At 48.9% G+C, this 60,948-nt stretch overlaps 1 protein-coding gene across 2 annotated transcripts; it reads right to left on the minus strand.

Annotated features, from left to right (window-relative positions):
- Positions 1-32,743: 32,743 nt before the first annotated feature.
- DDX1 (DEAD-box helicase 1) lies at positions 32,744-59,976 on the minus strand. Of its 2 annotated transcripts, XM_081100573.1 has the most exons (26): positions 59,896-59,976; positions 57,374-57,425; positions 57,009-57,072; positions 55,865-55,894; positions 55,161-55,257; positions 53,721-53,768; positions 51,317-51,400; positions 51,004-51,087; positions 50,397-50,473; positions 49,731-49,803; positions 48,419-48,495; positions 48,182-48,296; positions 47,325-47,463; positions 44,264-44,324; positions 42,845-42,943; positions 41,916-42,005; positions 41,024-41,212; positions 40,327-40,378; positions 38,016-38,162; positions 36,903-36,994; positions 35,585-35,657; positions 35,394-35,466; positions 35,275-35,317; positions 34,446-34,541; positions 34,061-34,181; positions 32,744-33,075 (listed from the first exon to the last, which is right to left on the minus strand). In XM_081100573.1, exons 1-26 carry the CDS (start codon positions 59,909-59,911, stop codon positions 32,945-32,947), a joined length of 2,223 nt encoding a protein of 740 aa, XP_080956699.1. In that variant the 5' UTR covers positions 59,912-59,976; the 3' UTR covers positions 32,744-32,944. The 2 variants fall into 2 exon arrangements, with proteins under 2 accessions (XP_080956699.1, XP_080956700.1); XM_081100574.1 differs by lacking the exon at positions 57,009-57,072 and having other exon boundaries at positions 59,896-59,975.
- Between the last annotated feature and the right edge of the window lie 972 nt (positions 59,977-60,948).

Genomic DNA, 60,948 nt, shown 5'->3' on the forward strand with positions numbered 1-60,948 from the left:
CCCCGTGTCTCCCCAAACCCCCAGCCTGTGCAACCGCTCATCTTCGTTCTGCCTCTGTCTGTGGATTCGCCCTTTCTGGACGCTTCCTGTAAATGGAAGCATGCAGTGCGTGGCCTTCTGCGTCTGGCTTCTCTCACTGAGCCTCATGTGCTCAGGGTCACCCACAGCAGCACGCACCCGGCCGGCCGCTGCTGCCCCCGGCCTCCCCAGCCCCCTGCTCTGGGTGGGGCCTCGGCCCTGGGCCTCTCGTTGTGGATGCCCCTCCCTCTGGAATGCACGGCTCCATGGAGCAGTCCCACCGCTAGGCAATCTTGGGGGGGGCGGGGGTAGGGGAGGAGGAGGGGGATCGCGTGTGCGGCCCCTTAGGCCCACTGCCTCCTGCCCCAGGAAATACATTTCTCAGTTCTTTCCACAATTTGAAAGGTTTTAAGACAAACTGACCTGCTGTTGACAGCACTAATTCCTTTCTTCCTCTCTGGCGCTCCTGTCTCTTCTCTCTTTTTTTCCCCCTGAAGGAATTTTTTTGATGTTGCGTGTATGGGTTTTTTCCCTGCCTCCAGCTGTCACTTTGGTATGGGGATTGATGGGAAGTAGCACTTACTGGCTCCCACTCTATTCCGATGGCCTTGTATACAGGATCTCCTGGACTCTTCACGGGGCTGGCGAACTCAACCCATTTTCTGAGGGAGGCATGGAGCGTCAGGGAGACCCGGGATTTCCCAGGGTCACTCCCAATACGCGGTGGGACCCTTGACTGCTTGGCTTCTTCTGCCTCCCTAGGGACCAGAGCCTGTGACCAGCTGGGGGTGGTTCTGACAATGTCTCCCAAAGCCTTGGGCGTGACCAAGCAGGGCCTGGAACGGTTGCTACGTGCACACTCGTCGGGGCCCAGAGAGAGTCCACACCAAGCTCGCCCTGTCTCTACAGGAGGAGGCCACATGAAGAGCTGTCCTGGCCCAAGTTCAGAGGGAGATGTTTAAAGGCCTCTGTCCTGGCACTTTTTACGATCATGAGTAAAATTAGCCATTGATAAGCTTATCGTTTCTCTCTCCACCCTCTTCTCCTGGCTCCGAAGCCTTTGGTGGCCCCCCATTGCCGGCCAACTCACGTCCAAACCTCCTCGGTGCGGCACCAAAGCCCCCTCATATTAGAGAAACTACTTTTCCTGACACGGGGTCTCTGGGATGCCCTCCCCAAACCCCATTTGACACTTCTCAAATTCTTTCAAAACAGTAACATCAAGTGGAAATATTTGTCAACTGAGATGAAGCAGGTGGGACTCGCTGGACTATAATTTGGGGTGAGGGAGGGGCTGGGCCCTGGCTGCTCACTTAAGCCAGGCCAGGGAGCCGAGCTTGCACCCTGTGCCCTGCAGGGCCCGGAGGGAGTCCAGGTCGGGTGTGGCCAGGCCTGGGTGCTCGACCTGCATGGCTTTGCAGGGAAAGAGGTGGGAGGTGCAGAGGAGGTTAACAAGCCGGGCCCTGCTGGTGGCTTCCGCTTTACCTGGGAAGCAGCTGGTGAGCGAGCCGCAGGAGAGGATGGGAACCCGAGGAAGCAGGGAGCACAGGTGCAGGCCCCTGAGGGCAGCCGTAGCAAATGCCTCTCAAACACCAGGAGCCTAGGGATCAGGCCGTGGGAGGCTGCCCACTGGGTGTGGGACTTGCCCTGAGTACAGCTCTCAGCAGCCCAAGGAGCCAACAGAGACAAGGAGTGCAGGGGGTGCAGGCAGGGGTGGCCCCAGAACTGGGATTGGCATGTCAAATGGCCAAAGGGCAAGGGGACCCTCAAAGGAGAGAGAGAAAAGGGGGTACCTTTTAGGTCAAAGGGGGTTTATACTGAATATGAGTAGCTATTGCTAGATATGAAATCACCGCCACAGTCCTTTATTCTCTTCCACAGTTTCTGTAGGCTCAGATTTGGAAGCAGTGTGACTGGGCAGCTGTCGCATGATGTTACGGTCAGATGTCAGCTGGAGCTGTGTCATCTGAAGGTGTGACGAGGGTGGGGGACCCGCCCCCAAGGCGGCTCCCTCCCATGCCTGGCCGGCGGAGGCTGGCTTTGCTCACCGGCCTCAGTTAGTCCCCGCGTGGGCTGCTGCTGTGTCCTTCCAGCAGGGGCTGGCCCTCCTTGGAGCAGTGGCCCCAAAGACCCAGGCAGGCCCTGCGATGTTCATAACCTAGGCTCAGAGGTCACACACCATCGCTCCATCCTATTCGTCTGATCCTGAGGCGTCCGTCCTGCTTCAGAGTGAGAGGGGACCACACGGGAACAGAGTGAGCAAGAGGCACGCATCCTTGGGGGTCACCCTGGAGGCTAGCTACTCCCCAAAGCATTTCTGAAGCCTCTCCTATATGCTGGGAAAGGTGCTCACCACGGGTTCAGAACCTCTGCTCTCTGACATCTCGTGAATCCTTCACCATCTGCAGCACCTGCCTGTGTGCCTGTGCAGAGCAGCCACTCAATAGAAAGTGCTGAGTGAGTGGCCATGCCCTCCACTTCCAGCCCCTCTGTTTGTAACGAATGAGACAGCGGAGGCCCAGGGCAGTTAAGCCACTTGCCGAAGCTCACACAGCCAGCAAAGGCATGAGCAGGGACACGACCCATCAGTAAAGAGAGGCAGGGAGAGGCTGGGGACCAGGTCCCGCCCGCCGGAGAGAGCACCCAGGCGGCCAGGGAAAGCAATGCGCCATCTGTGGCCATGGTTTCCACTTCCACCGGCGTTTTCCTCTTTCTGTGCACATCGCAGCAGACTATGCCTGACGCGCAGTCCTCGGGGACTCGGGTTTCAGAGCCACAGCCTCCAGCCCGGCCAGGGAGGAGGGACAGGTGACCTCGGGGGACTCGGGAAACTGCCGAAACCCACACTGCGGTTCAGCTCATCCTTCCCCGTGGGCCCTGGAAACCCCCACTTCCTACCCGCGCCCCGGAGCTCCTCTGCAGGCCTCCAGGCCAGACTTCCTGCGGCAGCTGCCTGTGCCCCCCACCCCAGCCTTATCTCCCCCGGCGCCCCCACGCTTCCCCTCAGCTCAGTCCAGGGGGCCCTTTCCTTGTGGTGCAGGGGAGGGGAGCATGGAGAGTCAGACCCACGGGTTCGAATCCCAGCCCTGCCACTTTCTAGCTACAGCTTAGCCACGTTAACCTCTCTGAGCTTCGATTGTGTTTGATTTTAAAATAATGGACCCTTTAAGAATTTTCTTTTAAAGTGCTGGCATTTGCAATGGGGGTTCCACAGTGGGGAGGGATCTGAGCTCTTGTCCCACCCCCCACCTGCAGCAGGAATCGCATGGTTGGTTTAAAGATTAGAAACAGCCCTAGCCAGTTTGGCTCAGTGAACGGAGCATCAGCCTGTGAACTGAAGGGTCCTGGGTTCAATTCCGGTCAAGGGCACATGCCCGGGTTGTGGGCTTAATCCCCAGTGTGGGGCGTGCAGGAGGCAGCCGATCAATGATTCTCTATCATCAGTGGTGTTTCTCCCTCTCTCTCTCCCTCCCCCTTCCTCTCTGAAATCAATAAAAATATATTTTAAAAAAAGAAAAAAGAAGACTAGAAACAGGGCCCGCTGCTCACGGTAACCAGGGGGCTGTCAATTTCCCGTCTTGTCCTCCCTCCACCATTCACATCTGCCTGTCCTTCAGGACAGGTCCTCACTCCCGGGACCCAGAGCACCAGCCCTCAGCCCTCGACCCCAGAGCATGTCTGAGACGGCAGCTCCCTGAAAGCCAGTAACATGGCTCCGCCACGTGTGTATTTTCTATGGTTTTTCATAGCAGACGGCACCCTTCACGGACCTTGCAGGTGTCAAAGTCAGCATTTGGCCAAGAGGTTTTTGTGTCATTCGATTCTGCCAGCCCCGAGGAGGCCCAGGACACTGCCTGTTGATGGAGGGAACGAATGAGTGAGCGTAGGCACCTTCAGCATCCGCAGGAGCCCCCGATGGGCCGGCCTGGGGCCGGGAGCGGGGAGAGGGCCGGAGTCAGGCCTGTTGGTGGTCTCCGTGTTGACTGAGAAGAACCAGCCTCTGCCCTCTCCTCTGCCCTTCCTCTGTCCCCCCTCATTCCCTGTCCCCGCCTCCCCACTCCACATTCACACGTGAGCCCCCAGCTGTTGCCTGTGGGGCCCCAGATTATCTGACCCCCCAGGACAAGGAAGCCACCAGCTGCCCCTCCTTTCTCCAGGCAGATCTGCCCCCCAGACCCTCTGCCACGCTCAGAAGATGGAGACAACTGCTCTTACATTTTTTAATGACGCCCCTTCCCACAGGCCACTTCCAAGGATGCTGTTTTGACTGGAGGAAGAATTCTTGTCTTTTTTTTTTTTTTGCTAGGCTGGAATTTGCAATGTGTTTTCTCAACCCAGCCCCCTCAGACCAGGGGGAAATGAACTCCAGGCTTGCCGGCCTCTTCCAGCGCGCTGGCCCGACCCAAGGACAGCCATTAACTTGTTATTCTAAGTAATCCTCTGCTGAAAGCTGTGAGCCGCCTGTGCTGGACAATAGCAGGGATGCCAGGCTCCCAGCTTCCCGGGAGGAGGGACGCGGCACGGAGGTGCAGCCTCACTCCCAGACAGAAACAGCCATTCCCAACCCAGCCCAGGCGAGCTGGCCACGTTGTAACATTGACAGGCTCCTGACGTTGCCTGCGGAATATTGCATCGGCCCGCTGCCCGCTAACATCGCGATCACGGTCATCGACAGAGGCTCCTCCACGTATCAAATCAGATTAACGGGAGGAGGCCTCTGACCTCTGCTCTAAAACACACGTCTTATTACAGACCCTGCTTCAAACCCTAAAACTGGCCTGGCCGGCGTGGTTCCGTGGTTGAGCGTCGACCTATGAACCAGGAGGTCACGGTTCAATTCCCGGTCAGGGCACATGCCCTGGTTGCGGGCTCGATCCCCACTGTGGGGCAGGCAGGAGGCAGCTGATCAATGATTCTCTCTCATCACTGATGTTTCTCTCTCTTTTAAAGATTTAAAACCCTAAAACTGGCCCAACACCTAGAGTTGTTAGACCTACTCCCCTAAGGTCTTCCTCACCTGGCTCTTTCCTGCCAGTTCCTTCTCCAGCTGCATACACCCCCCTTCCTATCACCCCCAATCCAATCAGGCTCCTCTAGGCCACAACACATTTGCAACTGGCTGTTCCCTTTGCCTAAGACACCCTTCTCCACGTTTCTGATAACAAATTCACATGGACTCTCGAGATGGCTCACGCAGCCCAGCCAGATGTGCTGTTCTCAAACACCTACCTCTCTCCCGCCCCTTAGCACGTGAAATTCCTGTGTTCCTGTCCGGTTCTCCCCCGACAACTGCTCCCATGAAGCTAGCTCGCTCATCTCTGTTCCCCTACATCCTGCACATAGTAGGTCTTGACCACATGTTGCTTTGGTCAATGGAAGAAAAATGATCGATTACATATCTACTGGAGAGAGGCGCTGGGATAAGATGCTGTAACTGACTCCACTTTTTTCTCGTGACGAGGCCTTAACTAACCATCATCATCATCACCACCAGCATCATCATCAACAACATTGACCTGGTGCTGATTTTGCGCCAGACACTGTCCTAAACACCGCAACAACCATGTAATATTGATTACCCCCCTTTTACAGATTGGGAAACTGATGCACAGACAATAACGTTCTCCAAGTGACTGTACTTAATACGCGGCAGAACTGGGATTGGAACCCAGGTAGTTTGACTCCGTGGTCTTCACACTGAAACCTTCTGAGCCTCAGTCTGCTCATCGCTAAGTGACGATCCACAAATGTGCATGGTTAGGGTGTGACATAAAGTTGCCTCATTCCCTGAGGGTTCTCGGGAGCCAAACAAAGCCCCTTTAATGTTTCCAGAAGCACCCCTTTCTCCGGAAGGGACCCAGAGCCAGTCTGAGCACAAGCAGGCTTTGCACTTGGCATTAGCATCTTTATTCTTGAGCGTGCTCCTAAGAAGCCATCCTGGGCACGTCACTATTTCCTGCTCCTCGCAAAATCTTCCCATCTCCTAACTTTCAACTGTCCTGACACCTGGCCTCTAACCGACAGACACGCGCACAGCGGCTGCCGGGGCGAACGCCAGCCGGAAGCCTGGAGTTTCGCTGTGAGCACCTGTAGAGGGTAGACAGCTCACATAAGCAAGGCAGCCACGCCTTCCTATTCCACCTCTTCCCTGCAAAGCCCCTCTTCGAAGCAACAGCGAGGGAGCAGCATTGGGCCGGCATGTGAATCTTTTGCAAGCAGAGACGTGTTCCCTCTGTGGAATTCAATGCTTCCAATAATAACAAACAAAAAAAACAGGTCACTTTTTTTTTTTTTTTTTTTTTGCTCATTGCCTACTATGCCCCGGGCACTGTTTAAGGTCATTCGCAGACATTTTAATTGACCGATTGCAATCTCGCCATGGATTCAGCCCTGTTCCAAAGCCTGCCCCATTTCACATCTGAGGAGTCTGGCATCTCCCTCCCGTCAGTGACCCTATAAATAAACAACACACTGTGCCTGGCACAGGAAATGCTCTGGCTATCGAGGAAAATCATTCACCAAGACACGCACGGTTAGGAGCACTTGGCGATGGCATATATTATCACCAGCTCAAGCATGACAGCGCTCAGCCACCCCAGGCCAGGAAATGTGAGCACAGGGATGAATGGGTAGCTTTCCCACGCCTCCCTCCCGCTCTGGCTCCCAAAGGCTGAGGCTGCCCCTAGAGGGAGATCGACCTCCTCTGCTTCCTGGGAAGAGGTCACGCAGGCTGTGCCTACTGCGCATGAGGAGAATAGAGAGCAAGCCCGGAGGGTCTAGCTCAGTGGTTCTCAACCTTCCTAATGCCGCGACCCTTTAATACAGTTCCTCCTGTTGTGGTGACCCCAATTCCATTGTTACACATTGAACATAATGAAAGCATAGTGATTAATCACAAAAACAATATGTAATTGTATGTGTGTTTTCCGATGGTCTTAGGCAACCCCTGTGAAAGGGTCATTCAACCCCCAAAGGGGTCGCGACCCACAGGTCGAGAACCGCTGCGGGTACTGCGCGTATATGGTAGGTGTCTGTGTTCGGTTCTCTGTGCTATCCTCAGTGCCTAGGCCCGTGCCTGGCAAACAGCAGGGGCCCAATACATGCGGAGTGAACGAATGAGTAAATGCATTAGCAGAGTTGGAATTTGAACCCAGGGTTTCCTCTTGGGGTTCGTGGGAGCAGCTACCTCCTGGGGACACACAAATACCCATGATGCAGAGAAGCCAGGAGACCCTTTCACAGCAAAGGAGAGAGGAGGAGCCGCTCCGCCTCTGGGCAGCCCACAGTCCCGTGACCAGATCACTAGACGAGATAGCCGGGACCCACGCCTGGCTGTGTGCAGTGGCGAGGCTGGTCCCTCCCCCAGGGCGGTCCTCACTCTATCCATACGTTAAAATAGAATTCCTAACGCCTGCCTGCTCCCACAAAGAGCCAGGAAGGCGTACAACAGGACTTTGTTCACTGCAAGGGCGACTTCGACACCAGCTGGGCCTCGGTCCCCTCATCCGCACGAGGAGTGCACGCCGGGCTCCGGCAGCTCACAGGCCAGGGTTTCCGTGGACCAGCAGAGCTCTAGGCGGCTCCATCACAGAGACATCCCATCTGTGTGAATCCCCGCAGCCCCAGGAATGGGCCAGTGCCCCGCCTGCACACCTGGACCCAGAGTTCTCCATCAGGGTGTATTTCTGATGGGGCCAGGAGCGCAGTGTGTGATGGGCCACAGGGTCGGAGAGCTGCTCCCTGCCCCCGGGAGCTCTTGGAGAAGACAGATTTCCAGAGCATGGGGCTGCTGGAGTCTGCCCAGACCTCGCCTGCCAGGATGCCTGCGAAACCGTCATCACTCCACTCCACCCCCCTGCCCGCCCTCCCCCACCTCCCCCCCCCCGCCCCCGCCCGTCTTCCCACTGCCCCATGACGGGTCCACGGGACCCCTGAACTTAACCGAATGCCCAGCGAGGAAATGCCACCCAGTGTCAAAACATCGAAACAAGTGAGAACGGTTAAAAATCCTTCCCTTGGCCCGTGGCTGGGATCTGAGGAAAAGGCTGTGGAGGCGGCTCTGGTGCCACCACAGGCCACCCTGGAGGTCCCGGCCCCCACACCACACTCTCCGTCCGGGGGCCTCGGCTCAGGCCATCCATCACAGCTCCGTCTCGCTGCTCCCTGCGGTGCACCCCGTCCGACACTGGCCCCTCTGATGGCACCGGCCCACTCCCGGGGCACCTCCCGCCTGGCATCCGAAGGCCCTTGTGGGGAGAAACCAAGGTGCCCAGGGCCGAGGGGAGCGGTGCCGGCTCAGCCTCTGTCCACCCTCAGTGGCACCCGCCCCGTCGGGACCGAGTCCCCGAGTCAGGTGCAGACTTCAGCCCGACCCTGATACCTGCGTCCCCGGGGCCGGCAGGACATCAAGGCTCTGCAGCCCTCGCATGTGGCCTGGGTCCCAGCCCCTCATTAGGCAGTGGCAGCTCTCACCGAGCCCTTTAATGTGGTGCGATGGTATTTCTCAGGCTTCTCTGCAGAAGGAAAAAGTTAATAATGTGAAAGCTTTATGACCCCTCGCTTCCCCCCTCCGAGACATGCCCTTTGGTGGTGGGGCGCGGGGGGCCAGGGAGGGCCGCGGCCGGGACTTCCTCCTCCGGGAGCGGCTGTAATTGCAGGCGGGAGGGGCCGGCAGGACGGGCGCACACGGAGGCCTCCACCTCGCAGGCTGCGGGAGGCGAGGTGTTGGCCACCGAGCCCCGGGCTGCAAAGCAGAAACAGATGGGGAATCCATTACCTGCGCTACAAAGGAGGCGGCCGGCTAATAAACGTATTTACTGGGTTAAATAAATACGCCGAGGGCTGTTAAAAGCCTGGCCTGTGACTTCAAGTCCCCGACATTTTTCACTTGTCAGAAGGGGCTTTTGGAAGCTCTCAGGCAGCCTGCCTTCCTGTCCATGTTTATGCCTCCACGGTGCCCTCGGCAGCTCCCGGCCGTGGGGAGAGAAAGGGCCTTTGTCTGGCTGCGTGGAGCCCCTTTTGGTGGGCGGGCGAGGCCGCACAGGCTGCGATGGGAATCTCGGCCCAGCATGGGACGAGGCCCAGGACCAGGCCCGGTCCAGATTCAAAAGCAGCTCTCACCCTAGCCGGTGTGGCTCAGTGGATAGAGCGTTGGCCTGTGGGCTAAAGGGTCCCTGGTTTGATTCCGGTCAAGGGCATATGCCTGGGTTGTGGGCTCAATCCGCAGCAGGGGGCCTGCAGGAGGCAGCCAATCAATGATTCTCTCTTGTTGATATTTCTATCTCCTGTCCCTCCCCCCTCCTCCCTGAAATCAATAAAAATATATTTTTAAAAAATAAAATAAAAAGCAGCTCTCACCCGACCTTATATAGATCCTTCACTGCCCTGCCCTTTTCAAAAATCCTGTGGCGAAATTCACATCACAGGAAAGGTACTGTGTTAACCAGAGTGTGCCATTCAGGGGCGTGTCACACACTTGTCATGCACCACCATTACTCTTGTCTGGTTCCCGAATGTTTTCATGACTCCAAAGGACACCTCAGACCCATGAAGTCATCACTCCCCCCTTTTCTCTCGAACCCCAGCCCCTGACGATCACTAATCTACTTCTGTCTCCATGGATTTGCTATTCCAATAGAATCATACAACATGCGACCTTCCGTGTCTTCGTCTTTTGCCTGCATACTATTGTCAGGGTTCACCCGTGTTGCGTGGTGTGTATCAGTCCTTCATTCTGCTTTATGGCTGATTAATGTTCCATTCCGTGGCCACCCCCCGCCTCCCAGCCCCGTGCATACTCATTCAGCTGCCGCTGGACGTTCGGGCTGTTTCTGCCTCTCAGTGGTGCGCTGCGGTGGCCTTGCACAGTGTTTGAACACCTGCGGACCCAGGAGCGGTCCCGTCTAACTGATCGAGGAACTGCCAAGCTGTTCGCGCTGCCCTCCCTGCCTGGTGGGAAGACACTTTTCATTCAACATCTCAAGTTCTGATAAGATGCTGACTTTGACATTTTCAGAGAAGAGAGAAGGCTCTTATTTGATGAAGCTGTGCCATGCCTCAGGCACTGAATTCCCTCAGCCTCCTCTCCCCCAGGCGGGGGTGATGTCCTCATCTCATAGACCAGGAAGCGACGGGGATTTATGGTCACCCCTGAGTAGGCGCTTCAGAGGTGTCAGACCTGGTCCTGCAGACCGTGGGATCATGGGTGCTCCCTCCATCACCCCAATGACTTGAGGACGTCGAAGAAAGGGCAGGAGTTTCAGGGGACCCAAGAAGGTCTCCATGACTTGTTAAACGACACCCTAAACAATCCACAGCAGGGGAGCCGAGGACCTGGTCAGCATCTGTCGGCTTTGCACCCCAGGAAGCCCATAGCAGAGGAAACCCCAAAAATTATTGATATCACACATTATGAGGATAGTATGCCTTCATTACAACTTAATCCACTTTCAGTCCAAATTGTAGATGATTCAAAAGTCACTGCTAAACAGCCCATTGAAGGGGTTCTGACAAACGGAATACACGGAAAGTGCCACCAAATTCGGTGACCGACCTCCTGCTCTTAGGGCCACGTGGGTGGGATAGACCTTCCCCAGCCCCCAGCATGTGGACGGGACGCAACTTGCTGGCTGAGAGCCACATCGTTCTGCTGCCCTCCTCGGAGTAAACCGGGTGTGTTTTCTAGGTAACTGCTTTTCTTTGGGAACAGAGTGTGTGTGTGTTTCGGGGGGAGGGTAGAAGAGGGGTTTTGAGATAATGAGCAGAAGTTTGCCATCAACTTGATACATGTCAGATTCTCCAAAGAGGAGCTGTGTGCAGCGAACTCCCTCTTTCAAGTCCTGTTTATGGTTGGTTAAATAAGCAATGGAGTGATCTGTCACCTCCGCTCTCCAGCCGGTGATCGGAGAGAGCAACAAGCCAATCTGATGTGAAATGATGTGGACAGTAAGTAAATAAATTCCACCTTGATAAGCTGGCCTGGGCCGCAGCTCTCCCACGGACCCCAAACATTTTGATTACGGACTGATGAGGGCTTCCCGGGGGCGGGGGAGGGGCGGGTACGCCTCTTCCCTGGAGGTCCCTGCAAACAGAAACTCACCTCCTCTGCTGGCGGCGGTTTGAGGATAAGTGGGGACAGGGGTGAACCTGGCGACCTTTTTTTGTTCTTTCTCACCAAGGCGTCTTGGGGACAATAGTAGACGCCCATCAAAGGCAACCCGGTCAGCTTTGGAGGGTGGGGAGGGTATAGGACTTGCGCCAAATTTCAGTTCCATCAATGCATCGGTGGATAGATAGATGCTTGGAGGGAGGAAGGGAGGTTGAAGGTTGCTTGGCCAAGCGATGGTCATAAACCTAATTGCATGACATACCTTCTGTCTGGAAGGCAGGCTCCTGGCGCAGGACATACAGCGCAAAGCCAGCACTTTGTTGCCTAAAGAGCATCTCTTCCTGCTTGGCTCGCCTGTGTTCTTGCTGGAAACTTTTTTCTTTCCCAATGAGAGGTGGAAATGTTTTATTTATGGGCAGCCTTTCCTAGGCTTATCCCTATTTCCTAATCACTAACCATTCCAAAACATTGCCCCAAACCAAGAAGCCATTTCCTTTAAAATGCTCCAAACGAACAGCTTGCATTTTTTTATTCTTTTTTTTTTTTGTTTTGTTTTTTTTTTTTTTTTTTTTAGTGTTTAGAGCTTTTCCAAGCTCTTCCTATGCTGTACCTCATTCAACGCGGAGCTGTGTCCCTTTGGCCTGGGAAAGGGGTGGCAGAGCAGTTAGGGAACATGCCAGGCTCATCTGACTGCTGAGGGGAGAGCCTGGCCTCCAATCCAGGCAGTCTGATTATCTGCTGAACCGCATGTGAGCTGCTCGTTCACTGCCCCGGACTCACTTTCCCCATCTGCTCAATGGGCTGACAATCACCGCTAACTCGCAGGGGTGTCTTGAAGCTTTAGGGAGTTCATCTATGTGAAGACTTCCGACAGTACAGGTTTGCTGTCATTCTTGTGCTCACAGCAGATTTCAAAAGGTGATTGAGCTGATACAGCCACTCCCACGTGGCAGGTGGAAAGGGGGGGAGATTTCCCAAGGCCCGTGGTGAGGGGGCCCAGACGTCCTCTCCACACAGTCAGGGCTTTTTCGGGCACCAAATTCGCGCTCACTGACTACCCATTCCTACTCAACATTGAACGGGCGAGCTGTAGTTCAAGGCTATTAACCCCTGAAAATTCTAAGAGAGTCTTGCCTGAGAATGAGGTCCACAAAGTAATCAAGCTGTAGGTCCACCAGCGATCTCACACGCCCTGCTCTTCCTTTCCTGTTTGGCTGTAGACTACAATCCATGGGGCTTTTCTTTTTCTTTCTCTCTCTCTCTCTCTCTCTCTCTCTCTCTCTCTCTCTCACTAATAAGCAATGTACTTACTTTTATTTTCAGAAACGTTTATGTTTCTTTACGTTATAACAGTAATGCATCTCATCGTATTGAGAACGTGGGAAATGAGTGAAAAACAAAAGAACAAAACCACTTTTCAGCTATGTATTAGAATTCCACCGCTCAGAGATCATTGGTGTGCTATGTTCCTTTTGTGTCTTTGTTTCTATGCATGTGAGAAGCATAGGTATGATTTTTTCCCTTTCTTTTACATAATTTGGATCCTGGTCTTGGTGTTGGTGGGTGGGTGGCTTGTGTAACATCTGTTTGTTTACCTTTTAATTGCTTTGGGGTTAATTCTTCAAAAGACAGATAAAACAGTGTGCAAGGGTTCGAAGGACAGCTTGGGTTTGAGTCCTGCACTGGCACTGATTAACTGTGGGACCTGAGACAAGTTACTTTACTTGGCTGTGCCTCCGTTCTTCTGGGTAAGACAGGGACAATAATAGTACAGACCTTGGAGGGCTGACATGCTCATAGACTTGAAGGAATTAATGTCTGCACTAAAAAAATGTTAGCTAGGCCCTAGCTGGTTTGGCTCAGTGGATAGAGCGTCAGCCTGCAGACTGAAGGGTCCCAAGTTGGATTCAGGTCAAGGGCACATGCCCGGGTTGCAGGCTCCATCCCCAGTAGGGGGCGTGCAGGAGGCAGCTGATCAGAGATTCTCTCTTATCATTGATATTCCTATCTCTCTCTCCTTCTCCCTTCCTTCCTGAAATCCATAAAAATATATTTAAATATATATATATTTAAATTGTTAACTAGAAGAAATTATTTCCAATTTTCTTAGACATGGATGCTTTTATTCTGTTAGTCTGAACTAAAGCTGCATTTCATATAGGATTTTGGGTGGCAAACAACAGACACACAGGCCAATTTAAAGAAAAAAATATATAACTTTAAAGGATGCTGAGTAAGAACCTAATCTTCTAGCGGGAAAGACACTTAGACGATGACCACAACCGTTTCTTGAGTACCTACTATGCTCCGCACACAGTGGCCACTTCAGGCTCCCAACCGCCTTCGTTTCATTTGTCCTCATAAATTCCTGTGAAGTTCACATGATGTTCTTCTCCTTCTACATATTAGGAAACCAAGTCTCAGAAGGATAAAATGATTTGCCCAAATCCACACAACTAAAGAAGCAGTGGAATCGAGATTCAAGCCCAGGTGTGACCTATTCAACAATGTGGCTCATTCGTTCACTCATCCCTTTCATATTACGGAGTGCTCCCTCTCGGCCAGACCAGGGTTCTCTGGCGATCACACAGGCACAACCCCTGTCAGCGTGGAGCTTACACTCCAGTGCGGGGAGAAAGATGCTTGTTCAGGTAGCACACAGATAAGCGTGACATTGCAGCTGTAATGCAGGCACTGGAGAAGAGGTTCATGGTGCTCTGAGACCTGTGCTAGAAATTTGACCTTCACAGGGAGGGACGTCATGGGAGATACCCTTGGCAAAGCAATGCTTGAGCTGAGGTGGGAAGAGTGAGTGGAGTTAATGGCCAAGGCCTGAGGGGTGGGGAGGAGTGAGTTACAAAAAGGAAACTGCCAAGAGTCTATGGTGAGAAGAATGGGGTGAGAGAGACTGACAGATGCCGGAGGGCACATCCGAAATAGGAAAGGGAGGAGATGGGGTGCAAGGACAGACTAGAGAGAGGAAGAGGCAGCCATGTAAGAGTTTCAAGTCAATGAAGGAGCTTTGACTTCCTCCTACAGTCAATGGAAGTCATTAAAGAATTGAAAACAGGGAGATGACCTGGTTAAATTTTATTTCAAAGAAATCCCTCTGGTTTTCCAAGGGGAGAATACACGGCGGTGGGATGGGAGCAGAGGTAGGTCCTGGTTCGCCTGTCAGAGCCCATAGCAATGGTGTGGGGGTGGCGGCAGCTGGGGCCAAGGACATGGAGAGAAGTGAACAGACTGGGGAGAACGTTAGAGTGAGGGGCACAGAGCTTGGTGACGGGTTTTGGCTGTGGAAAGACACGGGGAGCGAAGGTGATGCCAGGACTTCTGTCTTGTGTAACCCAGACGCTGACGGTGCTGCCCGCGGGCCCGGTGGATCCTGGGGAGGGTCAGACTTGAGAAGGGTGATCTGCAGTTTCGTTTTTGAACATATTAAGTTATAGCCTTCAAGCTACCCCTCAAAAAGATGGAGAGGTCTTGAAGTTGTCGTTTGTCCTTCTTTTGGGCTGTCCCCATCTGAACCTCCTTCTCATGTTGGGAAAACCCTTCCTCTATGAGGCAAAGCCCACCTCCCACGAAAGAAGCTAAAAAGACCAGCTTTAGGGAAGACCTGTAACAGTTTAGATCTAGGGCCCTACCTCCCAGGATGTCTCCTTGGCCTTGACCTTGAATTAGCACCTCTGCCACACCGGGCCAAGACTTTCCCCATTTTATAGCCAATTAAACCAAGGCTCAGGGTCCAAAGGAGAGGTTGCATGTTGTTTGCTGAGGAGAATGAACTCGAGAGAGGAGTCAGGGACTGGCTCTGCCACAAGCTGGCCCTGTGGCCATGGCGTCACCCTCCCACACCTGCGTTTGCCAGCCCTACACGAGGCCGTGGGCCTCAGGGATGTCCAAGGCCTTTCCCGCCCCTAGCAGTCTCTGGTGTGCCCTTGCCCTTCACAGCTCAAGGACAACCAGCCAGAGCAATTGCCTGCCTCATTCAGACAGAAGAGTTCTCTTACCGGACGAGAAAGCCGATTTTATTTTCTGGCTCTGAATAATCAAGATTGTTCATCCCCAAGGCTGTAGCTACGCCGCCCAAATGAGCAGAGTTGGGGCCGGGGCGGGGGAGAGGGCGGGGGAAGAGCAAGCTCATCAGCAGATTTAAAACAAAGTTCCTTTTTTTCTCTCTCATTAAACAATAGGATTTTTTTTTTAAATCTATATTTTTCCTCCATATGAACGTCGTTTTATTTTGCTTACCTACACCAATGCAATAAAACAGTCCCGGGGGAGGTACCATTACTGATAATTGAGACAAAACAGAAGCAATCTGGGCCCTGAGAGGTTTTGCCTGCATAATAGGTCAGCCCTGTCCGATGGAGCATTCGGCAATGATGGAAATATTCTGTCCTGAGCTGTAATTTACTAGCTACTGGCCACATGCGGCAGCTGAGCATTCCAAATGTGGGCAGTGCAACTAAAGAGCAGGACTTAACATTTTAATTTACATACGTGTACATTTCCGTAGCCACATGTGGCCAGTGGCTACTGTACTGGTCCGGGCAGAAGACACTGGCAGCCAAACTAGGAGCTAAAGGCGAATCTGCGTTCCCCGAGGCTCACCCTTGGGAGCTTGCTGAGGGCCACCGCGACGGGGGCAGAAGCCACTCTCTCCCAGAGCTGTGTGTGGGTTTATTAATTGTCTACATGATTGCTTTTGTGAAGGGCCTACCTCCCGAACCCAGAATTAGGAGCTCTGAATTTGAAGGCATTTATTAGGCTTAAATTTATGTGGTGTGAAATCTGTTAGATCATTTGCTCATCAGTAGGTTGTCGAGAAAAAAGGCCCATCTACAAAGGGTTTTCAGGGTGAAGGTCACCGGTGTAATCAGAAACATACCACGCCTGGCCTCCAGCAAAAGATGGTGTGCTTTCAAGTAAATTTGGAGTTTGCGAAGTGGCCTTTTGAAGACCTTCCCATTGGTAACATTTCCTCTCTTATTAAAAAAAAAGAAAAGGGAAAAAAAAGTGCAATTATTTTTCACTATTGTAAAACGTCACCGCAAGGTAGAAGCCCCCTAGTGGTTCCTGTGGGAAGACATGAAGCGGGCCCCAGCCGGTGTGGCTCAATGGATAGAGCGTCCGCCTACAGACAGAGGGTCCCATGTTCGATTCCTGGTCAGGACACATGCCTGGGTTGCATGTTCGATCCCCAGTGTGGGATGTGCAGGAGGCAGCCGATCAATGATCCTCTCTCATCATTGATGTTTCTCTCTTTCTCCCTCTGCCTTCCTCTTTGAAATCAATAAAAATATATTTTTTAAAAAAAGAAAGAAAGAAAGAAAACGTGGTGGGATGGCCATGCTGGAATGAAACCTTCTAAGTGAATAGGGATGCGATGAGAAGATTTGCTTAAAATGTGGTCACCTTGGGCAAGAAGACCAGCCAGCCAACCCCAGCGGTCAAAGGCACGGCTGGCGTCCACGGCAGGTTACCTGGTTTGGAGATCAACTCATTCATTCAACGCACACCACCCATGGCCACGTGCAGGCTGGGAGCAAGGTTCCCGGGAAATACAGCAGAAGCAGGGGCAGCTCTGGCTCCAGGCGCTCACAGCCCAAGGACAGGGCCCCGTGTACCCAGCATCCGTCGGTGAGCATTGCCTCCCAAACACCTGACCCTGAGAATCACCTGAGGTGCGTTTTGAAATGCAGCTTTCCAGTCTCTTCTCCCCAAACATTCTGATTCCAGGGTCCGTGGTAGGGCCTGAGGATGCATATTTTCATTCAGTTCGGGGGACTTAGCATAGTGGGTGCACCATCTGTCTGCCCATAGCTCTTCCTCATGACCCCGTCACTCCCCCGGGGACAAGGAGCCGCCAGCGGCCCTCTCCCTCCCTTTAACCACACCCCTGAGTCTGGCTGGGTCTACCTCCTACATCGTCCTTTGCCACCTGGCACCTGGCGGCACCCGTCCCAGCCTCTCTCCCAGTCCCTCTTCTCCCCTCTGCGTCCACGCTCCGCAGCGCGCTCAGCAGCTTTCTGAGATGTGAAGCTGAAATGTGTCTCCCTGTCTGAGAACCATGGCTGCCTTGGCCTCCAGGGAGCCGGACCCGCCTCCTCTCCCCTCCTTCCCAGGCCCTGTTTTGGGGGTGACTGTTATGTTGCACCTTCTGGGCGCACCCCCATGTCTCCATGGGGCCTGTCCAGCCCCTGCCAGATGGTAACACTCGTCCGCAGCCTCTGGCCGGAGAGAGGGAAGTGGGACTTGGGGCTGGAAGCAGCCAGAGGCCCCGGGCGGCTGGGGCGTGGGGCACCCGGGCATCGTGCGGGCACCGGGGGACACGAGTGGGACGAAGGGCATGAGGGAGGCTGCGGGGGGTTCTTCTGTAGGAACGGGGTGACGCGAATAGAGGCACTTCACGTTGAGGGGCGCACAGGCAGCCCAGGGGTGGGGAGGGCTGTTGCTATATTTATTTGTTTTTTTACTTCTTATTTTGGAAAATGTCGGAAACGTTTCAGAGCAGAGAAAGTAGCGTGACGACTCCTCATACATGCTTAGGAATTCATGGCTTCGGAAACATGCCATTCATGTACGGGGGCGCCGGGGAGCAGGCTGGGTGCCCATGATCGCAACCGATGTCCAGCCCCTCCGCCCTCCCTCCGGCTGCCCGCGCTCCTCACTCGGCCTTCCCGGGCCTCTGCCTGACGCAGGACAGAGGGAGCCACACCCCTCACGTGGGTGGGGACCGCCGTCTGCCCTCGAGGCTCCCAGTCAAGATGGCACGGCCGGCCGGGCACACGCTCCCGCCGCCTCATCATGTAACGTGAGTGCAGAAGAGACGGGAGCTGGGAGCCCCCATCACGGCAGCTCAGGGGGGTTGAAGGGTGACTTGTGCTGGAGCCAGGGGAGGGGCAGGCTTACCAGTCAGACCCTGGGCGACCGATCAAGGCACCTGGAGGCCACGGGCAGCCACACTGGGGGACAGTGACACGCTCGGGTTGCACTGGGGAGAGCACGGTGGCAGAGTGGAGGCCACAGTCCTGGCGCCAGGAGCCCAGGAAGGGAGCTTTCAGGGCAGAGCCAGGAGAGGCAATGTCACCGAAGCCAGTACAGGGGCAGGGGCAGGCGGGGGGGCTACTCAGAAGAGAGGTGAGGAGAGGCATCCGTGGGCCTTCCTTGGCGCCCAGGGGGCCGTGGGAGCCAGCACCGCGCCTCCCAGCACCGCGCCGCCCGCACACCTCGGAGGCAGGCCCCGCCCCGGGCCATTAATGCTAACCACCTGGCACCTGCCATTTGGTGGCCTGACACTGGCCAGGCCTCCTCGGGCACCTTTCATGTGACATTCCTCCCTCCTTGGCTTTCACGGGACGAGGGGTTACTGCCTGTGGCGCTGGGAGATGAGAAGCAGGCCCCGGGGGTGGGAAGGGGTCTGCTGGGGACCCCCGCTTCCCTAGGGCAGGGGCCACTGCTCCGGTTCCCACAGAGCTCAGAGCTGCCGAGTCGGGGCGGGAGGTGTGAAGGCCGGGGAGGGGTCATCTGTGCATCACCACGAGGCGGCAGCCAGGAGTGGGCTGCAACTCCAGACTGCACCCACGCTTTCCCGGGGGACCCAGGGCAGGCACCCACCCTTTCCCGGGGGACCCAGGGCAGGCACCCACCCTTTCCTGGGGGGCCCAGGACAGGCACCCACCCTTTCCCGGGGGGCCCAGGACAAGCTCCCACACTGTTTATTAACCATTTAGGCATCAACCTCTTAGAGCCAAGATAACCTGTGAAGCAGGAGAGAAGAGGGAATCTGGGGTCAGGGAGAGCCAGGTTCAAGTCCGGGCTGACGCATCCAGCCACGTGGTCCCGGCTTCATCCTGGCACCTCTGCAATGCCTCCAGGGCAGAGAGCAGAAGCCCATCCGGAGGGAGGGAGGTTTAAATGAGATGGTGGGTGCAAACCTCCTGGGGAGGCCTGCGTGAGCAAGGGCCTAGCATCTTCGATGTGCCGACCACCATCTGGGTTTGGGGCAGACGATCCCAGCTCCACCTCCCATCCCTCATCCACGTGGAAGAGCTGCTCGAGGTGGTTATTGGACCTGCTCACATGGCACAGCCAGGAAGGAGCAGCAGGTTGGAATCAGGGTTCATTGCTCCCCACCCTTTCACAGCAGTGGCGTGCCAATGACCCTGGGGAACCCCGACCCAAGGCTCAGGCCTACACCAGGAGCTCAGGCCCGTGAGGGCGGTGCCTGGGTGCCCAGGGCGAGCGAGGCACCCCCACAGGCCAGCAGGGCGGGCAGCACGGGGTGTTGGGTGTCTGGGAATCTGCGTTCGCCGGTCATTTGGAACAGGTTCTCTTTCAGGGTGATTTGCGCTCCCTCGGTTCTCACCGCGGGGCTGTTTGATCTCCAGCCCAGGGCCGAGGGCCTGCGTGGGCCACCCGCCCCCACCGCGGGGCTCCCATGACAGGGCTCCCGTGCCCACAGCCGGTGTCGCCAGGCGGGGCCGTGGGCAGCGGAGGGGCAGGGGGAGGGGAGGCGCCCTGCTGTGTGTTCCAGGTGGCAGAGCTGGTGGGGAAAGGGCCACCCCCCCACCCCCCCTCACCCCCGCCGGGTCGGGGACGCCACGTCCTGCCCCCAGGCTCCCGCTCCCGGGGTGAGACGGGCGTTGCTGTAATTTCCTGAGCCTGTTTCCTTATTGAGAAAGTGGAGGTGGTGTGGCTACTTTGAAGAGATTTGGGGGCAGAAAAAGGATAATAATGAGTTCAGAGTCCCTGGCCGGGGTGGCTCAGTTGGTTGAGCATCGATCGTCCCATGCACCAAGAGGTTGTGAGTTCAGTTCCCAGTCGGCCCCCCAGCTGTCTTCAGAGGAGGTGAGGACCCTGCTTCGTTCCCCACCAGCCACACGCTACATAGAGTATTGCGTGCGTCCGTCCGTCCGTCCGTCCGTCCATCCGGGGTTTCACCTCCTACCGTTTTGAACCTTTTCAGAGCACAGGGACCGGAGTGAGGAGGGCCTTGGCGGCGTGTTAAAGGGACAGAGTGGGAAGGGCGTGGCCCTGTGGTCGGGAGAAGGCAGCCCAGAGGGTGTATTTCTGAAGGACTCGGCGGAGAGGGAGAGACCCATCTGGTCTGGTTGGGGCAGTGAAGAGACGTGGAGGGCATGGCAGGAATCCGTATTCACCCCAGCGTTGGACTCGGTCTCGCAGGGAAACCGTGGCCTCGCACAGGGCGAGCGTCCCATCCCCGGAAGCATGCAACTGGGCCGAGCAAGGGAGTGCGTGCCTGGGGTGCGGGGTCCTCCTCTCTCCGCCCTAGGAGCTGGGATTCGTGGTCCTGTCCCTTCTTCCAGGGCCGAAGCCGTAGGTACCAGGCAAGATGTGCTTGTCCGGATGCAGACAAACCCCGGCCGCCGAGGCTCCCTGGCGACGATATGGACTGTGCGGCTCACCAAGTCCCAGGCGCCGAGGCTCGGTCCCGGCAGGGGTGATGTCACCGTGGAAACGCGAGCATCCCGGCCCGCCTTTCCCGGTCACGGAGCTGTCCCTGCAGCAGGAAGAGGCTCTTCCTGGCCCTGGTCTTCTCAGGGGTCCCCGGCCGGGCATCCTGTTTCTGGTCCGGCCGGGCATCCTGTGGGGCCTGGGGCGCTGGAGCCGGGCAGGAGGTGGGCCGGGCAGAGCCCTCGGTGCCGCTCGCATCAGCTGGGGGATCGGGCGGGAGCCCAGGCCGCCGAGGACAGCCTGAGGGAGAGCCGCCCAGCGCCCAGAGAGGGCCTCTGCCGGCCCGTCTGTCACCGACCCCAGTCCTCTAATAACCCCTTTCCAGAGGCTCCCCGCTGCCCTGAAGCGGACAGTTCCGTGGTGTCTAGCACATTCCGATATGGGCAACCGTCCCCACTGCTCACTTAGAACATTTCCGTCACAGCCGTCCACTCTTTCTTGTTCTTTAAAACTTCCATGCTATGCTGAGAACTTTTTCTTTAACTATTTTAACCATTTTAAAATTTATTTTAAATAATTTTTATTGATTTCAGAGAGGAAGGGAGAGGGAGAGATAGCAACATCAAGAGAGAGAATTGATCGACTGCCTCCTGCATGCCCCCTACTGGGAATTGAGCCTGAAACCCAGGCATGTGCCCCTGACCAGGAATTGAACCATGGCCTTCTGGTTCCTAGGTTAAGGCTCAACCACTGAGCCACACTGGCCAGGCTATTTTCACCATTTGTAAGCGTACAAGTCAGTGGTATTCAAGTCCATTCACCACGGTGTGCAGCCATCACCACCGTGCAGCTCGACGTTGTCATCATCCCACTCACTGATCACCGTGTTTCTGTTATTCTCGTTATACAACAGAATTTTAAAATCTCTGTCCACATCGTGAACAGTGCAGGTGTGTCCTCTATTCTAGTGACATAACAGCAAGCGACACAGATCCAGGGATGAGGACAAAATGCAAGTACCAGTTCATCTCTTTCTCGGGGGAAAAAAAAGATATTGTTTTGCCGATTTGATGGTGTGAAAATTAGAGGCTGCCAATTTTGAAGTCAGAATCAAAGTGTGTATATTTCCTTATGTGTAATGTGCCCCCCCCCCCCCCAGCAGCAGTGGGGGAGTCTGGGGGATCCAGCCTCATTCCTCCACATCCTCCTGCCTGGGGCCCGAGGGGTCAAAAGGCCAGAGAATGGGGAGACTTTTCTCCTCGAAACAGCTCCTGGGCCCCTGGACATGAATGCGCAGTGCCCATCGCACACAGACCTTCCCAGCTCGCATTCCCCGGGGCCGGCGAGGCAGAAAATGCCCGAGAACAAAGCTCCGGCCCTAAAAAGACCTCCCTTTCAGTGCAGGGTCAATTCCACATGGGGGCTTCCGGAAGAGGCACCTTTAACTTAAGAAAAGAGAAAAGGGAGGGGGAGCCCAGGAGCCAGGGAAAGGACCCCCAGGAGTGTGCACGGCCCGCCCCCTATCCCCCCCCCATCTCCCCCCTCACCCCCACCCCCGCAGCCTCCATGGGAAGCGGCTCAGAGTTCCCCACGCGCCTCCTAGGAAGCGGGGTGGGTGCGAGACCCCCCTGGGCCCGGGAGTCCGAGAAATAGATGCACTTCTCCACCTTCTGTGAGTCCTTGCGCAAATCTAGGGGCCTCGTCTAGTACTCGGGATGAATGGGCACACGGCCGGCGCCCACCCTGCCTTCCTGCGACTGGGGTGTCTGACCAGGATGCTGGCCCATTAGGGAGGACACTGCCTCCTCCCCTGTCCCTGAGCAGGTGGCCTGGTCACTGCAGCCTGAGCGTGCGGTAGTGTTCTGGCATACAACCCACCCGGTGCCACCTTCTCCCCACAGCCTTTCGGGACATACCAACACGCACTTGGGCCCGGCCGGTGTGGCTCAGTGGTTGAGTGTCGTCCTAGGAACCAGGTCACGGTTCGATTCTTGGTCAGGGCACAGGCCTGGGTTGCGACCGCAATCCCCAGTGGGGGGCGTGCAGGAGGCAGCCGATCAATGATTCTCTCTCATCATTGATGTTTCTATCTCTTCCTCTCCCTTCCTCTCTGAAATCAAGAAAAAGATATTTAAAAAAACAAAACAAACTCCATGCACTTTGGTTCATTAAAGTCAACAGCCTTTACGTGTCACCCCTTATGAAATGTCAGAAAGCGAAGACTCCCCATGGAGCCCGGCCTGGCTCGGCTGGGGTGCCATCCCTGAACCCTGGCTCCTAGCCTGTCTGTCTGGGGACACGGTCCAGCATTGTGGGGTCTCTGGGACCAGCTGCTCCCTCGGAGCTGGGCCAGCCCCACAGAGAGTGTAACCAGGGGCGGCCCAGTGCACACTCCCCACCCAGGGGCCAGGTCAAGGTGACAGGGCTTCTCACTCCAGCCAGAACCCCTCGCTGCGGGCTCCAGGGTAATACACTCAGCCTTGGAGCTGGAGCTGCACACGGTTCATTTCTGGGCCAGATCCCTGAAGCTGAAGGGTTTATTTTTAAGGACAAGCCGTTTGCTGTTTTCAGCGTTTCTCATCAGAAATAGTGCAATTCAGCCCGATCTGCATTGGAAGCGTAATTTATCATCTCGCACAGATGGCTGGCTGAGGGCGGGGAGAAGGCTTGCTTTTCATTGCGGTTCAGCAAACATCTCCCGGGCCGCTGCGTGTGCCGGGCACAGAGCACCGGGGACGCACGGGCGCGTAGGGCAAGCGCCTGGTCCTGAGACACTCGCCGTCTAGGTGGGAGGCAGGCCCCCACCCCGGCTTTGGCTCAGACAGATCTAGTTCGGAATCCTGGCCCCGCCATGTACTATGGGAGCCACGCTGGGAAAATGATGTCACGTCTTTCTAGCTGAGGTTTGTCAACTTTGCTCATCTCTTCAAAAAGCCAACTTTGAGTTCTGTTCGTTTTCTCTACTGTTTTCCTGTTTCACGGATGCCCACTCCGGTCTTCATTATGTCCTTTCTTCTGCTTCTTTTGGGTTCAGTTGACTCTCCCTCTCCCCCCTCCCCCCGCCCACCAGTGCCTTACAGTGAAAGGTTAAGTTATTGATTTGAGATCTTCCTTTTTATTAGTCACTCACTGCTATAACCTGCCCCCCTCCCCCTCGCCGCACTGCTTTACCTCGTCCCTAAGATTCCCTGCGTGGTGTACCGTTTTCATGCAACTCAAAGTATTTCCTAGCCTCCCCTTTGATGTCTTATTTGACTCATTGGTTGTTGGGCAGTGTGTTAATTTCCACTTATTTGTGAATTTCCCAGTATTTTTGTTATTGATCTTTAATTCCACTCCACTGTGACAGGAGAATATACTGCATATGATTTTAATCTCTTCCAGTGTATCGAGGCTTGTCCCAGGGCCTGGCGTATGGTGCATCTTGGAGAGCGTTCCTGGCGCACCTGAGAAGAAGGTGTGCTCTGCTCGTGTGGGTCCGTCCCAGCGGGGTCCGTTCACGGGCTGTCCGGGTCTCTGTCTCCTCGCTCACCTTGTCTAGTTGTTCTACCCACTGTCACAAGTGGAGTATCGAGCTTTCCCACTATTATTGTTGAATCGATACTTCACCTCCTTGAACCTGTTTCCTTAGAGCAGTGGTTCTCAACCTTCTGGCCCTTTAAATACAGTTCCTCACGTTGTGACCCAACCATAACATTATTTTCGTTGCTACTTCATAACTGTGATGTTGCTACTGTGATGAATCATCATGTAAATATCTGATATGCAGGATGGTCTTAGGCGACCCCTGTGAAAGGGTCGTTCGACCGCCAAAGGGTCGCGACCCACAGGTTGAGAACCGCTGCCTTAGATGAAACTGTTATTCCCGCCCTGCAAGGCGTGGAAATAAAGGAGGCAAAGCCTGGCGGGATGGCCTGGCACCCCTGAGGCCGCTGCCGTGTCTCAGGACGACCGGCTAGAGGATGGAACAGCCGTGGGGAGGGCCTCCTCCTCAGGTAACCAGGGGGCTCTTGGTTAAACCCACACAGCTCCCGTGTGAGAAACAAACCCTTCTTAAAGCGAAGGCTGAGCCTCAGAGCCCATCTACGTCTATGGCCTTATATTGAGCATATGCAGCTCTCTGGTGCAAAAAAAACACACACACACACAAAAACACTAATTCAGGAATCCTACTTTCTCCATCCTTATTTTGCTAGCTGATGTCTAAAATTCCTTCGTAGACACTTCTTGTGATAATCCATCCGTCCATCCATCCATCCATCCATCCATCCGTCTACTCTTCCTTCTTTCCTTCCTTCCTTGCTTCCTGCCAACTCAACCAATGTTTGCCAAAGCACCTTCTCCAGCCAGACCCTGCCTGGTAGTGAGGATCTCAAAACCAGACCTGCGGTAAAGGACTCACCTTAGCTAGGAAGACACGGACCTGTAAGCAGGTAACTCCAGCGCAAGGATATACACGCTGGGAGAGAGAAAGGAGCAAAGGGCGTGGAGGGCCAGAGGGGAAGAGGGACCTGCCTGGGGGGAAGAGAAGAGGAGACCCTGAAGGCTTTCCCAGCAAATGCTAACAGAGCTGCAAGCAGGGGGCAACAGAGGCTGGAGTTTCACACCCCTCCCGGCCCCCGCCAAGCTTCTCAGGCAGGAGGGGGCCCCTGGGAGGAAAAGGAGGAAAACAAGAGGATGTTACACGAAGTGAGTCATCCAGCCTCAAATAACCAGGACCTGCACCGCAGAAAGTGCTTGGCTTGGAGCTGGGCCAACCCCAGGGCTGCAGAAATAGCCATGATGAATTCATAGATTTCTGTGCAAGTCTCGTCCCCCATCGCACTGCAATCCCAGCCCTAGGAAACTGGAGCTTGAAGCCCCATATGTTCAAAAGCGTGTACAGATTTTGGTCAAGATTGTCTCGATGAAACTCTTTTCCCGTTAACAGAGGCTGGTCTTCCGTCCTGTCCTGGTAAGACCACAGCAGGCCCAGCCCTGCTCAGGGGAAAAGCCCCGAAGGGCCTCTGCTTTGGGGCTCCATCTCCACAGAAATCTTGTTGCCGCCAGGGAAGTAGGCGCTTCCCCTGTAGCAGGGAAATAAGCCGATCAGTAGTATCTGCTGTACACCCACCGGGGACACTGCAGGGAGAGAGCGACAGCCCAGAAACCTCCCCTGGAAGGACTCTGATCCACCTGGAAACGGGAAAACAGTCAGAGACAGTTTGGAAAACTCAAGCTCTGGGACCCGACAGAGTCAACCTGATGGACTGGACTGAACCTCACTGGGCCTTGGGATTCCTTATCCGAAGGGGGGGGGGGGGGAGAGCGAGAGAGAGAGAGAGAGAGAGAGAGAGAGAGAGAGAGAGAGAGAACGAACACTGGCTCTTATGTGACACTGAATATAAAGTACCTGGGTCATGGTTGGTATTTAAAGTGCGGTGTCCTCTTGCCCATGGAAGAGGTGGAACTCAGGTCCCTAAGGAGGCGTGGAGTCCTGACCGGCGAGGGCCAGGTGGGAAGGCCGTCCGGCAGCAAGAACTCACAGGCCGCGGAGGAAAAGCGTCTGCATCAAATTCTGGCTTCACCGCTTCTCACCGGGTAACTGTCAGCCATGCACAAACCACCTGGTGCCTGTTTTCTCCTCTGTGAAATGGAAACAGGAGTGGGACCTGGGGGGGGGGGGAGGGGACCTGGGGGGGGGGAGGGGACCTGGGGGGGGAGGGGACCTGGGGGCGGGGGGAGGGGACCTGGGGGGGGAGGGGACCTGGGGGGGGGAGGGGACCTGGGGGGGGAGGGGACCTGGGGGCGGGGGGAGGGGACCTGGGGGGGGAGGGGACCTGGGGGCAGGGGGAGGGGACCTGGGGGCGGGGGGAGGGGACCTGGGGGGGGGAGGGGACCTGGGGGGGGGCGGCTCTGAGGATTGGGTTACGATGAGTGAACACTCAGAATACCTGGTACAGAGTGAGGCGTCCCTCAGTGGTGGCTACTGCTGCTGTGACGGAAGGAGGGAGCTCGCGTTCAATATGAAGCAACAATGAAGGAAGAGTGGGCAGGCTGGGGCCCAGTGTTAGAGCGCCTCCAGCGCCCCCTCAGCCTGGACCTCACTAAGGCACTGAAGGCCCAGGGCGGGCTCTTGAATGGGGGCCGACAGGATGAATTATACATTGGAAATGGCGGGAGCGGGTGAGTTTCTGTGGCACCATGAATGGCACCAGAAGAAGCTGTTCCTGAGCCATCAGGCAGCCTCCTCCTGCTTCCACCCCAAGGTGGCATCCTCTGGAGAACAGGAGAAGGCTCAGGACAGAGCATGTACCTGGTCACGTGTCCAGGTGGTTATCGCTCACTTTACAGGCGCACGGAGTGGCTTGGTCAGCAGGGTGACTGGTGGGAGGTGTTCAGACATCATTTCACGAGCAGCCATGAGCGACTTTGGGAAGTGGCCAGGCTCACGGTCCAGGGGGGCTGTGTGAGCCCACAGGTGCTGCCTCATGCCCCTCCATACCCCCCACAGGGAGCAAAGGCAGTCGGGATCCTCCCCGAAACCCCACTGAGCTCGCAAAGGCCCTGCACAGGTCCTGGGGCCACGGGGAAGTGCTGGGAAGGTGAGAGGGTGATACCCGCCTCCCTTCGTGCCCACCTGGGCTTCTAGAGACAGGCAGAGTCAAGGGCATGACGGAGAAGAAAACATTCCGCATTCTGGAGATGCTAACGAGAGTGGCAATGAGCATTCACGCCACTTAGACACGCGGGCAAGTTCCTCGTACAGAGAATTCCCCAGTGCTGGGCCCACGAGAGCACGGGTGCCACGGCCCTAGAAGTGCCTTGTGACAGGAGAAGCCATGGGAGCACAAGCTGTGTGGGGCCAACTTTGGGGGGAAAAACCCTACTGCACATTTCTTGGCCTGCAGGATCCAGAGAAAGAGACCCCTGGACTCTGACAGATGGAATGGGAAAAATTCCTTTGAGTCTGTGATTTGCTTAGCAGAAAAAAGGAAGTCGGGTAATCCTTAAGTGACCCCAAGTGGTAAAAATACACCAGCATGAAGGGTGTCGCTGTGGGTGTTCACAGTGTGACGTTAGCGCCACCTGCTGCCCTCGCTGGGAGATGATAAACCACGGACCACAGGTAGGCCCTGCTGCATGTCATTTCAGAGGTAACCATTCTCTTGGCGCTGGGCTGTGAGCGATCAGTGGGAAAACGAATAACCATTTATGGACAGAAGATAGGATAGCGTCTGTCGTTGTAACCAACAGAACTAGCACCAGTATTTTAAGGGAACAATTATTTCATGCTATGGGTATAATCCAGTATCTCCAAATCGCTAGCCGTTAAGAGCCAAACAAAATACCCCAAACTTCCAGCCTCTGTGGTGCAGGTTAGCCTGTTCTCTCCCCAAATGTCTAAGAATCCTTAGAAGTGTCCACTAATCCTGTCGCCTTCTAAGCTTTGGTTAGGCGACCACTCCAGAGAGTTTTCTTGTCCCCTCCTGCCACAAGGGAACAATTTCCCACAGGACAGGGTGCTAACCAACTCCCGCACCTAACATCCCTGTGTTCAAACACACTCAGGGCCCTCCCTTCAACGCCCGAGTTGTACGTACCTAGTTGGTAACACTACGTAGCAAACATTTGAGGATTTCCAGGGGATCCGTGTAGAAAAGGAAAGCTCATTGTCAGACAGTGTTGCTCCCACTCTGAGCTCACCCCATCCCTGCTGGCCCTCTCTCTGCCTCCACCCTCCATCCTGGCAAGTCCTAATCGGATCCGGATTTCCCCCCAGGCTAGATTCTCTTCCAAGACCCTGACCTCAAACTGGAAAGCCCTTGACCTGCAATCGTTGCCCAGCAGGGACACCATCTCTGGTCCTACCTTGGCAGCAGCAAATATTGGTCCTTTTGGGGATTTGATTGAAGGAAACAAATAGCTAAGAGCCAATGAGAGTCCTTTCTGGTGAACAGGGTGTTACTAAGCTGGAGAATAAGATTTAAGGTGAAACAGTGGATGGAGCCAATAATTTCCTCTAAAGGGAATGGAAATGTTTTTAAATACAAAGTGACAATCTATACTAATAAAAGGGTAATATGCTAATTAGACCGGGAGACCTTCTGGACATCCTTCTGGACAAGCCATGGTGGCGGGGCCAAGGCAGAGGCAGTTAGGGGCAATCAGGCCAAGAGGGGAGAGCAGTTGGGGGCAAGCAGGTAGGCAGGGGGGGAGTTGGGGGCGATCAGGCTGGTAAGGGGAGAGCAGTTGGGGGCAAGCAGGTAGGCAGGGGGGGAGTTGGGGGCGATCAGGCTGGTAAGGGGGGGCAGTTGGGGGCGAGCAGGTAGGCAGGGAGTTGGGGGTGATCAGGCTGGTAAGGGGGGGGCAGTTGGGGGCGAGCAGGTAGGCAGGGGGTGAGTTGGGGGCGATCAGGCTGGTAAGGGGGGGGGGGCAGTTGGGGGTGAGAAGGCCAGCATGCAGTGGTTAGGGTTGATCAGGCAGGCAGGCATGTGAGCAGTTAGGAGCCAGCGGTCCCAGATTTCGAGAGGGATGTCCAACTGCCGGTTTAGGCCCAATCCCACAGGAATTGGGCCTAAACTGGCGGTCAGACATCCCCCGAGGGGTTTCAGTTTGGGGAGGGTGCAGGCAGGGCTGAGGGACACCCCCCCCCCTGCACAAATTTCGTGCACTGGGCCACTAGTGTCTAAAATAAAAGGCCAACTGGGTTTTGAAAACTGGAAGCATCCTTAAAAGATTGGTCTGAATCCCCAAAGTGACTATTGGGAGGAAACTACATTCATCTGGCTACATTTATTTTTAAAATAGTCTTCCTTGTTTCTCAAAAATGATATATGGTACCATTTGTTTCATCCGTTTTTCTCTGCAATAACCTCTACTGCACAGTATGAGAGCCAGGGCTCCAGCTTGAACCCAAGCTGTATTTAGCTTTAGGACACGAATTCACTTGGGCATTTGCAGGGGAACCACAATGCTTTGCAATAGGAACAAGAAGCATCTCGAGTCAGGCTCAATTTAGAGCAGCAGCTCTCAACCTGTCAATCTATTAGCATCTCGGGGCAGCCAGGCCCAGCCCCAGATGCTGAAGTCTGAATCCCTGGAGGTAAGGTACAGGGACTGGCATTTTCTTTTAAAGCTTCCTAGGTGAGCCCTAACTGGTTTGGCTCAGTGGATAGAGCATCAGCCTGCAGACCGAAGGATCCCAAGTTCGATTCTGGTCAAAGGCATCTACCCTCGGTTGCAGGCTCAATCACCGGCCCTGGTTGGGGAAAGTGCAGGAGGCAACCAATTGATATGTCTCTCTCACATCGATGTTTCCCTCTCTGTCTCTCCCCCTCCCTTCCACTCTCTCTAGAAATCAATGGAAAAATACCCTCGGGTGAGGATTACAAAAACAAAAGCTAATCCCATAGCGAGTGCACTAACTAAGGGAAGGAGCGGAGATGCTCCCTGTTGGTAGAGAGGCAGTGGGCCATTCCCGGAAGGCAGATGATTCTAGCAGCATCTGTCTCTTATTCTTTTGCATCATCTTGCCTGGCTCTTAGGGGGAAAGATTGCAGCGAGAGTTCAAGTTCTAAGAGCCATTTATCTGTAACAGTGGGTCTTGGGTTCAAGGCCCATCTGCACCTCCGACTGAGGAATCTGTCAAAATGCAGGTTCCAGGGTCCCGCCTTAGAACTAACAATCTCTGTGTGATTGGACGAGCCAGAAGTCACTAACTATTGCCAGGATGGGATCCAAGCCCATCTGACCCCAGGTCCTTTCCAATTCTCCTCAACTTCTGACCAGTAAGACTGAAACCTCTGTCAGAAAAACTACAGTTCTGGATGGCTTTAAATGAGAGGTAATTATTTAAAGCAGCAGAACGGAAAACAGCCAAAATTCCCCGTGCTCTCCTCCCTCCAAAGGAATCCTCGATCAATTACTTTGGAGCAGCAAAATACCCTCCCTTTCCTTCCTGTTCCACTACATTCTTTCCCTCCTAACAAATATTCCTTTTCCCCCAAATAAGGTCATTTGGAAAAAAGTCCCTGCTAGTACTTTGGAAACCGTCAGAACCTATAGGGAAATGATAAATTACTATACAGGGGGACCTACCCCAGACCTCATTTTATGGTTATCTACACATTTTTCATATCTCATTCAAACTGCAATAAAATGTTTTAAGTCAGAAGAATAAGGTAAAATGTGTCTTAATGGTGTTTGCTCATTTAGAATTGAGAATTAACTTAAAAAAAAAAAATCTGGCTGTTTTTAGTCATTGCCAAATGCACTTCTACCTTAAAAGAAAATACAGCAGGCTGCACATTATTTACAAGTCTGGGTCTGGGTGTCGTATGATGGTGGTGGGCAGGGGTGAGGACCAGGAAAAGAGCCGTGAGAAAAAGCTGCATTAAGACATCAGACCATCTCAGTTTGCCAGCACCATTCGCACACCCTGTGGGGAGACAGCACGAAAACGAGCTTTAAGTGCACACGAGTAGGGTTTCAGTTTGGAAAATTGTACAGAATTGTTCCGACTTTGTGTGAATGTCAACTAGCGCAACAACGCAACCTGGTAACGACCCTGAAAAACGTTCGTTAGGTTCATTCACTTTAACTCAATCCAGGAATTAAAGTCATAGAAGGAAACAATCTGAAACGCAGATCAAAGATTCCCAGAGAAACATGATGCGTATGTAGCACAGGAGAGATGTCAACATGGAAGCACTGTAAAAGGTGGCGTGGCGTGCCCACTGGCTAGACCAGTGGTCGGCAAACTCATTAGTCAACAGAGCCAAATATCAATAGTACTTCTTCAAAGTGGGGCGATCAGCATCACGCGTGGCTCAGCGAGCACTTCTTGACCAGGACTGAGCGATTACTCACATCCTGAGCATGGACCAGAGGCTGGAGGAATAGCATCTGGACGCGGGGACTGAGATGAAGAGAAGGATAATGATAAGAGATGGTCGGTCGGAAGTCCAGGCAGCCCCCTCTGGCCTGTTACATGGAGCTTCTTCTGTTAAGAACTCTGTTCCCTGGATAATTCCCGTTGGATGGCATTTGGAAGGGAAAAACACGAATAAACCCTCCCACGGCCTCCCAGCTCTGCCCCGCACTCCTCTCTGGCCGACCTCTGCGCCCGGGGAATCCTCGTCCACAGGGAAACCAGAGAGGAAAAGCTGCCCCAGGACCAGGGTCTGGTCCCAGTTTGACCAGACAGGCCTTGTGGATGTTAACCCGCCCAACTCGCTCCTGCACCACAAACCAGGGTGTGAGCAGCCCGGGCCGACCGCTCCATTGCTGAGCGGTCAGAGGGTCAGTCTGCCCTTGGCCGCCACGTCAATGAAACACTCACTTCTGAAGCGGTGACTGGTGTGCGTGGTCACGGCCAGCTGTTGTCCCAGCTGTGAGGTCGGACATGGTATGCGAGGACCCCTCCAAGGACAGTGTCCAGACGTGGGTGAAAGAATGAAATTCTCACCCCGCCACATGCACCAGGACTCAGCACAGGGAAGTGAGTCAATGGTAATGCGTTTCCCACTGTTTATACATTTAGTTTCACTCAAGATTGTGTTTGAAGAAATATTTCAGTGCGCAAAGGTTTAAAACCGTACAAGACATTGTAACTTGTGCTCTTAAGAAATCTCTAAGGTAAAAAAAAAAAAACTCCCCAAGAAACTACTTTATAAACTAGAGTCAAATGGCACAAAAGAGCAGTTCAATTATATTTCAATTTTTCCTTCTGGTGCTAGGCAAGAGGGTCTGAGGACATATATTCCAAAGGACTGTGTTTAAGTGTAAGGCCCAGGGGGACAGTGGGAGCGTTTTCTCTCTGTGGCCATAACCTGGGGAGAAAGGGTCTTAAAGCAAAGGCAAACCTCCAGGGATACATCTTCACTGTCGCCACCACCCACTCTGTCGTCAGTCCTCACAGAACCTTCCAGCTCCTAAAACACCCGCTTCAGACTGGCCGAGCTGTCCTGCCACGAGACCATCAGTCCTCTCTCACTCAGACCTCTCCGGCTACGGACACACACAGGCACCGTCACCATCGCAAGCCCATCTCCACTGAGGGCCGCTGCCTGGGGAGAAGCTCGCTCCGATACTCACAGTGGCTCCACAGAGGGACTGCCAAGTTCACATGCCTGTGACCTGCACTGCATAAAACCACAGCGTTCTTGAAGAATACTATCAAGTCCCGTTAACATAAGACACAGACCTTCCTGAAAATAGAGTCATCACATTTATTACTTTCATTAGGTTGCCATTACATGAAGAATTCCTATGACTAATGTTCCATGTTTCTTGACATGCAAGAGTTAGCATTAATAGCTTAAGTGACTATAAACGCTGCTGCCTGGAAGCAGTACAGCCGTTTTAGAGTTTTAGGACGACAGCCGCATCACTCAAGTCTTACTCGGGGTGTTAGAATCAGAAGGTTCTGAACAGCTGGTTAGGAAGGTAGCCAAGGTGCAGAAAAGACGTCTGCGCCTCCTTTTCAAGGGCAGCCAACTCGTGAACCGTAGGTGCCAAAACATCCACATGGCCTTTATAGTTTCCACCTGCATCGCACACAGAGCACAAAGCAATGTAAATGACCTGCCTGAAACAACTTGTCGGCAATACTTGGGCTCAATTGCATCAGTTTAAACGTTGCTTCTAGCAATAAAAATGTACTACCGGGCAAGTTATTTCCAAAACTCAGAGTTCTAAAATGGTAAATCATTACAAATCCATGATTTGGCCTCACTAACAGCTGACCCACTACCCCCATCCATTCCCTCCCCTGTCCTCGTCCTTGATTGGGGAAGGCACGAGGTTAGCCTGAATCTTAACAAAATTTCAGGAATGAGCAAAGGGCATTCCAGGCAAAGGGAAGGGGAGACTGGGTTACCACTGAACGAAGTCAAAGGTTTCTGATTCTTCATTCAAAATCACCACTATACTCGTTCCCTAATAATTCTATAAATGTTCAACTACTCATATGACATTAACACCTCGAGAGAAGCAGCTATGCTGCTTCTGCATTCACATACATCATACAATAAAAATGCAATGGGCAGGTATGGACAAGTGCTATGAGAGTAATAATATAGAGGGAGTAACATTCTAAAAATATACACTTAACATCCTATATAATAAAAGGCTAATATGCAGAACTGGTTGCTATGAAATGCACTGACCACCAGGGGGCAGATGCTCAATGCAGGAGCTGCCCCCTGGTGGTCAGTGCACTCCCACAGGGGGAGCACCGGTCAGCCAGAAGCCCTGAGCCAGGCTCACGGCTGGCAAGCACAGTGGCGGTGGCGGGAGCCTCTCCTACCTCCATGGCAGCAGCCCTAAGGATGTCTGTCAGTCGGACATCTCCCGAGAGCTCCAGGACTGCGAGATGGCGCAGGCTGGACTGAGAGGAACCCCACCGCCCCAGTGTAAGAATTTCATGCACCGGGCCTCTAGTTATGAAATAAAAGTACTCGCTTCTTACACTGATGCTCAGAGAGGAAACATTCTAATTTAAAATAGAATTAAAAGTAATTCAAAGCTTACCACCAGTTGCCCTTTTTTGTCCATAGGTAACTTTCCCATCAAATTCATCCACAGGTACCTTTATATCTGGCTCAACCTGAGAAATGGTACAGTTCAGGTGTTCTTCTACCTCAGAGAGCAACTAAGAAAGGGAGAGAAAATTTCATTTTGACAAGAGTTGCATTTCAGTAGTGTTAAATAAAACAAGGAAGCTGTACAATACTTAGTATAAATGGAAGTTAGATTTCTGAAGAGATGAATTCAGTTATAATTTATTAACTAAAGCTAACATCATAATCAATTACTCAATACTTTGCCTCCTAAGTGACAACAGATAAATGCTGATATGACTTTTGCAAACAAATGAAGTCTATTTTCCGACTGTAATAAGCTTTTGGCATCTTACCTGCATCTCATTGTACCATATGGTGCAGCCGCCATCCTCCTTGAGCCTGGTGTTGTAACACCCCTTTCCACGGCTGCTACACACATGGTACCAGACCTAGACAGGGAGAAGGAATGAACATGCGCGGAGACGGAAACATGCTCGAATGCTCTATTTTCACCTTGTCTTTAACATCGTCTGTCCTCAAGGCAGACTGCAGGTGCGGCTCTACCACCACCGCTCAGTAGCTCTTTTTTAACCAGGTTTCCCGTAAGAACTCTTCTTGAAAATAATCCAATAGTTTTTCTAAAATGGATGTCAGTTATAGAAAGGGATTCTCCCATAGAAACAAGGATGAAAAAGTACATATTGGAGAATGCTATATCAAGATGAGTATGAAAAATAAGTTCAAATCTCTTCTCTAAGGAAATAAAGCAAGAAGCAAAATGAACTGGTTTGGGCAATGAGTATATGGGAATTCCTTATTCTTGCAACTTTTCTGTAAATTTATAAGTATATCAAAATAGTAAGTTACTTCTCCGCCCCCCCCCCCCCCCCCCAATAAAAAGTCTTCTATGGCATCATGCCAGAGTTTAAATAGATTTTGGTGAAGACAATTATTTCAAAGCTATTAGGACAAATAACATTTTGCATTTTTCCCTTCCAAACGTCATCGTATTTATCCATTTAGTGAACAAAGACACAAAAATAAAAAAATTAAAAAAAATTAAAAAGCCACAGAGAGGTCACTTATATTCTATGTGCAACCAAATTCAATGGAAATGGGAAAATCCCACTGCTTTTCTTTCCAACATCAACAGTGAATGCGACACAGCACGGAGCGGAGTACCTTCTCTTTTTCTGTCGCCACCAGGGAAATGGCCAGGCCCATCCTGAAAGAGGTGAACAGTCTCATTAGGCCCCGCACCCCAGCACAGAGGCTCGGAGAGGAGGGAAGGGCCACGGTACCTCTCAGCTCTGCCGACGCGGCCGATCCGGTGGACATAGTTCTGCTTCTCGTCAGGCAGGGTGACATTAATGACTGTAAATGAAATCGGTCATTACCAACTGCCATGAGTTTCTAAATATTTTGAAAATATTAGTTTACTACTTTAAATTCCATAAAATTCCATCTGCAGGTATAAAAAGTGTCTTTTTACCATAAGGAACACCATGGATATCAATTCCTCTGGCAGCCACATCTGTGCAAATCAAGAATCTTACGTCTCCTTTCTACAGGGAACAGAGGACAGCAAGGCATTTATCAGCACATATACAAAAAAATAAACACAACAGTCTTTCCACTCACTGAGAACTCTACTAACTACTGTGTTACTTTCAGATTAGAGATCCAGATAGTCTTAATTCTCTGGGCCAACTCTTGAATTCTTAAGTTATGATTCACTAAATACAACATTTAAGGTGAATAAATCAATGACTAGATTTATTTTGCTTTGCTTTTCTCTTATATCAAAGATATTAAACCTTTGCTAAAATTTGGCTTTATCTTCAGAAATCTTGATAGGTAATTCAAGAGAAAGATAAAATAGAACAAACTATAAAAACGGAAGCATTATTTTTACCCTTGCATTAAAATAAATTCAGAGTACTGGGTATTTTACCTCGACATTTGTGAGGAAAAGGCTCCAGAGAAGGGGCAGAGAGTGCCCCCTGGTGCTCACTAAGGAAATACACATCAGCCTGGGACGGGTCTGGCCCGAGGCACAGCAAAGTGAGAGCTCTGGGGCAGAGGGAAGGGCACACGGGTTTTGTCCAGAATGCCCGGATACCGAGTGGCGGCACCCTGAGTACCAGGCCATTCCGTATGTTTTGCCATCCACATCAATCCAGAGCATGGGAACATCATCCAAAGTTCCCTCGCCAGCACTCTCACCTTTTTCATGATGCGCCTGAGAGAATGCAGTACGCACTGAAATGAACACACTGTGATAAACAATAAGGATACTGTTGGTGGAGGCTATTGACCTTGAGTCTTAAAAGGCTCAAGCCCCACCCACCTTATAACCTATTCATGTGCTGTAGCTGGGATGGTCTGCCCCAAACAATTAAAACTCTACTTAATTCTACAAAACCCTATTTTGATACCTGTCTGAAAATAACCTACACAGTAAGTTTTCTATGGGCATTACTGTAAGACTTTTGTTAAAGGCTCACAGACATGGTTTACCTACCTAACGATGCTTCTAAAAATATCTACCTGAAAGAATTTAACTAAAACATTCTCAAATTAAAAATTTGTGTTACAGTAGTGTTGTGCTGATAGAGAATGTGTAATTTACCATCTGACCTTAAAGATGACTAACCCCAGCCATGAATGGGATACACCAGCGAGGACAGAAATATTTTGAAATTTCTAGGACAAGAACTGCTTTATGAATATTAACTGGAACTGATTAAAACCAGATACAACTCTCCTCTTTTGTATGAAGGAAATGTAAACTATTTCAATGCCAATACCTTAAATCTTTCCAAGTTCTGCTTTCTCTCATGAGGCTTTCTGTCACCATGCAGACAAACACAGGAGAACTGGTGTCCCTTCTTATCAGGCCCTAGTGGAAGGCAGATTAAGAGTTAACCTTGGAAAACACTAGCCTCAGATTATGTAAAAAAACAAACAAACAATGGAAGTCAGGCTATAATGGTACCATAGAATTCTATGGAATCTATGTCACAAACCAGGGTTAACACAATTAGGCAAAGTGCCACTAAAACAATTCCCTGGCGTTAAATTTGATTTTGCTTTGAAGGCCATTTTAAGCCACCTTCCCTATCTGCAGGAGTAAATAAAGCAGCATGCCAATGAAAGGCATTAATAAGAGGAAAATACATGTGGACACCAGGAACTTCCCCTGTCCATACAAAGCGAAAACCAAAAAGTAGGTAAAGGAGGTTATTCTTGGAAGAATCAGAACAGGCACTCCGAAGTCCATGCCCTTACTAACAGGCCACGCCCACAACCTGCCCTCCAGAAGGGGTTCTACACCAGCGGTTGCCAACCTTTCGGACCACACGGACCACCGGTTGGCGACCGCTGTTCTACACAACTCAGTTACCCGAGCCACAGTGGCTGGGCCAACCTCTGCCTTTGAACAGACCTTAGTCCACTGGTATATATTACAGTGTTCACGCATATATTCAGATTTTCCCACCAGCCATCTCTTATTCTGTAATTTCTAATTGTTCTGCTTTTTCTCATTTCCCCCTTCTTTTCTTATTTAGCCTTATTTAGATTAAGTTTTTTTCCTCATATACCAATTTAAAAGACATACATTCTATTACTAAGGAAATACACTTGAAATTTTAACATCACTAGGTAACTTCACCCTCCTTCCAAATGACATAGGTCCTTAAAACACTGTGACTCATGCTCACTGTAATGAAACGACCTCTGTGGACATGGTCTCATTGCTTTTCCCAGGCTCATCTTACAGAAAATAACTGAATCAGCACACACACAGCGCACCATCACTGCTTTCCATTCTGTGCGCATTCTAGACTGCATCAACCGGAGATTAATAACCGACTGAATGAGGGAATAAGCACAATTTACTTCAAGTAAGGAAACCTTACCTCCTCCTTGTTGCATAAAATACTGCTCCAAGTTGTCACAGTCGATTTTGGTTCTACAGAAAATAATTGCCTGGTCCATCTTGTGCTCCCTGATGGCCCGCACAGCATACTCCCCCTTCAGGATTTTAATGGCTTCAGACCACATCTCTGAAATAGCACCAGAGAAAAACAGAACACAGAATCTCAATCTGAATCTGTCGTGAACACAAATAATTCGTCACAGACTTGCTGCTTAACTCACTTAAACTCTGCTTTAACGTGATGCCAGTTTGTGGGGTACCAAAAAGTAGGTAAAAGAGGTTATTCTTCAAAGAATAACCTACCTCTACCCATCCTCCTATGAGGGAAACACACACACACACACACAACCACACGCTTTATGGAGAATTAATTCTATTGTGCCTCATATTAACTTCCCTAAATGTGCCGTAAATGTTTAACCCCATTTAAAAACAAGTGATATACTTCCTAAGTTAACCTAAGCACCAAAAAGTTCATACTTCCCTCTATGGAGTAAAAACCATACATCAAACCTAGTTAGTAATTTCTTAGGCACCAACCTCCAAATCTTTCTTTTTCAATGGGGAGCTGGGCTATAGTCTCATAACTACCTATGCACATTCTACTGTATAACCCAGAATATCTCTAAGGTCTCTGTGGTCATCTCTAATTATATAAAACGCAGCAGAAGTTGTACAAGGAAAAGGAAATGAAGCAGCAAACACTGACTTTACAGGCTGTAGCCCACACAGGAGGGCACGTTACTGTGAACGAGCAGAGCCTTTCCTCCTCTCCAACAGAGGCCAGCTGAGCACACAGCAGCGGAGCTGCAGGTCAAATGGTTCAAAGGAACCCTCTTCCATCAAGACTGCAGACATCCCCCTGAGCCAGGCAGCCAAGGGAATGCGACGCCTGGTATCGGCCAAGCAGCCTAATGGATCGAAGATGCATCCCAGGTTCTCGAAGCGCTGCCCTTGTATCACGATGTATCTTCATAAACTTTTAAAGCATTGTGTACATGAGACAGTCTGAGCTCTGCATACAAATATCTTGATGGAATTGGAATTTCATGTAAGGCTTTTTAAAAACTGAGAAATACTTAATGATATGCAGTTTCAGTTTGGGAAGATGAGAAAGTTCTGAGGTGGGTGGTGGTGGTTACACAGGACTGTAGTTAATGCCACTGAGCTATCCACTTAAAAATGGTTAAAGCCAACTTGACCTGAAGTGGGTGCGACAGGACAGAGGCATACGCAGGTGAAAGGAAGGCGCTGGTGAGAAAATGAATAGTAAGAACAGACCTTGTCCAAAAAGGTCTGGGAGGTGACCCCTGAGCCCCTGAAACGTCCCGCCTGTCCTTGTGTACCTGGGGGCCTGGCCTATGCTACAGCCTATGCTAAAATGCGATTCATGGTGGGGCCTCGGGTCACGCAGCATGCGCTCAACCTCTGCAGGGAATGGAGACCAGCCCTCTCTGTATCTCTATAAATGCCGCCTTCCTCGCTCATCTTGCAGCTCACCACAGCACCGATCTGGCTTCTTAAGACTGCTATGTCACCTGGCCTCTGTGCGTAGGAGAGTGAGGCCATCGTAGCATCCCCAATGCAACCTGGGAGCCCAGTTCTGAAACAGCATCTCCCACTAGTAATCTGTCCTTAGAGGAGAGCCGCTGCTGAGCCGAGTCTGGTACCCCTTTCACCAGCATGGCTCTGCCTTGGTCAATGGTGTGTCCTCGGGGCCCTGCCAGGGAATATGAATGCCGGATAGGTTTCCAGGTTTACATCATACAGCTCCTCTAGCACGCTAACTTCTGTGGACTTTCTAATCCCTAGTTCCACTGCTCTCCATGAAAAATATCCCAAAAGGTTAAAATGGTCAATGTTATGTTACAGATATTGACTCAAGAAGAATCAATAAACCATTTCTAGGTCATATCTCTATCTCTCACAGAGTTGTAGCTAAAGACCTTTTCTTTGTCATCTGGATTCCTGAAATGAAGAACCTCTGGAATTCAGGGCCAATATAATCTCTGTCACCAGAGAAATGTTTCCTCTGATCAGTGAGCATTCTATAATTTAAAGTGTATGTGATTTAGATGCCAGGAGGCTAATATCTTAAATTCAGTCACTAATATTCCTCTAAGTTGCCTAGTATCAGCTTTCCTCCCATTTCTTTCTTATTTTTGTTGCTTTTATTTTCAGATTTCCTATTCTACTTTTATAGATCCCATGAGACAGGGCATAAACACTATAAAATACACCAGTTTGTTTTCACAATCTTTCCGCTCATTTCACTGACATTTTTCACTTACCTGGACTGTTAGCACCAGGTCTTGTGTTATCTTTTGCATGTACTTCATCCGTCTACCAAACGGCAAGGATACAAAAGGGGTAGGGAGTAGTTTAAGCAAAAATTCAGAACAGGCATCATTTTTAAAAGAAGAGAACTGTATTTATCTTTAGACTGCACTTCAGACATATATTTCTATAATCTGTATGCAAGTGTTCTTCAGATTCAGAAAAACCCTTTATGAACTACAGGTCTAAGGCTAATCAATTTTAAATGTAATAATAAAAATACAAAGATGGTTTTTAGAACTTTGTGTATTCATAATAAACATACCCTTATATAATGGTAAATCCAGAACAGTGGTGGAAAATGACATGATTGACACATGAAATTAATTTTTTTTTTTAAATAAGGCACATCAAGAAAACACTAACTACTAAAAATGGAAATTATTGCATCTGAAATCAGGTCTATATATACAGGTAATCCTATTTATTGATAAAAATTTGATCAAAAGCAACTATAGAGAGACAGAAAAATGAAAGATGAGTCCATCACTTATTCCATGCCCCAGAGGCCTAACGTTTTCCTAAGCTTTTGCTTGACTTCTCTTTACTGAGGTCAACTCTCTGGTTGTGTTAAGCATCACTAAGAGCCCGAGGTAAAGCTAGTTTCCGACTGCTTTACTCTGTGCAAGTGTTAACGTTATAAAGACTTACTCTGATGTGGTTTTTCCCCAGCCTTTCCCACAGTCTGTCAGCTTTGGGATTCACGGGGACAACCACGTGGTGCACGGTTTCCGGGACGGAATCTTCGCCTTTTAAATCAACCCACGTGGGAAAATGCATTATCTTCTCAGATAGTTTCTTTACATCAAAAGAATGCAAAGTAGCAGAGCAAACAATCACCTACGAATAGAAAAATCAAAGTTTAGATAAACTTTTATGTTATAGTAATTCCACCTATGATATTGATGTGGGCCACAACGTACACTACGCCTGGAATCTGAAGACAAGTTCAGTACCCGACTCTGTAGTAATTAGTGGTGTGGCTTTGGGCAAGTTCATCTCTCTGCGCTCAGACCCTCTACTGCCTCAGAAATCACGACCTCTATTCCTCAGGGCACAACAAAAACTAAGTAAAATGAAAAGGTTTTGAAGATCTAAAACTGTAAGGTTTAGACTTACCCAAAAACTTACCAACTTCTCTAAACTAGACCTTTTCCTTTGTGTGTATTATATAACCAAGTACTAAAGAAAACATGCATAGAGCAGTTAATCAGAAAACACTAAAACAGCGGTTCTCAACCTGTGGGTCGCAACCCTTTGGGGGGCGGGAAATCGAACGACCCTTTCACAGGGGTCGCCTGAGACCATCGGAAAACACATTTATAAGTACATATTGTTTTTGTGATGAATCACTATGCTTTAATGATGTTCAATTTGTAACAATGAAATTGGGGGTCACCACAACATGAGGAACTGCATTAAAGGGTCGCGGCATTAGGAAGGTTGAGAACCACTGCACTAAAAGATGTGAACTTCAGATAAAAAATGAAGCACTGATACGTAATGAATATGTTCACGTCTCTGAGATGCGTTAGTCCTTTACCTGCAGCCTTTTTCCATCAGAGGTGATCTGAGGGATCTGACTGTGCATCCTATTTATAAAGTCCGAGTAGCCCTGAGAGAGAAGCCCATCCTGTGTGAGAAGCAAAGAAAAGCGTCAGTTTTAAATCAGGATCTAAACCTTTCTTTTCTGAAACACACGTAAAATGTAAGATACAGAAACTAATTCATACGGCTATATATCCACATATTTAAGTGATTATTTTCTCTTGGATACTTAAAGACAAGTTATAAATTCAACGTTAAACCCCATGTCACTAAAATATGAAAAAGCTGGTGATACACAATGCAAACACCACACTCTAGTATTCATGAATGAACAGGAGAGTTAACAGCTCCTACCGCATGTCCTAAGCATGTGATTTACTATGAAAAAAAGCAAAACCAAACCAAAACCAAAAACCTGCCCTGAAAACTACTGCACCCTCCTGAAATTAATCTGGAAGTATGTTGCAAGAGCTCGAACACATTAATGTCTTTTCATACAGTTCCCATTGCAACTGTGACAAAGAGAAATAATTTGTAACGTGTAAAAAAATTATGTACACACAAAAATAACTCTTTAGAAAGAAAAACAAACCTACACATCTAGTAACAGGAGCAGTAAAATAAACAATGAAGTATCCGTATAACAGACCATTAGACAGCCTTTAAAAATCTTGTATGACTAACATGAAAACTTAACGATACTACATTAAAAAAAAGCTTTCCTAGATTCCTCAAAGCTTGATTTCAACTACATAAAATAACAAATACATAAATACAGAAGTGGAAGAAAATATACCAACCTGGTAACAATGATTATCTCTAGGTATTTGAATCATGACTGAATTATATTTTTAATTTATTTTACATATTTTAGCTTCAAAAATAAAAGCAAACACTTTAAAAAAGCGTAATATTTCAACATACGGCTTCGTCCAGGACCAGGAACCTAACTTGGGACAAGTTCAGCTTCCCAGTGGACACCAGGTCATCCAGTCTCCCCGGAGTGCCGACGACTATATCCACCTGGAAAACATCAAAGAAGCATCATTGAAAATGAGAAAATAACTCGGTTAAGTTAGAAAAGCCTGAGAAATATATTAACCTGACTTGTGTAATGATACCAACTACTCCACCAGGTCTCGATCGCACACGTGCATAATGCTGCAACTTTAAAAGATTTTTAAAAATTGAATAGCTCTACTCTGTCACTCCAAAGCTGATTTCTGCTGCAGACACACACAAGGCTAAGGCAGAGCCAGAGGATGGTGGAGAACAACAGAAGAGAAGGTGAGAGGAAAGAACAGAAGAGAACACCGTAGATCCGGAGCAGAAGGAAACACTCCTACAAGAGAGCTCGGAGCAGCACTGCCCTGACTCTGCCATCGCCCCAGCCAGCAGCACAGCTTAGGCGGACTGACAAAGGCAGACCTAACTCCCTAAGCTCCGTAGCTGCAAAACAGGAGGTAAGAAATTTAATAACTTATGAAAAAATAGATTTGGGATTAGGGAACCAAGATGGGAAGGAACATATTAAATATCTCTTCAACCACTAAAATGTAGCACACTAAATAAGAACATACTAAAGCAATATTACCATCTTAGACTATTACTATCTTAACAAGTCCAGTACATAATATGATTCCTTGCTCTTAACATGCCACACCAGGTCAAATCTAAACCATTCAGTATGAGATTTCCTTTGTAATGGGGGGGAGGGCATGTTTGCACCTCATGACTCAGTGCCAGGTGGCTTAGACCGAATGAGAAAATATTAAGGAAGGAAGTGGAAGAGAAATGTGTATGGAAGAGGTTATTTCATACATATAAAATGTTTTATAAGGTCCTACCATATTTAGCTTCACCGAATTGATGAGCACAGCTAACAATTTCTCTAATGAAGAGCCCAGCTTAGCTTTGTCTATAAACGCATGGCTAAGCACAGCCCTTCCACGTATCTGACCTCATCTCCCTCCTATTGGGGCCAGGTCTTAGCATCCTCACCCATCGTGAGGGTCTCTCCGCCCAAACTGCTTCCTTCTCTGCAATCCACTCTCTCTCCATTTCTAGTCTTAATTCCAGCCTCTTCCTTTTCAATTACTGCACCCCCTCCCCCAAAGGATACTTGATTCATGAAAGTGAGGGGGGGAATTCTCAGGTGCTCAAAAGGTAAACAAACAGATTGATGTATGTTTGTTTCTGGAAAAATGGCTTACCTGCTGCAACATGTCTTTGAACAAATTTATACTTTTTGACCTTGTTTTCATCTCTTGAAACACAACACAACTATATTGCCAAAATGGCCACCCATGATGTGACTTTTTAAAAATCAGAAGTACAACTTACCCCGTTATCTAAAACAGAGAGCTGATCCCGGGCTGCAACACCTCCAATGATCAGAAGCTCCCTGAAATAAATAGCAGAATAATAATGTAGAAAAAGGTTAAAGCAGGCTTTACTGTATGATCTGCACCCATCTCTTTTCGGTGGAAATGAAAGTTGAGTAAGTAACTAAGGGAGAATCCACAGGAAAGTCGGAAGTAGGAGGGACACGAAGCGCTCCATACCCAGGGCCTATGAAATGCACAAGTGTGGGAAAGCGAGCAGAGCGTGCAAGCACGGAGCACACAACCATGAGCCCTCATCACACACCCTCCAGGGGCTCCGGGCCTCGTTTCAATCACCTTTCACGTGTAATGGTTGTATGTGCACAGAACAGCTCTGAAATAATATGTAAACATCAAGTTTTAAAAGTTGCCGCCAGGCAGAATAACTAAAAACTGGGGGATGAGGTGGAAGGAGATTTACTTTTCACAGAATATCCTTTAGTTGTTTAAAATTTTCTCATTCAAAATACTTCAAAAACAATGTTTAGGTTTAAAATATTGTCTTATGTCAAGACAATTCAATGGAGGGAAAGAAGTCTTTTCAAACGCCGCTAGACAAATGGATATTTGCAAAAGAGTGAAGTTAAACCTCTTTATGTCACACACAAACATTAACTCAAAATGAACCACAGGCCTAAGGTAAGACCTGACACTATAAACTCTTACAAGAAAACACAGGCGTAAACTTTCATGACCCTGGGTTAGGCAAAGTCTCCTTATATCCCACACCAAAAACAAAAGCAACAAATGAAAAAAATACATATATTGGACATGACAAAAATTTAAAACTTTTGTATTTCAAAGGACACTAACAATAGCATGAAAAGACAGCCTACAGAATGGGAGAAAATATTTGCAAATCAGACAGAGCTTAACTAATACAGTGTGCGTGTGTGTGTGTGTGTGTGCTTGTGTGTGTGTACAAACTCTTCAAACCCAACAATAAAAACACAAATAACCAAACTGAAAAATAGGCAGGGAATCTGAACAGACATTACAAATGGCCAATAAGCACATGAGAGATGCTGAACATCATTAGCTACACAGGAATGCAAATCAAAACCACAATAAGATACCATCTTCCACCCATTAGGGAAACTATAGTCAAAAGACAGATATGAGTTTGGTGAAGATACAGAGAAATGAACCTTCAGACATTACTAACAGCGATGTCAAATGGTGTTGTCACCTTGGCAAACAGTGTGGCAGTCCCTGAAAATGTTAAACATGTAGCTACTGAATGGTCCAGCAATTAGACCCCCAGGCTTATATCCAAGAGAAATGGAAATGTCCACCAAAACTGGTCCACTCATGTCCACAGCACGACAGCAAAAAGTGGAAACAACCCAAGTGCCCATCAACTAATGTATGAATAAACAAAAAGGTGGTACATGCATCAAACGGAACACTTTTCAGCAACTTAAAGGAAGTAAGTATAGATCCATGCTACCGCGCTGATAAACCTCAAAAGCATTAGGCCAAGTCAGAGAAGCCAGTCACAAAAGAGCACATGCTGTCCAAGTCCATTTACATAAAACGTCCCAAACAGGCAAATCGACAGACAGAAAATAAGTCAGTGGTTCCACCGTAGGTTGAGGAATACAAAAGAACAGCCCGTCTGAGGGAGTATACGTCTGAAGTGGACGAGTGACGCTACATATTTGAAACAAGGAACACCAGCACGGACAGCGCGGAGGATGAAGGCGAGGCGGACACAGGAAGTGTACCCGGGGGAGACAGGATGGGCTGGTACAGCTCTGTTAGCTTCACAGAAAGACCAGGACTTGAGCTGGGTTTTCAAAGGAGAGGCTCATTTGTACTCAACACAAAATCAATAACCCACAATTTTACCATCTTAACAAGTACATTAATTTTACTATTCATGTTCCCCTCCAGCCTTTGACCACAGGCATATCAACCTTTACACATGATTATAGCATAAGAACCAACTCATATTAGCATTTCCCACTCTTCCAAAACACTAGTATGAAGAGTTCCGAGTCTCTCATTACAGAGGTCTGCTTATTACAAGCTCCTCCGGGGCTTTGCCTATCCCACCTCAAGGCACTCATCACACTTGTCCTGCTGTCTCTCTCCCCTCCCCACTATCCCCACTCCCACACCTAATTCTATAAAAGCAATGACTAATTCTCATGGTTATATCCCTCACCCCAGCCTAAGACTCCACACACAGTAGATATTCAAATAGTAACTGGATAAGTAAAAAGCATGAATCCTGAAAACAAAATTAGGAATTATTTTACCAAAAAGTTTTATTAAGTTTCCTTTATCCCTGAATGCGTTTTACTTGTAAGTAAGAGCAATATTAAAGAGATGGGCCAATAATTCACCAAAGTCTCTGAAATCAGATAGTGGTGGCTGCACAGTGCTATGGCTTTACTAAAAACCATTGCAACTGTACACTTTAGAGGATGTATTTTATAGTGAATTGTGTTCCAATAAAAAAATAATTCAGAGTAAAATGAACAAAAATCAAGTGGCAAATCAACTCCTTATATGGCATGACCTTCCTTCTCCAGATTAAAAGGGATCTACTACTGAGCAAGAAGTGCCACAAGGTCACTCCCCTTGGCAGAAAGAGCCCTCTAACTGGCCAGTGACCAGTGTGAGCACCCAAGGGAAGGAGGTCGCCACTGTGAGACAGCGACAATGACCTCACTGCGCCGTCACCACCACGCTAGAAAGACAGCAGTGTATTTCCTATGCAAATGAAATGCTCCCTTTAAAGGACTAATTTTTGCTCGATACTATTTGGCAAACCATGACTCTTCATGTAAGAGACACAGAAAAAAATCTCAATCTACTTTTCTTTTAAATCAAACTTATCACTTAAGCAGTTTTATACAGAAACTGCTATTTTACATCAAAGTTAAATATACTCACATTTAGGTGTGTATGTATACACACTGAATTTCTACCTCATTTTTTCTACCTTACTTTTCTTCCCAAACACCTCAAACCTAAAGACAGTAGGTTTTGAACACAAACGGAAGCTTTACCTTAATTTAGGATTATCAACATATTTCTTAAACTGCTTGACGTTGTTCAGAGTTTGTTCAGCTAACTCTCGGGAGGGTTCGACGATGAGGGCTTTGGGCGCGTTGGGGAGGAACTTGGTCTGTGCCACCTGTGCGTTACCTGGAGAGAATAAAAGGATCAGAACACACCCAAACCGCACTGAAGTGCCTTTATTTGTAAAACATATGTGCAAACAGTCCAGTATCAAAATGTTAAATAACAACTGTCCAAAGTATAGGAGGTAGTCAAACAAAACACAATACAGCTAAGATGGCCTAAATTAACTAAGGTTTCTTTAAATCTACTTGCAGAACTGCCACTGCTGATATGCTTTATGATAAACTAAGTTATGAAATGTACTTACTCTGAATAACTGAAGCAGCTTAGGCAGTACCATGGGTAAGAGTCTGAGCTTTGGAGGCAACTGCTCACGTCTGAATTCAGTTCTACCTCTTACTTATTCTAAGACCTGAGACAGGTCACTTCACGTCCCTACTCTTCAAGTTCTTTGTCTGAAATGGGAGGGCCCTACCTCACGGGCTGCAGGGAGACCGAGTAATCAGTGTGAAGACCAGCTCGGTGCTGTGGCACTTACTGTGCACACGTTACAAATACTAGCGTCATCATCATCGGGACCCCCACAATGCCTAAACTGAAACCAAATACTTAAGTTTATGAATTTGGTTTTGAAATTTAATTTGACTCATGTGTTAAAGATGTGTGCCTACACCAGCGGGGGGCATACGTAACTCACTTGCTAAGAGAAGCCTTACCTACTGGAGTTTTCACCGGCCGCCCATCCTGAAATCCTCCCCCTCCCCTCCACCAGGTGCAATACCTGTGTGCTGTGATTTGACAACGCAGCTGTCCGGCGCCTTGGACAGACCTGCAAAACCGTCTTTTGGTGGAAACTTAAATTCTTCTTCACCAAAGTTGAATTTTAGTTCAGCGTTCTAGCAGGGAATAGAGGAGAAAATGACAATTCTTAATCTAACAGCAAATTCGCTAATACACAATAATGCCGATCAAAGTAGCTGTGGTCCCAGCAAAATTTTCTAAGTGGATTCTCACTTACCTTCAAAACACAGGCAGGAAAGAGGGCTTGGTTCTTCATATGTGGTGGTATTTCAAATGCCAAACCAAGGTCTTTTCCTTAAAAAAAAAAAAAAAAAGAAAGAAATTAAAACTTCCAGAGAACTTATACGCTTATATGCATAACCCATGGGCACAGACAACAGTGTGGTAGGCCTGGGGGTGGAGGGTCATGGAGGGGGACTTATGTAATGCTCTGAACAATACAGATAAACTTAAATAAATATAATTGATAATTTAAAAACCAAAAAGGAAAGAAATCGAATTGCCTTCTCTGACTGCCCTGTGTAAAATAGCACCCCCTCCCCCACGTGCTCACACCATCCATCCACCATCCCACCTGCATCCCTGCTTCCCCTCAGGCTACGTGGATGAGCTGTGCTGCCTAATGCCACCCTCTTCACTCTTACTTAATCCTGAAATTGCACATGCAACTACTTACTTAATTTCACCATTCAGATGATAAGTATCTCAAACTTACAATGTCCCAAATCGCACTGCTCTCATCCAACTGGCTCCCGCCTACTGCCAAAACCCACCCACTTACCAGGCCAGTCTGTATCCAACACAGCAATACAGTGACACTGTTAACCAAATCAAAGGATGCCAATTCTCTACTCAAACCCTAGCGCTTCCATCTCACTCAAAATAAACAGTCTGTATGATGACCAATAAGGCCCTGGCTGCCGGCCTCACTACCTCACTGGTTTAATGTCTATCACCTACCCCCAGGCTCAGTGGGCTCCAGACCCACTGGCCCCTCAGATACCCAAGCACACAATCATCTCAGGGCCTTTGCATTTACTTTTCCCGCTGCCTGAAATACTTTTCCGAGGAATCCATCTGGTCATTCAGATTCCTACCCAAATGTCGGCTTATTAGAGACGCCTTCTCTGACCACCCTGTGTAAAACAGCACCCCTCCCCCGCCTGCTATCACTCTGCACTCCCTTAGACGGAGTTGGCCTCTCCTCCTGCGCCCTCGCCTCTGGGGAGGAGGGAGGAAGAGGAAAGAGGCAGTGCCTCCCAGACATACTGGGTATCTGTCGGTCTCGCCCCCCCACAGGCAAGCCCACAAACACAAACATGTTTGCCTGCTCCTCCTCCATTTTCTGCTGAATCTCTAGCACCTACCAGGGTGCCTGGCACATACCAAATGCTCAACAAGTATTTGTTAAAAGAAAGAAGGAAAGAAAAAGGCAGGGAGGGAGGGAGAGAGGATTGAAGAAGAGGGTGAGGGAACTTAAAATACCACAAATATACCTTCTCTAACACAACAATCCATAGAGAGCTTACCATTTTTGGAGAATTTGATGTGTCCTTTATCTATATCTAGGTAACACCCAATGGTATCATGCATAGTGAATTCCTAGGAAACCAGAAAGTGCTTTTAATAAAGCAAATCGATAAAGTTCAAACATACCTGCATCAAAAGTATGTTTCTAAATAACTCCTTGAAGCCTGAATGTAGTTGTTAAAAGGCCTATTATAGCATTTCATACAGAATAGAAGCATCTGACAGGCTTTTTAGAACCAACATGACTAAACTGTTCAGAGCAAGTGTATTAGATGACCATGATGGCAACTAAGAAATGAGAATAACGTGTAAGTCAAAGCCCAAATCAAAATGGGGTAAAAACAGAAGATAAAGTAATACGCCTTGGAGGGGCTAAGTGAATTTTGTAACGTTCCTTCCCTGAAGTCCAAATCTGAACCACCTCTGGGAAATACAGGGTAGGCAAAAGGCTTACAGTTGTGAGTACGTGAGTTTATTCTTGTATTATTTATTATTATATTGCTTATGATATTATTAGCCTACCTTGTCCACCCCATTACTCATATAATCCAGCTGAATTTGAGAATCATTTCTATACCCTCAGTCATATCATGAGTGACCAACTACTGCTAAGTACACACAAGAAAACTTACTAAAGCTCTGATCAAGCCAATAAAACAACTTACCTCTCCATAGTTATCGAACTGTTTATTATGGGATTTCTTTCCTGTTCCACCAAAGCCAAATCCAAACTTGTCAGTACCTAGGTTTAAAAAAACACTTTACTTATGAGGTGAGATATAAAATTAAAAGCCCTGCAAACGAGATTTACAAATTTACAATAACTGTGGTATGTATTTATATACACTAAACTTTATTCTGACTTCACTCATATTCTTAACCTATTCTTCATTTTACCCTGTTAAATGAAGAGTGTAAAATGAAGAATTTTACTATACTAGAGGCCCGGTGCACGAATTTGTGCATGGGTGGGGTCCAGCCAGCCCACCCCAATCGGGGCAATCAGGGCAATCAGGGGCGGGGCTGGTTGGGGGGAGGGGCCGAGGGCAGTTGGCCAGCTGGCCCCACCCCCTGGTTGAACTCTCAGTCAAGGGGACAATTTGCATATTAGCCTTTTATTATATGGGATAATTTTTAGTACTTCAAATCTTTTTTGAAATGGTTTGAGGAACAGATAAATATTATTTCCCTGTCTCTAAAACATATACTTTGTATGGTCATGTGTTAACAACTCAAATATGAATAAACACAGTTTCCTCTGGAAGCACTTACCTAGGTCTAAGGACGCCTGCATGGAGGACCACCCGACTCTGCACAGCCCCTGGTCATGACAGGACACTTCGTAGTAGTGCTTCCCTACAAGGGAAAACGCTTTAGGGTTTTATCAGTTACACACGTGGCCATTTTCCATGTGGCCACTTTCCCACCGTTTCTCAATTGTAATTTGTATGACCCAAATGAAGAACTGTAGGTCTCTCTGTCACATTAAAAGTCTTCTGTATCCTTGCCATAAAGCTATGGTAAGAAAGTTCATTTATTAATAATTACCTCTAAAGTTTACAGGTGTGCAAATGCAGTTTAATACCTTTCGTGAGTCCTTTAGTAGCTCTACATCCATGCCACTCCTTCACTTCTCGGCTTTGACAGCAAAGACCATCGGAGCCAATTGCTGGATTGAGAAAAGCGCAGGACACCATGTCAGTACAGACGATGTGAATCATGTACTCTGAGACAGTCTCATTCATCTCACTAATGAGGCAATGCCTTCGCTTGGTGCAACGGTCCAGAGAATGAGGCGTGCCGATTCCTGAGTGACAGCAACCTCTTCCCCTCGAGTACCTGGCCCTGTTCATCCCCTGGAGGGCCTTGGCCATGTTGGGACTGGTTCCTCTACAGTCATTTTCCCCAGGACAGGATTTTACTGCAACAGTCAGAAAGGAATCAAAGCAGCACCTAATCTGACTTGCACTAAGAGCAGCTGTATCGCCAACACAAATGTGTTTAGACAACTGTTCTCTCCAATTCCTTAAAGAAATGGGCTCCTAAGGATGACACAGCACCCACTCATAAATACCTGTTGCTTTGATGTTATGCTTAAATTAGAGCCTGAGGGAATACCGTGCTAAAAGGACATCAGGAACTGCATCTGGCTCGCTCCCCAATCCATTAACCCACAAAACATAATAAGAGAAGGCAGGGAAAAGCTCCAATAAACAAACCTGTAGTTGGTATTTCTTAATATTAGAACTCTAAAAGATGAAGTTCTGTATCATACATCACCGTCAGTCACAGTGCTTATTGGTGCTTAACAGCTTTAAGTAAATTGGCTTTTATGTGTACCACAAAGAAACAATAACTCATGTTTCTTTGAGACTCACACTCAGCACCTGAATGTATATAGAACAAACTTTTAAAAAGTACATTTTACTTCACATATCAGAAATTGAATTACCCAAAATATACATTCTTATTCAATGGGTACTACATTATGTAAAACTGAACTTTAACTCTTTGTGGTCCAATGTTATTTTTGGAATTCAAACAGTCTGGTCCAAATTAATTGACGGGATTGAATGTTGAACTTTTTAATGTTCTTATTGCTCGACGTTGGACCTGCTCCTAGCGCCTGGTCTGTCGAGTCAGCCTCAAGGTTGGACTGAAAAGGGTTAAAGTTCTTTAGCAATAGCAAATCCTTAATATTTTTATATGTAAAATTCTGTATGCATATATACAAACTTTAATATAAATTAGATATCATGGTGGAGAGTAGCAGTTAGGGTGTTTTGGTTGGTTGCTTTGGCATGTTTTCTCATGCCCACTCTACATTTCTCTGCATCCTGCCTTTCTTAGCAGCACCTGGTGAAAATTCAACTAAGTCACCCTATTCTTGACACTGATCACTTATGAGAACCCCAAGCGCTGACTCATTCTTCATAATGGCTTCACAACAGTCCTTCCATACACCCGAGGCTTTGTTAACCATCCCTTAGCAATAGCATTCACTTTGTTGGCAGTTTTAACCCTTATAATGCTCCACCAAACAGTGTTGTATGTATATCCTACATACTGCCACTCTCATTCCAAAGAGTTAGACCTTCCAGGAATAAATATATATATGTATATGTGTGTGTGTGTGTGTGTGTGTGTGTGTGTATATATATATATATATATATATATATATACACATATATGGTTTTGTGTTTTAAATAGGCAAGGCTAAACTGCTTTCCCAAAGGCAATAATCCATATCGGTTATCACTCTTTTGGATTACTGCCAATCAGACAGGTAACTTTAATTTCCATTTCCCTATATCCTGTAAATTTGATCCTGGCATGTTTATTGCCATTTGGACTGGCTCCACTATGAACTGCCTATTCCTATTCTGTGCCCACTGTCCTTATTGGTTGTTTATCTCTTTCTTACCAAAAATTGTAAGGACTGTTTATCTTTCCTCAATATTGCAAGTATTCTTTCCATATTTAATTTTGTCTCTTGACTTTTTCCTGTAATATCTTTTCCACATGTATTTTTTAGAATTTTAAGCAAACAGACCTATATCTTTTCTTTTATGATTTCTGAGTTCCTTATTTGGGTTAGGAGAATTTCCCCACCCCTAAATTGTACATGTAGTGTCTGTACACATATATATTAAGTCTTTCCCTAAATAGGAGATAAGTCAATTTCACATTACTCTACATGGATCATTTGTGCTGAAACCCTTACTGAATAAATCACCCTTTTCCACTGAAATTAAATATTTTTTCTACATATTAACATTTTATATATAGTAGGATGCATTTCCATTATATTCCATTGATTTATCTGTCTATTCCTATGTCAGTACTAAATTGTGAAACTGTAGTAACTATATTCTAAAGCTTGGTGAATTAAATCTTTATTTACTAGATGTCATAATTTTGATATTCTCAGGTATTATTACAAGCAAGTTTCTGATTTATAAATGAGTTGCTATAATCTATCCACTTACCAAAAGCAGATCCTCTGTCATATGGGTTCATTTGCCATTTGTTGAGCACTAAATGAATTAATATAACAACAGTTACCACAAATGTATGAAATTAAAAATAAAACTTTGTCAAAAATAAAGCATATATTTTATATAATTTAATCCCTCTAGATTCAACTTTACATATCATTTTAAATGTACAAGTAAAAATTACTATTGTTTTTACTAGCAGCAACACTGAAACACAATAATAATCACTGGCCTATCTGGGGATAAAACTTTCCTCCTCACTGCTTCAGTGCACTTTGCATTTGATGGCATCGATCTTTGTCGTAACTGAGGGCACTGATAAAATAAAGTTTTGGTAACTGAACAAGCTGACTTCAATCAAAATAAAAATAATTGACTAACATATCAAGATCTAATTATCATTTCATCATTAATTTTTAAAAAGCAAGTTCTTCATCTTAAATAATTCAGTGCCATATTCAAAAGTCACAAAGTTTTTCCTTACTTAAATGGGATCAGCATTTTCCTTTTCTAAAACACCTTCATAGTATATGGATAGTCAAAGGACCATAACAGCTATAGATAACACTGTGTTTTCAGCCCAACTTTTCTTAATTTCTGATCAAACTATATCCATCATTTGCTTAAACCCCTTGAATAATGGAGAAATAACTTTCTTTTGAGGTTCTCAAGAGAACTGCAATTGCTGGCTCAATCTAGTTCCTCAGAAGTTAAACAGAAGCTTCATCCAGATTATTTCTCTTAGTCCTGGTCCTACTTTATAGAGGAATTGTTTTCTCTCCAGATCCTTTCAATGGTTTAACAATTACCTTTTTTACTTGTGTCTCCGTGCTTAAATATGCAGTTTCTTTTCCTCATAGGACATGATTAGAACTATTACCATTCTGGTTACCCTCTGGAAGCATTCTCATTTATAACCATCTCTTATAAACACCGGTTTAAAGTTGTTACAAGTCTCAAAATTATTTTTAAATAGGCCAATGGTCTAAATCAGGGGTGGGCAAACTTTTTGACTTGAGGGCCACAATGGGTTCTTAAACTGGACTCAGAAGAAGGAGCTGCGGCCATGTTTCCCGACGTTGCCATGTTAACACGGCTGCTGGTGAAGGAGCGGAGGGGAGAGCAAGAGAACCCTCCGCTCTTTCGGCTCCGCGGGCCGGATAGAACAGCCGAACGGCCGGATCCGGCCCGCAGGCCGTAGTTTGCCCACGGCTGGTCTAAATAGTTCATATCCTATCTGCCTCACAATTCACTTACAAATGAGTTATGCTCTAAATGACACTTGGCGTCCCTGCTTCCAGTGCACCGAAGGCCAATACCACCACGCAGACACTGACAATAAAAATGCACACCCAAACCTCACATCTGCACATGCCAGGGAGGAGAATAACTAATTTATACAAAAGGGCAATACTGCTACGCAAACATTACCTGAAGCACCAGTTTTAATAGTTGTTTTGCCCTTTTTGCCTTCCTGTTGGTCTTTCAGAGTTTCATAAACTATCTGGATAACTGGAATGCTGAAAGCCTATCAAAGAAACAACAGTTCCATATATCAGCATTCAGATATCAATGCCAATTTACTAATCAGCATAAATTACAGAAGTTACACATGTACATTAAATAATTACACATATTTTAGACTGCCATCCAATTTGCCCAAACCTCAAATTCCAGGAAGACTCACAGACAGCTGACTGAACGAAGGTAACAGGAGCCAGCTGCCAGCTCCAAAAACAAAGAACAGGAACCTGCAGAACGAACTAAACTAAAGAGGAGAAATACCACCCACGCTGACGACCTGCTTCTCCAGTCTGGGCCAATGTGAAATCGGCCTCTATTTGCAATCTCTCTATTACTAGAGCCACTGCAGTAAAATTCAGAAGTGACTGTAAATACTAAAGGTAATGTCACTATGGCTCCAAGACCAGTTTAAAACTATATTCTTAAAGCCACACCTTACAGAGTTATTCCAGAATTAGCTGGCAATAAGACTATCACTCTCAGTGGCAAGCAACCGTTTCGTCACATTCTGCAGGAGGTTGCCTTATTAAATATTTCAAAGTCAGAATTACTGGACAAAGTTGCTTTAAAAATCAACTCTTACAAAGTCAATTTAAGTTTTTATTACTTACACCAGTTTTTCCACTTCCTGTTTCTGCAGCCTAAATGGAAAAAACGTTGTCAATTACAGAAGTCAACTTTACGGATGAGACGTCGCCACCTGACCAGCTGCCTTGCCTTTCAGGTGCCTCCAGATCGCTCAGGGTTCCTCAGTCCACTGCGACTGCTGCCAGCCTTGCCATTCCCTCAAGAATCACTCCCCCTTTCCCTTCCCATTGCTACCACTCAAACCTAAGGCCTCATCATTCTAACCTAGGTTACAAAAGTGTCCTAACAGTATCTAATCTCTCACAACTCTATTACCAAATTAGTCCTCATAAAACACAAGCCTAACCTTGTCACACACTCCCCCTTAAAATGTCCAATGATCCCCACTGCCAACAAATACCGAATTCTGTTAAGTGACACCTGAGAAAGAGCCCCGGTCATCGGAGCCACTGTGTACTTCCCGTCTTATCTCAAGTTCCGCCCCACCAGACACACTTATCTTATGCTTCCCTCTAACTCAGTGGTTCTCAACCTTCTGGCCCTTTAAATACAGTTCCTCATGTTGTGACCCCAACCATAGAATTATTTTCGTTGCTACTTCATAACTGTAATGTTGCTACTGTTATGAATCGTCATGTAAATATCTGATATGCAGGATGGTCTTAGGCGACCCCTGTGAAAGGTGAAAGGGTCGTTCGACCGCCAAAGGGGTCGCGACCCACAGGTTGAGAACCACTGCTCTAACTGAACTGCTCCGGGATCACACCTGCATTCTCTTCTCTATGTAGAGTTCATGCCTCTTTCATCCTCCCTTGTCCTAAATCTACTGCCCCCAGAAGAGTCCCCATGGTCCCCTCATCCAGGAGGACAGCTGGCCCCACTCAAATCCTTTAGAACTTTGCAAGCTTATCCAGGTGCCATGGTTCTCTTTTATGACAATCACCTGTGTGCATGTGTTACTGTGCTACTGGGGTTAAGCTTCTCAAGGGCAAAAGCTGCATCTTACTCACCTTCATTTTCCCCACAACTCTACCTAATACTTTGAATGCAGTGTATGTGTCCTAAATGCATGTAAATATATAAAATTAATTGGGTGAAAATATCATCTTGAAGCCTATGGAGTTCTTACAGTGGTTCACAACCAGCCCCTCACCCTATGGAACATACCATAAGCACATCGCCGCCTCCCAGGATCAGTGGGATGGATTCTGCCTGGATATCAGTTGGGAGACTAAAAGAATCATATTTTGAAAAATTTTAGTTATAAAAATAAATCACCTAAGCTAATTGAGGCATGTAGGCATGCTAAATTATAAGCCTAAGAAAATGTCATTTGGTAAATACTACCAATCCTTTTCAGCTAGAAATATATGAAAGTTTAAAAAGGAAATGCCCTATAAGAGAATCACAATAAAACTTAATTTCACTCACCCAACTACACCCAAAAAGATCTGATAAAATCATGACCAACTGTTTACTAGTAAATGACAAAGCAATGCTGTTGCAGGTACATTTCAGCTTCGTGTACTTACAGCCAATCCATCTCTTCCACAGCTTGTGCGATTTCAGGCATAACACCCATCTCTGAAAATAAAAATTAATTTTAAAAACCACATCAACTTAAATCATGTGGCTCTTAAAAGTTACTGTCTGAGGAGAAAAGGCTTTGAAGCACAGCTCAGTTCCACGGCCCCTCCTGAGTGTGGCACTGATGAGAGAGGGGAAGCTTTGGAGAAAGACCCGAGTTCAAATCCAAGCTCTCACTAGCAGTGCAACCTCGGGCAAGCTATGGCCTGCTTTCCCCACACACAATGGGGTGGTGTTACCTACCCTGTAGGGATACAGGAAGATTACAGGTAATATGTATAGTATCTGGCGCACAATTGCCACGGAATACACAGTAACCCCCAGCGTTCCCATGGCTAATGTCCCATCTGCTGGAGTTAGAGGGTCGACCAGCATCTTGGTCGCTTCATCTGGAGACCATGTGGAATCGTGCACCCTGGCTACCTGAGGACCACGTGAACACCCTCAGAGAGCCCACACGCACTGGCAGCCAGAATGAAAGAAAGCGCGGCCTAACAGGAAAGGCAGGACGGGGAGAAAACGTGGGTAATGGGAAACGTCAGGTGCAGAACCACATTGTTAACTGTTCACATATTTAATAATTCTACTTTGAAGCCAGCCCGAAGCGAATAGATTGGATTACTTCGGATTAGATTTTTCTCATTTTATCATTTCTCAGTGAAATGCAGAGGGTAGTGAGCTGGATTACTTACGGCTCCTCCCCAAATAGGAAGTGCTTTTTATGTTAAGACTGCATTTATAAAAATGAAGCTTTCATTATTATAAATTATAAAAAATACACATTGCTATAAAAAAAATTAACAATATTCAAATATTCCCAAGCCCTCCAAATAACCAATCTGGAAAATCTGTAGTTCTTGCAATTATTTGTGAAAAGACATAAAACAAATCTACAAATTGACTATATCTATTGCAGGGGTAGCTTTTTCTTTGCATCAGCTGAGAAGAGCCATACCAGCAAATAACACAATAGATAGAACCCTGAAATTTTATATTGTAAAGTTGTTGATATAAACATAGCTGACCTAGGCAAGTATAAAAATCTTGTTCAAAAGGGCTCTCCTAATTCTCAATCTCCCCAGGAAAATGCACAGATGGAAAAACTAATCAAGAGTTCAAGTTGTGTATCCAAGCAGACCTTTCTGAGACTTGTCCCCATTAGCGTCGACCTGATCCTCCTAAAAAGCAACCGGGTTGGATAAAGGAGAGTGATGGTCTTCCCTACGCGGCATCCTGCCAGCTGGAGCCGCGTGTGAAACTGCTATACCGTGAGCAGCAACAGGCTCTCAGCAAATCCCAGACTCCTTGTTCCGCGTGGTCACGTTCCCTGCATGTCTGCTATCAGCCATCTTCTCTTTACATATCACATTTTTAACACTTACGGAAAACATGGGAATTTTCATGTTCTTTAACTCTACAGGTCCTTATTTCATATCACAGACTCTCCTAGTCCTTTACCCGGACATCCGGGAAAGGTGGGCACGACTCCCCAAGAAGCGAACCCGTAGAATGACAACCTGGAACGGCTCTACACGCCTGGCTCCAATCCCTCGTGTTAGGAGAGGGCTGGGGGCAAAAATACCGGCCGCCGAGTAGACTTCCCCTTGCCTCCGGCTGTAAGATGTAACTACAGCCACCTGGAGTCCTGACTCAGGACTAAAACCTGCAGTACCTAATGTGTTTATAGGAGAAAACTAAAGAAACAACAACAACAGCAGTATTTGAAGTCACCTTTATAAATTAAGAACATTAAAATACAGGCCTAACTTGCACCTTCTGCATGTAAATTTCCCACGTTTAACTGTATAGCAGGCTCAGTGCAGCTTCGTGCATAAAGGAATGATGATCAAGGAAGAGGTAAAGATAGCAAGTGTTAGGCTAGATAAACGGCCTTAAAGTCCCATTTGGAATACAGGAGGGCGTCACACAGCGAATGAATGAATATTTCCCAATACTGTACGCCTGACTCTGTATGAGATGAACGCGTTCCCTTCCAGCTTCGATTACTACCTAACGTTAGTGTTGACGTGCTAGCGTTCAAACAAACACTAACAAATCACAGGTTCCCGCTGGGGCGTTCACTTTTCGGAAGAACCCGAAAAAAACTGGACAGAGGCCGGAGAGTCCTTTTCCAGCGGAGCCTCCCCGCCCCGGCCCCATCCCGGGCTCGCGAGCGCCGCTGCCACGTCCGCGGGCGGGAGGCCTGCGATCGGGACCCGCTGGCGCCACGCCGCCGCCGTCCCCGGGCGGGGCAGCCGGTGCGGCTGCGAGGAGGCGGCGGAGGGGGCCCGGGGAGCCCGGGGAGCCGGCGCCCGCACAGGCGCTCCCGCAGCCCCGAGCGCGCAGAGCCGAAGCGCCGCCTCGCTGCACCGTGGCCCGCAGGCGCCGCGCGGACCGCTCCCCCCGGCGCTCCCGGCACCGGCGCCCCCACCCGCCGGCCCCCGCGCACAGCCCGCCGCACACGCACCCGAGAAGGCCGCCATCTTCGCGCGTCCTCCGCGGCCCAGCCCGCGCTCCCTCCCTCCGCACCGCCACGCTGCGCCGCGCGCTTCCGGCCCGGCCTGCGGCTTTGCAGTTCCGGGCGGGGACCCAGCCCCCGGACGAGGGTTCCGGCGGAGGAAAGGAGCCCCGACTCCTCCCCCTGCATCCCCCTCCCCCCATACGCCCGAGCGCGGACCGGTTCCGTGGTCCTTGGCCGGAGCGGTCATCAGGAGACAGAGCTGGTAATGACCGTGTGCTCAGAGCGTGCTCGTGTCCCCAGGGCCGCATTTCCACGCACAAGGGGGCAGAAGAGGGTCGCTTTGCGGGAGTGAATGGCCTCCCCAGAAGGTACTGACTCAGTACCCAGAAATCCAGTCCCACTGAGTGCGGGCATTCCCTGCATGTGTTCCACGCAAACAAGGGACGCCTGGGGTCTCCCAGCCTCCTTGCCAGGGTGTTTGATAAAGTTGATTGAAATCTTGAAGTTCAGGAAGTTTTGACTCCTTTCCCTTTGCAGAAAGAGAGGAGAAATACATGCACGTTTGACCAGCCCCAACATCTATGCCAGGTAGTATCTTGATGAGGATACTGCGATTCAGGAAAGTTGCCTGACTTAGCGAAGGCCGCACAGCTGCTGAGGGAGCCACATCTGCCTGGCTGCAGGTCCCTGCGTGTGACCGACAGGTCCCCTGCTGCAGAAGGCACGGAGACGGGTGCTACCCTCGGGCACCAGGCATCGGATGGAACCATCTTCTGGGTTTGCATTCCCGCTCTGCCATTCGCTGGCTGAGTAACCTTAGTGCCTGGGCTTCAGCTGACTCATCTGTAAAACAGTCCTGAGAAGTAGTACCGATCTGGTAGGATTGTTATGTGGATGGAATAAAGTAGGCAAAGCCCCTAAAAGAGTGCATAGCAGCACATGCCAACAATAGGTGTCAGCTCTACAGTTATTATCTACATAATCTATATAATAAAGAGTAATATGCAAATGGTCATCATGCCCTCACGGGGTCAGGCCATAACGGCTCAGACACTCAAC

This window comes from Myotis nattereri, assembly GCF_964212035.1.
Source record: "Myotis nattereri genome assembly, chromosome: 10".
NCBI lineage: Eukaryota > Metazoa > Chordata > Mammalia > Chiroptera > Vespertilionidae > Myotis > Myotis nattereri.

Coding starts and splice junctions, on each gene's coding strand:
- DDX1 (XM_081100573.1), bottom strand. Junction 57,073..57,373: donor GTGGAAGAGATGGATTGGCT/GTAAGTACACGA, acceptor TGATTCTTTTAG/TCTCCCAACTGATATCCAGG. Junction 35,467..35,584: donor TATCCATGGTGTTCCTTATG/GTAAAAAGACAC, acceptor TTTCATTTACAG/TCATTAATGTCACCCTGCCT.